At 33.7% G+C, this 72089-nt stretch overlaps 6 protein-coding genes, 1 long non-coding RNA gene and 1 other non-coding gene across 8 annotated transcripts in view; 4 read left to right on the top strand and 4 right to left on the bottom strand.

The window, feature by feature from the left end:
- LOC110660466 (spermidine synthase 2) overlaps positions 1–759 on the bottom strand; it is a 3380-nt gene extending 2621 nt beyond the window's left edge. Inside the window, exon 1 of the mRNA XM_021818789.2 lies at positions 489–759. Coding sequence (XP_021674481.2) covers positions 489–675 — 187 coding nt within the window. The 5' untranslated portion in view covers positions 676–759. The remainder of the gene's footprint in view (positions 1–488) is intronic.
- Positions 760–27074: 26315 nt separating this feature from the next.
- On the top strand, positions 27075–31832 carry LOC110660465 (aldehyde dehydrogenase family 2 member B4, mitochondrial). Its single transcript, XM_021818788.2, has 11 exons — positions 27075–27238; positions 27954–28088; positions 28517–28659; positions 28751–28904; positions 28995–29224; positions 29700–29789; positions 30347–30520; positions 30606–30743; positions 30864–31001; positions 31081–31142; positions 31270–31832. Exons 1-11 carry the CDS (start codon positions 27157–27159, stop codon positions 31541–31543), a joined length of 1620 nt encoding a protein of 539 aa, XP_021674480.2. The 5' UTR covers positions 27075–27156; the 3' UTR covers positions 31544–31832.
- A 646-nt stretch (positions 31833–32478) lies between these two features.
- LOC110660464 (protein DELETION OF SUV3 SUPPRESSOR 1(I)) lies at positions 32479–34327 on the top strand. Its single transcript, XM_021818787.2, has 2 exons — positions 32479–32774; positions 33902–34327. The coding sequence occupies exons 1-2, from the start codon at positions 32684–32686 to the stop codon at positions 34030–34032; spliced, it is 222 nt and encodes a 73-aa protein (XP_021674479.1). The 5' UTR covers positions 32479–32683; the 3' UTR covers positions 34033–34327.
- Positions 34328–35060: 733 nt separating this feature from the next.
- LOC110660440 (RING-H2 finger protein ATL39-like) lies at positions 35061–36766 on the bottom strand. The gene has a single exon (XM_021818767.2). The coding sequence runs from the start codon at positions 36040–36042 to the stop codon at positions 35590–35592; it is 453 nt and encodes a 150-aa protein (XP_021674459.1). The 5' UTR covers positions 36043–36766; the 3' UTR covers positions 35061–35589.
- An 11382-nt stretch (positions 36767–48148) lies between these two features.
- Positions 48149–50055, top strand: LOC110660463 (bidirectional sugar transporter SWEET5-like). Its single transcript, XM_058138936.1, has 3 exons — positions 48149–48276; positions 49099–49771; positions 49919–50055. Exons 1-3 carry the CDS (start codon positions 48149–48151, stop codon positions 50048–50050), a joined length of 933 nt encoding a protein of 310 aa, XP_057994919.1. The 3' UTR covers positions 50051–50055.
- Positions 50056–50235: 180 nt separating this feature from the next.
- Positions 50236–55386, bottom strand: LOC110660462 (serine/threonine-protein kinase STY13). Its single transcript, XM_021818784.2, has 6 exons — positions 54697–55386; positions 53419–53540; positions 51889–52085; positions 51576–51750; positions 50979–51113; positions 50236–50851 (listed from the first exon to the last, which is right to left on the bottom strand). The coding sequence occupies exons 1-6, from the start codon at positions 54995–54997 to the stop codon at positions 50645–50647; spliced, it is 1137 nt and encodes a 378-aa protein (XP_021674476.2). The 5' UTR covers positions 54998–55386; the 3' UTR covers positions 50236–50644.
- Positions 55387–58701: 3315 nt separating this feature from the next.
- On the top strand, positions 58702–59374 carry LOC131175582 (uncharacterized). Its single transcript, XR_009145758.1, has 2 exons — positions 58702–58786; positions 59030–59374. It is a non-coding gene; the product is annotated as an uncharacterized LOC131175582 (long non-coding RNA).
- Positions 59375–68421: 9047 nt separating this feature from the next.
- LOC131175676 (small nucleolar RNA R71) lies at positions 68422–68528 on the bottom strand. Its single transcript, XR_009145868.1, has one exon. It is a non-coding gene; the product is annotated as a small nucleolar RNA R71 (small nucleolar RNA).
- Positions 68529–72089: the final 3561 nt, after the last annotated feature.

Raw genomic sequence — 72089 nt, 5'->3', positions numbered from 1 at the left:
AGTGTGACTATACTACATTTCAAATCTATATATGTGCAACTACGCATTTGAAACTGCTTGTTTTGGAAGAACATCATCATTGTAGGATGAAACCATATCTACTTGTTGAAAACACTGATTCGAATACAATGAAAGACTGGACTGCAATGATAAAAGTTTTCACACAAAAACAAAAGTTAAAGCTTTTCGAGCTTAAAGAAGATTGTAACATTGCTAAAGCAAAAAAGATAGGAAACCTAACACAGAATTTAGCCCAAACATGGAATAGTGCAGCTGCTTCAACCTTCTTTCTTTCTTTTAATTAATATTCTTAGAACATGGTTCTCATTTTATAAAATTGTGAAAAAAAGAAAAAGAATTATAAGAAAATTCAAACTAGATATTAAGAAAAAAAAAAAAGGGGGATGTGCAGACTGTAATGGACCAAAAGAAAGTGAAATGTAATTAAAGAAATTAAGAAATAAGAAGCATACGCATATATGTGATACCTGGCCATCCATAGGGAACATCAGCATACCATCCTGGAATGTTAAGAGAAACACCATTACAATTACTGGGTTTATGGTTCTCCATTTCAATAGTATATGGTGAACAAAAGAGATGAGTAGCCTGATCAATCTCTTCTACATGTATTGTGTTAGATTCAGCAGAAGCAAAACCATTCTCTGCGGCCATTGATTTTCTCCTTGATTCGCTCTTCACCACTACAGGAACTGATAGAAAGAATGTATAAATTGTGAAGGGCAAAGCTTCTGCATGTGGGAATAAATAGGAAACAATAACCAATTAAACCACGAGTAGAAAAATGTAGGTGGCCACCGAATGATCATTTGTCAAGTTTTGTCTCCATAGTTGAATGTTTGGCGGGTCCTGATCTTTTTAGCTCAAGACTCCATATTAGATATTCATGATTCCAGATTCTTCAGGATGAGATCAAATTTATTTAATTTCTTGGATTAATTATTTCCTTTGGCTCTAGTTACTTGATACGATACTAGCTTGTGCTTTTCCCCTTTCAAACATTTCTGCAGATTTATTTCTCATCTCAAGCCCGCTTATAGAATCTACGGGATGAATATAAGAAGAGAACATTCTCTCTACCTTTAATATTTTTAAAGAAAATTAGGACTAGACGGTAGTGTATATTAATTTAAAAATTTTATTTTTCATAAATAAGTACTCTTTGTTTTCACGTAGTTTTTTTTTTCAACTTCCCATAATTACATGTTAATGTGATGGAAAATTCTTGCATAAATTTCTGTTTATTATTAACTCAAAAGATAAATATATGTAATTCATTTATTTAATAGATTAATTCAACCATATATCATATGTCTTGAATTTATGATGGACATGTTTAAACAAAAATATTTTATTTAATTACAAATTGTTAAAGTTTTAAAGAGAATAAGAACATAAAAATAATGATAAATCACAAGATATTTATTTTAATAAAAAATTAATTTTTATAAGTGTGAAATTATATATTAATTTTTTTAAATTATTATTAAATTAAAATTAATAACTTATAAATTAAATTAATATAATATAATCATATAAAAAAAAGTCCAAATTCAAAATATTTTTAGACCATTTCTTACTTTTATTCACCAACATTGAATTTGTATAATGTGAATCACGCCCTATATATATACTTATTCTTTTTCTCTTCTTTGAGGAAACTGCTTTTTATCTCATTTCTTCTCATGTAGCCAGTGATCAATGAGTGATGACATATATATATTTTTAGAGTATAACTAAAAAATATATATTCTTTATAACTCATACTAGTAGACATATGATGTTTTTTTTTTAAGTAAAGACTTAGGTTTATCAGATGAGTTACATATATTCGATTGAATTAAATTATAAATATAAAAATTTTATTATTATTAGTATTTTGTGTCTGCTGTGGGTTGGTGACCTTTTTTTTTTTTTTTTAAATACTGTGGGCTGGTGACTTAAAATATTGATATCGTGAAGACTAAATCAGCTCACGTGATTTACGTTAATGGATTTTTTTTTTTTTTCATTTATTTTCCAAACATGCAATTATAATGTCATTAAACTTTTGGTGGTCAAAATACTGCAATCTTTATAATTGGATTGGATTCAGCATGGTGAAAAAAGCCAACACTTCAACCCCACGAAAAGAATCTCTCAGGCTAGATATTCACACTTGTCCATCTCCTGCATGTTTACATATATCAACTTTCCCTTCCTTCTTTACTTCTCAATACATGGTCATGGAAATGGTGATTAAAAAAAAAAAAAAAAGGAGAATTTCATCATAGTGTGAAAAAGAACAAATGGGTTATTCACAGGAAAAGAAATTCGAGAGCTATGAAATTAATATGAATAACAAGAAGGTTTTTCATGCATAGCTTACTGCTAATTAATAAAGAGCTAATGGTAAAAAACTTGAATCTGCTTAGAAAGGCTCATCTCAATTAGTTCTTTTTCACTTAAATATTTAATTTTATTTCAACTGCTAAATTACTTTAACTCAAAGTAAAACTATAATCAAAATCAAATTGAAAAGAACCTCTTAATCCAATTCAGATTTTCCTGTTCATAAAACAAAAGTGGACCGGAAAGATCCGTGCTCAACTCTACAACCAGCACAATATACACAGCAGCCATCATTTCATCGGTATGGTGTATGAATACATTCATTGCAGGCTTGAAGTGTTCCAACCCACCAACTCCATGCATATCCATAGTGAACAATTAATGGTTATATACCAATTCCAAACAAAATCAAACATTTCTTTTTTGTGTATGGCATCAGAGTGACAAAATGCAGACACGTTGTGATGACAGATGTGGATCCCAGGGTTTTTAGGCTGTGGTTACTAAATTTCATCAAGATTATTATTATTATTATTTCTTTGGATTCTTCCCCTCCTTTGATCAGTCATCAAATTTCTCTATAAAGTATATATATATTTAGAGTGAAGAGGCCAATATTTTGACAATATATATTCATTGCCCAATCAGATAAAATATCACTTCTCACTTTTCATTTCCTGCAAGTGGATATTCAATCATTAGTTCACCAAGTTGAGTTCATGCTTTAAAAGAAACACAAGATTCTTCTATATAGTTCTACGCACGATTTCCTCCAATATATCTTGTCGGCTATTGTCTTCTTTCCTCACCAAAATTTCACATTTGCTAGTTTGGTAATATGTGTGTGCAAGATTATCTCAATATCTCTGGAGTTTCAAGATTATATATTAATCAACAACATATATGCGCATGCACCTTTTCTATCCTCTTTTCAGATTTTAAACGTGCCAACTTATGGTCAATGGTAAATCAACACGTCGACTATCAAAATATTTTCGAGTTCAACTACAATATATAAGGTGCCTGAAGTCTTCAGTAAACTGATTTAAATAAGAAAAATTTCTTTTATTAAATATATTAAAAAAAAAGATAATTATTTAATATATGACTAATTATTTAATACACCAAGAAAACTAAAAAATAATACTTCCTTAGATATAATAAACAATTTTCTCTTATTTATTGAAATATGAGACTTATATTTACAAAAAGATGATGCATGTATTCCGGGTGCACCTAATAATCTCTCTTAATAGACATTATAATGAATATCTTGGTATTTATCCCATTCACTTGTATGGTTGCCTTGTTTACCCTGTTTCCCTTGGCATACACATGAGTCACTTATTAGCATATGTGATGATATTAATAGCGTCAAAATTTTTTTTTGAAATTTCAAATTTTATGAGAATTTAATTTAATAATTTTTTTTGTTAATTCTTTTATTTAGAATAAAAAATTTAATTTTTTTAATTTAAAAAAATTTACTTTCAAAAAATAAAAATCAAACATAATTATGTGAGAATTTAATTTTTTTTTTTCTTCCAAATGATATATATGAAACGAAGTCTAAAGGAAAAACTCATACATATCTGTCATTTGATTCCTTAAGAGGAAATATATTTGCAGTTTATTTATCAGAATGCATAAATTAACGTATACAAATCTATATTTACTTGCATCTTCTTCTAGCTTAGATTCAGTTCCAATATTCCAATGGAGGAAGCAGTTGTCAAACAATGGAAGCAGAACCACCGAACCAGCCTGTGCATCTTCGGTTTTAGTGGGCTGTGCTTTCGACACCTTGGCCCTGGGCTGCGAGAATAAGGGTTTGTTTGATGTTGGTTTTGTCACTTAAAGCCCAATGTCAAGGATTTGGGGTCACACAGTCCATCAATAATTTAATGGCCTTGTGTAGACAGGGCCGAGCATCGGATTGAAATTTGTTTAATTAAAATAAAAAATCGTCTCTCATCTGCAGCTCCCTTTTTTTCATATTCTTCATTAATAATCGATTCTCTATCTGGAATGATCTGATTACTAAATTTTTGAAGTTGATAAAAATCCAATAATCATTGATTGAAAAGCATTTTATTGGACATTGTCAAATCACGAATCAAATCAAGATTAGCGACGTGTAGGGGTTCCAGCTGCAAATAAGAACGGGCGCAATGGCATCTCGAGGCTCTGTCAGCTTTGCAAATTGCTTGATAGCTGCTCTTGTGGAATTTGTCATCGTATGGTTTGGACAACTTTGTGCTTTAATGGTTCTTTGGCATATATTTCCAACATGCATCCATGGCCACACAACTATTTTAAGGTGAATTACATCTTTTTATTTTCGCTCCTGAATTCGTTTTCATGTATTATCCATTTTAATTTTCAAAAATTATATTCTAAATAATTTATTATAATAAATTCGACGAAAATGGCACATTACACCAATTTTCGTAGATATATATCTTTAGTCTATTCATGGGACAATTTTTATTTTCCACTTAACATTTGATTAATATTAAAAAATTATAAAAGTAAAAACTATTTATAAATCTAACGTGAATTTAAAATTATTTATAAAGATAGTCTTTATTTAAGAAAATACTATAAAAAAAGAATTTTTTTTAATGAGTCAAAATAATAATTTTTTATTAAAAAATATAACTATATACTTTTAAAAGTGTCACTCTCAATTACATTTTCAGAAACACGTAGATATAATTATATATTTTTAAAAATATCACTCGTAATAGTTTTTTCAGAAGCATATATCTATATGCTTTTAAAAATGTCATTTCTGATAGTATTTTTAGTAATAAGGGAAATAAAAGATAAAATTATTTTAAATTATTTAATTATTATTTTGTTTGTATTTTTTCTTTTATTTTTATATACAATAAATATATATTTTAAAATTATTTAAATAAAATGATTTTATCATTTTAAAATTATTTAAACTAAAATTAAATAAAATAAAACTTCCAATTTTTCCATTAGGCTGGTCCTTGTGATATTATAATTGCTTTATTTTTTATTTGAGTTTAGTTTAAATAATTTTAAAATTGTAAAAATTATTTTATTTAAATAATTTTAAAATATATATATATTTATTGTACACTCATTAAAAAAATAATTAATAAAAACAAAAGAAAGAATACAAATATAATAATAATTATACACCTTTAAATTATTTTATCTTTTATTTTATGTATTTCTAAAAATATTATAGGAGTAGCGTTTTCAAAAGCATATAGCTACCTGCTTCTAAAAATACTATTAGAAGTAGTATTTTAAAAATATATGGCTACTTGCTTCTGAAAATGTCATTGGAAGTAGTATTTATAAAAATAATTTTATCTTTTATTTCATGTATTTTTGAAAATGTCATTATGAGTGACGTTTTAAAAGTATATGGCTACGTGCCTTTGAAAATATCATTAGGAGTGATATTTTTAAAAGCACATGATTATATGTTTTTGAAAATATTATTGAGAGCAGTATTTTCAAAAATATATGATTGTATTTTCTAGCAAAGAGTTATTGATTAGACTAATTAAGAAAACTCATTTTCTAATTGTGTTTTTTTTTTCAATAAAACACCAATTTTGTAAATAATTTCAAATTCACATATGATTTGTAAATAGTTTTTATTATATTTTTTTAATAATTAATCCCTTTGACTTGTTCTATTTTTGTTTATTCATTTTCTTCCCTTTATATTAAAAAATAAAAAAAATAATCTAAAAAATTTTTATCTAAAACATAATTTATCATAAATTTAAAATATAAATATATGAAATTTATATATTTAAACGCCGGCCTTACTATACTTATTATTTATTATATCTCTATTCTAATTGTTTCAGAAAAATATTTTAAAAAGATGATAGAGATTTCCTATTGAAATTTCTATTGACTAATGACGCTATAAAAAAAATAATAATTTTTGTTGATAAATTTAATGACAAAGTAAAATTTCAACGCTAACACTATACCTTTCAAATCCCTTATTAATCATCGGAAATTTTTTTTAATTGTTGATCAATAACAAAATCAGCTATATATATATATATATATATATACACATGTGGTCAGTTAATAATTTGAAGAGGTTAAAAATTTAAAATTTAATAATGTTATTTTTTATATAGTTTTTGAAATATATTAAAAAAAATCACAGGTCATTATAATTTAAATTATTGCAAAATTTTATTATCCAGGACATTCTTGGTGGCTTAGATATCGCATCAAATTTCAAAACCTAAAGAACTATTTTATAATGACATAAATAACTACTTAAATCTATAGGTTGACTTAATTATGTTCTTTATATTTTAAAAATGGAAAAAAAATCATATTATGTCTAATAATAATAATAATAATAATTATTATTATTATTATTACTATTTAATTAATTAAGAGTATATAAATAAAATAAAATTTTCAAATCTTAATTAGTATCAAATGAAAAATAACTACCATTCGTGTTAATTCACGGTCTAGGCCCACTTGACCATCGGAGGCTTAGGGGGTATAGTCTAGGGAACGGTAAAGGGCTAAGTATTTATGGGTATTTAATTTTAAATTTTTATAAAATAAGTTTAAATAGTGTATGATTAAGTTTTAATTTTAGCAATAATATTTATAGTGAGTTTTTAAATTGAGTTTTATATATTAGGTATTTATTATTTAAATTTATTTATGTAAATAATTAAAAAAATATAAAATATATTTTTTATAATAATATTTATAAATTATTATATATTAAATAAAATTTAAATATTTTATAAAATTATTAATTTTTTAATATAAATTATTAATAAAAAAATATTTTCACGTCAATTATTAATTAAACAGATTAACATATTTTTTTTAATAATAATTGAATTTGAGACGGATTCGATTATTGATAATATTAATTGAGCTCGAGTTCGAATTAGATAATTTTTATGAATATTTTACTCATTGCTATCAGCCCATACTATAAATTTTATAATTTTATTACAAAATATTTTATTTTTAAATAAAAATAATTTAATAAAATATGAGAAGTAATTGTATTTAAGTTATAATTTTCATTAGGTTTCGATAGTTATGGCTTAATATTATTTTTTCAGAAATAATATTATTTAATGAGATCAAAGGCTCTTAAATGAAATATTTAATTTTAAATTTATATAATATTAATTAAAGTGTATATATAATTAAAATAATAAATTTATTAATTATACACATATCTCATAATATATGTTTATTTTTCAAATATCGTTAAACTTAATATTTTATGAAAACGAAATTATAATGACTTCATCAAAATTAATTTAGTGATCCACACATTGTATATATTTTTAAAAAAGAAATCCAGTCATTATAGTTTTAGGTAAGATGTTAAGCTTATCCAAATCTCACCCAACTATTTATTTAGTTGGCTAAAGTTGATATTTCAACTACCCAATCTTTTAAAATAATAATAATAATAATGAAAGGCTAATGAATCATGATACTTCACGGAATAGAGAGTAGAGAGATTTTTTTTTTTTTTTTTGGAGATTTTGAATTTTTAAGTATGGGTAATAATTCATATAATTTATAAATATATGAAGGGAGGAAAAATATTAACTTTTTTTCAAATTGTCGTTTTATTATTTATTATATTTATAATTATATTTTTTATTATTTAATTTAATTTTAAAATTTATATAAATTTAAAATTCTTATGACTTAAAATTTAATTATCTATATGATTTTAGAGTTTTTATAAATATAAAATTCTTAATTATACTTGCATTTAAATTGTACTTAATTAAAATTTTAATATAATATAATTTAAAATACAATGTCATAAAAATAACTTCATGATTATTAACAAAAATAGTAAAGTATTTTATTTATAAGAATCACTTTTTTAATGAATTATAATAAATTTCTACATCTATCTTATAATTATTTATGTAAAAATATTTTAATCCAATTAGATTTGAATTTAAGTAAAAGAATAAGAAAATATATTAATTTTTGTCAGCTAAATATATGAATTCTTTATTAAGTTTTTTAGGTTTTCTTTTAGCTTAATTTCTTATAAGTTCATTAAAAAATATTTCATAAAATAAATATATTTTTTATTATATATATTTCAATAATTTTTAATCATTGCTTTATTATTTAAGTTAGCTCTTACTAAAATTAAATTTGTAAATCCTATAAAATATTACTAGTTTTATTAATAAGCTATATATAAATATATAGTAGGATTATTAGAATCTATATTACTGATTTTTTTAGTTTGAAATGGTACATTACTAAAAGTTTAAAAATGTTAACACGTGTATATATAAAAAAGATATAATAATTTTTATTTTTAATCTTATCATAACTTCATAAATAGTAAATACCTATAAGAAAATGAAAAATCATACTTTGAATATAGAATTGTTATTTTAATTTAAAATTTTATATTTAAACACAACACAAAATGATATTTTTATTTAAAAAGAGTACAATTTTCATTTGAACACAAACATTATATCACTTAATAGATTTTCTATTTATTTGAACTTAACAATTATTTTTATTGAAATTTGAAATTTATTTTTTTAAAAATAATTATAAAAAATTTAAAAATACGTTATATGTTAATTTAACAAAAACTTTTACGGTAAACTAAATTATTGTCTATATATTTTTACTATAATTATTTCAATTAAAAATAATAATATACTAATGTCAGTATTTTTTATTTTTTTTATATAAAAGGGAAATTTTTGTTATTAATTTATTATTTATAAATAATTTATTAGTTAATATATTTTTCTGTAACGGCCCGGCCCACTAGCTAGTATTGTCCGCTTTGGCCCAGTCCATACTAGGCCTCACAGATTTATCCTTTGGCCTTTTACACCTAAAAGCGCGCTAATCAGTGTTCCAAGACCACTCAATTTAAGTCCAGGATCTCTCTCGTGCTTTGCCAATATGATATTTGCCTAAGGGACCTTTCTCCCCCCCCCCCCCCCCCTTTGTAAATAAATTTCATCCCGAAATTTTACCTTGTTTTAGTATCTGAACAGTTGTTGTGAGTGCTATCTCCTCATGTCCTCCTCGTGCTCCCAAGTAGCCTTCTGGTCCCGAATGATAGTGCCACAGCACTTTAACCAGTGGTATTTGCTTGTTCCTCAGCTGTTTCAACTTATGTGCCAGAATTTCTATAGGCTCTTCCTTATAAGTGAGATCTGGATACACTTCAATTTCTTTTACAATTTCTTCAATTTCTCCCTTCAATTCTTCTCTTTTAGGGTCAATTAAAAGTTTTCTATGGGTTATTGTTAGGGTTTATGGGATGAAATCAAACTTTGAAAGCTTGAAATTGCTACCAATTGTAACGGCCCAGCCCACTAGCTAGTATTATTCGCTTTGGTTCAGCCCATATTAGGCCTCACGGATTTGTCCCTTGGGCTTTTACACTTAAAAGCGCGCTTTTGGGTGTAAAAGCCTAATGAACAAATCCATGAGGCCTAGTCCGGGCTGGGCCAAAGTGGATAATACTAGCCTGTAACACTCCTAATTTTAAAATTTATTATTTTATGGGTAAATATTAATATTTTATTTTATTTAAATTTTAGAAAATTATTTGAAATTTTTCAAATTTTAGAAATCGGGTTTGGTTTACCGAAAATATAAAACTTTGATATTTTCAAAAATTAATTTAAAGATCATGTGACAAAACTAAAAATATATTTAGACTCTACGAATTTTTTTGAGTTTTCTAGAATTTTTTTAAAATTTTTGGACCTCGTTTTCGCCCCAAGGCAGAGTAAAAATTTAAAATTTTGTATCCTTTATAAATATATCCTTTCTCCCCCCCCCCCCCTCCCCTTTTGTAAATAAATTTCGTCCCAAAATTTTACCTGGTTTTAGTAACTGAACAGTCGTGAGTGCTATCTCCTCATGTCCTCCTCGCGCTGGCCCAAATGATGGTGCCAGAGCACTTTAACCAGTGGTATCTGCTTGTTCCTCAGCTGCTTCACCTTATGTGCCAGAATTTCTATAGGCTCTTCCTCATAAGTGAGGTCTGGATACACTTCAATTTCTTCTACAATTTTTTCAATTTCTCCCTTTAATTCTTCTCTTCTAGGGTCAATTAAGAGTTTTCTATGGGTTATTGTTAGGGTTTATGGGATGAAATCAAGCTTTGAAAGCTTGAAATTGCTACCAATTGCAACGGCCCCGCCCACTGGCTAGTATTGTCCGCTTTGGCTCAGCCCATATTAGGCCTCACGGATTTGTCCCTTGGGCTTTTAAACTCAAAAGTGCGCTTTTAGGTGTAAAAGCCTAATGAACAAATCCATGAGGCCTAGTATGGGTTGGGCCAAAGTGGACAATACTAGCCTGTAACACCCATAATTTTTAAATTTATTATTTTGTGGATAAATATTAATATTTTATTTTATTTAAACTTTAGGAAATTATTTAAAATTTTTCAGATTTTAAAAATCGGGTTTGATTTCCCTAAAATATAAAACTTTGATTATTTTTAAAAATTAATTTAAAGACCACGTGGCAAAACTAAAAATATATTTGGATCCTACGAATTTTTCTGAGTTTTCTAGAATTTTTTCGGAATTTTTGGACCTTGTTTTCGATCCTAAGGCAGAGTAAAAATTTAAAATTTTGTATCCTGAATCGGACCGACCGAATCAAATCGGACCTGATCGGACCAGTCGAATCAGACCGGCCTTTTCTTTTCTTCTTCTTCCCTTCCCTGTGCATCCCATCCCTCTTCCTCTCTCTCCTGTTTTCTCTCTCCTCCCTCCTCCCCACGCTGCGCTGTCGCCACCCAGCCCTCTCCACCTTGCCGGCCCGCTGCCCCAGCCTTCCCCCACCACCGGTCGGCCTTCCAGGCGATCGAAAACGACGAGCAAAGAGGCACGAAGTGTAGCGCGCCGTTTCGGCTTCCTGACTGAAATTCGGCCGATCCGGCCATCGATTGGGTTGGGTCTTGTGTCAAATACCATCTACACCTCGAGAGCTTTCCATAGACACTAAGAACACCAAAATCTATCGAGCAATTTGCCAAATTTTTGTCCGAAAAGTTTTAGCCTATTTCGACTTTTGGGCTAGATTTCTCGCAAATCGTGAACCCCACAAGAAAACCGAGAGTACCAAAGCTCTCCACTCGTCTAGAGCTTCGCGGCAATATAAATTTCAAAATTTTTTGACACCGTTTTTGGTGGGTCCCACGAAACTTCATAGTGTTTTTTCGACCATTAAATGAGCTTAGAAAATTTTGTAAAAATTATATACTAACCCCCGTGTTGTGGGCTTCGTGTAAGTACCTTCAATTCTCGGAAATCCGATGGTTAACCGAGTCTCTGAATTTTCGGCCAAACAGACCGGCTACCGAAAAAGTTTTAGAATTGGATCGAGATTTTGGCTACCCCACCATTGTCAGATGTCCCAAGCTCGTTTACTAGATCGAAATCAGCATAGGTAAACCCGAACCTCACTTTTTCTTAATTTTCTAGTGCTTAAATGTGATTAAAAATTCATAAAATATTCGTGGTAGCTCAGAAAATTATGATTCTTTTTGCATTAGCTTAGTAATATTACTAAGGACTATGGGGAAAAGTTTTAGAATTTTTAGAGTTTATTTGGATAGTTTTTACAAAAAGGGTCAATTATAAGGACTAAACTATAATTTTACATATTGTGATTGATGACTGTTTGGATGGGCCCAGGAGGGACTGTGTGATGTGATTGAGTTGTGGGTGTATAGTTTGTGGATATAGAAGTGTGTTTTAAGCCCTTTTGTAGGTTGGGTAGGTCCTAGGTATAGGGGAGACTCTACGGATTTTCGGCACGACTTAGGATATCTTTGGTCTTTTTCTTAGTTTGTATTGAGTTAAATTTATTAAATGATTATAATAAAATTGTCAAGTGAGCCAGGACAGCCTTCCTCCTCCGCCCAGCCGCCACAGTGATTGCGGTTAAGTCTGTGAATAAAATATTAATTTTAATCGTAATTTCGATATTATTATATGTTCAAGCATGCCCATACATCACTTATAAATATGTATCTATATAGTTAAACTCTAGGCACGTTTTATGTTGCATTCACAACTGTTAAAGTGCCATGGATATTGTTATGGTAATTTGGAGCAGTGTGCGTGAGTTGGCGTGCGTGTGGTATGGTGTTGGCTATGGACAGGACGGGTAGATACGGTTTGAGATCTTTGCTGGGACCTGGTCCTTCGGGGTAGACACGACTTGAGTTCTTCGCTGGGACCCCGATTTGGTTTATTAAGCGAAAGTCTGGCTTGAGTTCTTCGCTGGCACAGGTTGGATTAAGAGGGCTGTATAAGGGATCAGCTCCCATATATGTATTGTTTGACAATGTTGGGTGTGTGAGTGCTCTAAATTGCCTTTTTGATGTGATTTGTATGAAATTTATGACGGTGTTGCATTTCACTCTACAGGGTGCATTAGCTTTAGATAGTTATAGAGATTATGGTTAAAATTGATATTTTACTCTCTGAGTTGAACGCTCACTCCTATTCATTATTTTTTCCAGGTTACAGGAGGATTATTGTTGCGGTTAACCTACTTTTCTTCTTCGCAGGTCGTTTATTTATGTTTGTGTAATTCTGTTAACTCCTAGAATTTTCGCATGTGTTAGAAATATTTATTTGATTTGGGTCTATGATATAATTTGCCATGTTAGACCTGTAAACTTATTATATGCATGTATGTTGGACTGGATAAGGGAGCTGAGCTCCTATTTGACTTTATGTTATTATGAGTATGTTGAGAGTAAGCTGAGCTCCCCAATTGATTATATATTGTGTTTACAGGTCGAGCGAGTCAAAAACTCCTCGTTAAAATGTTCATTTTATGGCCGGACTCTGTCCGGTTGAATTCTTAAAATTGGGCCCAAATATAGTTAGGCTTACTACGGGCCTCGGGGGCTTTAGGCTAGCCCAGGTCCTAGTGCCGGTCCGATCTATAGGTTGGGTCGTGACAAATGTGGTATCAGAGCTTAGGCTCCAGATTCATAGGGAATAATTGTCTAAAGTATTGAGAAGAGTCTAATAGGAGTCACATGCGGAAAATAGGGTCCACATTCGTCTTGTTTTGTCATCTTTGCTTCTAGTTTCTGCTTCATATATTGTGTGTAAATATGAGTTTATAGAGTTGTGTAATATGCAGTTTTGAAATTTTGTGGGCTAATGTTGCTGAATTTCAGGAAAATGCGTAGAAATAGGAGAGCTGCCACTGCACCAGAACCAAATGTCCTTAACGAGGTGTCGGCACAGGATGAGGGGCCTGCCCCGAGGAGGCGGGGTAGGAGGCCTAGAGCTGCTTAAGTAGAGGAGCAGCTGCTACCAGTTCAGGATCAGTCTTTTATGGCACAGGGTCCCATGGACCCAATGGCAGCTACTCTAGTTGGTTTGCAGAGAACCATCGATATGATGGCACAGTATATGGTCCACCCTCCCCAACAACAGCAATCCACGCACCAAGAGGGGAACCTTATAAGCAAATAATTAACTTTAAGAAGTTGATACCTGGTACTTATGATGTGTCAAATGATGCCTATCAGTTTTTGGATTCCTGCAAACAGGCAGGGATGGAGTTGCAGTTGACTGATAGGAGGCTCATAGAGTGTGTGCAACATGTCATGGCGCCTATGCCTACACAATGGATGAATGACAACATATTACCTCGGATGGAAGGTTTGTCATGGACCCAGTTTGTGGAACTGTTTATCAACAGATTTATATCAAAAAGTTTCAGAGATCAAAAGCAGTGGGCCTTTGAGGTCTTAAGGCAGAATGGCAGGTCTGTAGATGAATATGCTATAGAATTTATGGAATTGAGCAGATATGCCCCTACAATAGTGGCTACAGAAAGTATGAAGGTGAAAAGATTCCTAAAGGGGCTGGACAGAAGGTATGCAGACCTGGCCATGATGTCTGATTAGTCTTTTGATGTTGTAGTTGATCGAGCCCGACAGATTGAGATTAGCTACATCGGAGATGACAGTGGAAGAGCAAAGAAAAATAGAGCAGAGGGTTCTTCAAGTGTTCCCCACATAGGTGCTCCAGACAGCGGAGGCCAAAGTAATTACAGAGGAAAAAGTAGAAATAAGAAGAGTGGTTTTAGACATAAATCTCGAGGATTCAGACCAGGGTACGGATCCAACAGTGGTCACAGTTCAGGATATAGCAGTTCTGGGTTTGGTTCAGGATTCTCCTTGGCACCTTGTGCTTAATGTGGAAGAGGACATTCAGAACCTTATCTGATGGGTTCAGGAGTATGTTTCAGGTGTGGCCAACCAGGTCACTTTTCTAGGGAATGCCCCGTGTTTAGCGAGCTACAGATGGGGTCATAGGTTTTTGTTGCAAATTTTCCTCATCAGTTGTATCCTGGTGCTTCCAGTATGGCAGGCAGTCAGTTTAGCGGCCAACAGAGCCGAGGACAAGGAAGACGTGGATTTGGAGGCAGATCAGTAGGTAAAAGTCAGTATCAGGGTTCTGCAACCCAGGGTAGGATTCAAGCTCGGGTTTTTACCCTAACCCACCAGGATGCTCAGGCTTCCAATGCAGTTGTGGCAGGTATTCTTCTAGTCTGTTCCTATGAGGTTCTTGTTTTAATAGATCCGGGTGCGACGCACTCATTTGTCTCCCCAATGTTTACCATGAGATTGGGTAGAAACCCTACAATTTTAGAATGCCCTTTGTCTGTATCTACCCCGCTTAGTGACAACATAGATGTAGACATGGTTTTTTCGGGTAGCCCAGTAGTAGTGGATGGAAGAATCCTCCCAGAAGACTTGGTTCCTCTACTAGTAATGGATTTTGATGTAATATTGGGAATGGATTGATTGGCAACTCATTATGCCACTTTAGACTGCAGGAATAAAAATGTGTATTTTCACATACCTGGTGTAGAAGAGTTTAGCTTTGATGGTGACAGGAGCGTGGCTCCATATAATTTAGTGTCAGCAATTAGTGCTAAAAAAATGTTGAGGCGTGGATGTCAAGGGTATTTAGCGTTGGTGAGAGATACATTTGTAGAAGGTGTCAACATGGAAAATGTTCCTATTGTCAGAGAATTCATGGATGTCTTCCCTGAGGAGCTTCCAGGGTTGCCACCAGGAAGGGAAATAGAGTTCTGCATTGATGTTGTACCGGGTATAAACCCCATATCAATGCCGTCTTACAGGATGACACCAGCAGAATTAAAAGAGTTAAAGGAGCAACTACAGGAGCTTTTGGACAAGGGTTTCATATGTCCGAGTACTTCACCCTGGGGTGCTCCTGTTCTATTTGTGAGAAAGAAAGATGGGTCCTTGAGGTTGTGTATTGATTATAGACAGCTGAATAAGGTGACTGTGAAGAACAAATATCCACTTTCTCGGATCGATGATCTGTTTGATCAGCTCTAAGGGGCTAGATTCTTTTCCAAAATAGACCTACGATCAGGCTACCATCAGTTGAAAATCAGGAATAAGATGCATCTAAAACAACATTCAGGACAAGATATGGTTATTATGAGTTCTTGGTGATATCTTTTGGACTCACTAATGCACCAGCAGCCTTTATGGACTTGATGAACAGAGTGTTCAAGCCATTCCTGGACCGTTTTGTCATCGTATTCATTGATGACATTTTGGTATACTCTCGGACCGAGGAAGAATACGTGTGGCACTTGAGGATGGTGTTGCAGACTTTGAGGGAGCACCAGCTATATGCCAAATTTTCAAAATGTGAATTTTGGCTAGAAAGCATTTCATTCTTGGGACACGTGGTTTCTAGTGAAGGCATTCAAGTGGATCTCAAAAAAGTTGAGGCTGTAACTGATTGGCTTAGGCCTATAACAGTCACTGAGGTGTGAAGTTTTCTAGGCCTAGCTGGCTACTATAGGCATTCTGTGCAAGATTTTTCTAGGATAGTAGTTCCCCTAACTAAGTTGACTCGGAAAAATGTTCCATTCATTTGGACATATGATTGTGAGGAGAGTTTTCAGAAGCTTAAGGATTGTCTAACCACCGCCCCTGTGTTGACACAACCGATGAGTGGTGAAGGATATACCGTGTACTGTGACACCTCCAGAGTTGGCTTAGGGTGTGTTTTGATGCAGAATGGAAAAGTAGTGGCTTATGCTTCAAGACAGCTAAAGAGGCATGAGCAGAACTACCCCATGCATGATTTGGAAATGGTGGCTGTAGTCTTTACACTAAAGATCTGGAGACACTACTTGTATGGTGAAGTGTGCGAGATATACACCGACCATAAGAGTTTGAAGTACATCTTCCAACAGAGGGATTTAAACTTGAGACAGAGGAGATGGATAGAGCTTCTGAAGGACTATGATTGTACCATCCAGTACCATCATGGGAAGGCTAATGTAGTAGCAGATGCTTTGAGCAGAAAATCTTCTGGTAGCTTGGAGCACATATCAGCGGAGAAGAGACCGTTGATTCAGGAAGTAAATGAGTTGATGGATAAAGGTCTGATCTTAGATCTTTCAGATGAGGGGGTATTGTTGGCTCATTTTTCAGTGAGACCAGACCTGCAAGACAGAGTTAGAGTTTCCCAGCACAGAGATCAGCAATTGATGAAGATCATAGAAAGAGTACAGCAGGGTGAAGGTGGTGAGTTTGGATTTTCCAATGATGGCGTTCTTATGCAAGGTTCCAGGATATGTGTGCCCGACGTGGACAATCTCAGAAATAAAATCATGCAAGAGGCACACTATACACTGTACAATGTCCACCCAGGCTCTACCAAAATGTACCAAGATGTGAAAGATAGCTATTGGTGGAATGGCATGAAGAGAGACATAGCAGACTTCGTGCCTAAGTGCTTGACTTGTCAGAAGGAGAAGTTTGAACACCAGAGGCCGTCAGGGAAGCTGCAAGAGCTTCCTATCCTAGAATGGAAGTGGGAAATGATTACTATGGATTTTGTGACTGGGTTGCCTCATACTACGCGGGGATATGATTCGATATGGGTGATTGTAGGCTGTCTGACTAAATCAGCTCATTTCTTGCCTGTGAAGACCACATATTCTATTGCACAGTATGCCTGGCTCTACATTCGGGAAATGGTCAGATTGCATGGAGTTCCTGTTTCCATAATATCTGACAGAGGGCCCCAGTTCACATCTCGATTTTAGAGGAAGTTGCAGGAGGCACTTGGCACACAATTGAACTTTAGTACTGCTTTTCACCCTCAGACAGACGGACAGTCCGAAAGGACAATCCAAACACTGGAAGACATACTTCGCATGAGTGTTTTGGATTTTGGAGGTTAATGGGATGATCAACTACCTTTGGTGGAGTTTGCCTACAACAACAGTTATCATTCCAGCATAGGGATGGCACCCTATGAGGCATTATATGGCAGAAAGTGTAGGTCTCCTCTGTGTTGGACGGAAATGGAAGAAGCGAAGGTGCATGATGTAGACCTAGTGCAGTACACTTCAGAGATAGTTCCTTTAATCGAGAGCAGTGAAACAACTTTCGATAGGTAGAAGAGTTATACAGACCCCAGACGGAGGGATGTAGAATTTACAGTAGGCGACTATATATTCCTGAAGGTTTCTCCGATTAAGGGAGTCATGAGATTTGGAAAGAAAGGAAAGTTAGCACCTCGGTATATTGGAGTTAGCACCTTGGTATATTGGACCTTTTGAGGTTACTGATAGAGTTGGAGCAGTTACCTACCGGTTGGAGTTACCACTTAACCTTTCTCATATTCATCCTGTATTTCACATCTCCATGCTCAGGAAATACATACCTGATCCTTCTCATGTGTTACAGTCGGATGCAGTAGAGCTGAAAGAAAACCTGACATTTAAGGAGCAACATGTAGCCATGTGGACTACCAAGTGAGGCAGCTAAGATCAAAATAGATCCCTATAGTTAAGATTTTGTGGAGGAGTCAGTCAATAGAAGAGTGCACCTAGGAGTCAGAGCGGGACATGCGTAGCAAATATCCTTATTTATTTAATGTGCAATTTTGTACTTTATTCTGGCTTGTGTAAAATTCGAAGACGAATTTTCTATAAGGGGGAAGAATGTAACACCCCTAATTTTTAAATTTATTATTTTGTGGGTAAATATTAATATTTTATTTTATTTAAATTTTAGGAAATTATTTGAAATTTTTCAAATTTTAGAAATCGGGTTTGATTTCCCAAAAATATAAAACTTTGATGATTTTGAAAAATTAATTTAAAGACTATGTGGTAAAACTAAAAATATATTTGGACTTTACGAATTTTTCTGAGTTTTCTAGAATTTTTTCGAAATTTTTAGATCTAGTTTTCGGTCTCAAGAAAGAGTAAAAATTTAAAATTTTATATACTGAATCGGACCGACCGAATCAAACTAGACCGGATCAGACCGATCGAATCGGACCGGCCTTTTCTTTTCTTCTTCTTCCCTTCCCCGCGCGTCCCGTCCCTCTTCCTCTCTCTCTCGTTTTCTCTCTCTTCCCTCCTCCCCACGCCGCGCTGCCACCACCCAGCCCTCCTCACCTTGCCAGCGCCCCGCCCCAGCCTTCCCCCACCACCGGCCAGCCTTCCAAGCGACCGAAAATGACCCGCAAAGAGGCGTGATGCGCAGCGCGCTGTTTTAGCTTCCTGGCCAAAATCCTGCTGATCCGGCCACCGATTGGGCCGGGTCTTGTGTTAAACACTATCTACACCTCGAGAGCTTTTCATAGACACCAAGAACACCAAAATTCATCGAGTGGTTTGCCCAATTTTTGTCCGAAAAGTTTTAACCCATTTCAATTTTTGGACTAGATTTCTCGCAAACCGTGAACCCCATGAGAAAACCGAGAGTACCAGAGTGCTCCACTCGTCGAGAGTTTCGCGGCAATATAAATTTTGAAATTTTCCAACACCGTTTTTTGGTGGGTCCCATGAAACTTCGTAGTGTTTTTCTGAGCATTAAATAAGCTTAGAAAATTCCGTAAAAATTATATACTAACCTCCGTATTGTGGGCTTCGTGTAGGTACCTTCAATTCACAGAAATCAGATGGTTGCCCGAGTCTGTGAATTTTCGGTCAGACAGACCGGCTATTGAAAAAGTCTTGGAATTGGATCGAGATTTTGGCTACCCTACCATTGTTAGACGTCCCGAGTGCGTTTCCGAGATCGGAATCAACATAGGTAAACCCGAACCTCACTTTTTCTTAATTTTCTAGTGCTTGAATGGGATTAAAAATCCATAAAATATTCGTGGTAGCTCAGAAAATTATGATTCTTTTTGCATTAGCTTAGTAATATTGCTAAGGACCGCGGGACAAAGTTTTAGAATTTTTAGAGTTTATTTGGGTAGCTTTTGCAAAAAAGATCAATTATAAGGATTAAACTATAATTTTACATATTGTGATTGATAACTGTTTGGATAGGCTCAGGAGGTAGGGGTGTGCAAATGGTCGGTTCGATTCCGAACCGAACCGAACCGAACCAATAAAACCGAAAATTGAAAATCAAAAATTTTAATAACCGAACCGATTGATAAGAGAAAATTGAACCGAATTGAACCGATAAATATCGGTTCGGTTTGGTTTTAAACCGATCAAACTGAAATTTATAAAATTTCATATTTTTAACATTAAATCTAAATAATAAAAACATAAAAACAAAAAAAATTAGAAATCAAAACTCAAAAATCTTAAGGTTCGGTTCGGTTTTCTTTGATTTCGGTTCGATTCGATTCGATTCAATTTGGTTCGATTTTTTATTTCCTATATATATTAATAATTTCAGTTCGGTTCGGTTTTTTTTTATTTTTTTATGAAAATAACCGAACTGAACCGATTAATCCGAAATTATCAAAATTATAAACCGAACCGAACCGATTAAATTTTAAAATCGAACAGATTGAACCGAATTAATCGGTTCGATTCGGTTTTTCGGTTTAAACCGAAAACTACACACCCCTTTCAGGAGGGGCTGTGTGATGTGATTGAGTTATGGGTGTATGGTTTGTGGATATAGAAGTGTGTTTTAAGCCCTTTTGCAGGTTGGGTAGATCCTAAGTATAAGGGAGACTGTCAGATTTTCGGCATGACTTAGGATATTTTTGGTATTTTTCTTAGTTTGTATTGAGTCAAATTTATTAAATGATTGTAATAAAATTATCAGGTGAGCCGGGACAGCCTTCCTCCTCCGCCCAGCCGCCACAGTGACTGCGGTTAAGTCTGTGAATAAAATATTAATTTTAATTGTAATTTCGGTATTATTATATATTCAAGCATACCCATGCATCATTTATAAATATGTATCTATGTAGTTAAACTCTAGGCACGTTTTATGTTGCATTCACAACTGTTAAAGTGCCATGGATGTTGTTGTGGTAATTTGGAGTAGTGTGCGTGAGTTGGCATGCGTGTGGTATGGTGTTGGCTATGGACAAGACGGGTTGACACGGCTTGAGATTTTCACTGGGACCCGGTCCTTCGGGGTAGACACGGCTTGAGTTCTTCGCTGGGACCCCAATTTGGTTTATTAAGCGAAAGTCTGGCTTGAGTGCTTCGCTGGCACAGGTTGGATTTAGAGGGCTGTATAGGGGATCAACTCCCATATATGTATTGTTTGACAGTGTTGGGTGTGTGAGTACTCCAAATTACCTTTTTGACGTGATTTGTATGAAATTTATGATGGTGTTGCATTTCACTCTACAGGGTGCATTAGTTTTAGATAGTTATAGAGATTATGGTTAAAATTGATATTTTACTCTTTGAGTCGAACGCTCACTCCTGTTCATTATTTTTTCTAGGCTATAGGAGAATTATTGTTGTGGTTAACCTGCTTTTCTTCTTCGCAGGTCGTTTATTTATGTTTGTGTAATTCTATTAACTCGTAGAATTTCAGCATTTGTTAGAAATATTTATTTGATTTGGGTTTATAATATAATTTGCCATGTTTGACCTGTAAACATATTATATGCATGTATGTTAAACTAAATAAGGGAGCTGAGCTCCCATTTGAATTTATGTTATTATGAGTATGTGGAGGGTGAGCTGTGCTCCCCAATTGATTATATATTGTATTTACAGGTCAGGCGAGTCAAAAACTCCTCCTTAAAAGGTCCATTTTATGGCCGGACTCTGTCCGGTTGAATTCTTGAAATTGGGCCCAAATGGGCCTTAGAGTTGGGTTGAGGAATAGTTAGGCTTACTACGGGCCTCAGGGGCTTTAGGCTGGCCCAGGTCCTACTGCCGGTTCGGCCCATAGGTTGGGTCGTGACATAGCCAGTGGGCCGGGCCGTTACAATTTGTATCATAGCACTTCGCGTGGCCTCTTGAGCGATGGTGAAGTAAACCTCAACGAGGACGCTGAGTCTTAAAAGAGGGGGGGGGGGGGGGAGAAAGGTCCCTTAGGCAAATCTCACATCGGCAAAGCACGAGAGAGATTCTGGACTTAAATTGGGTGGTCTTAGAACACTAGTTATAGCGCTTTTGGGTGTAAAAGCCCAAGGGATAAATCCGTGAGGTCTAGTATGGGCTGGGCCAAAGCGGACAATACTAGTTAGTGGATTGGGCCGTTACAATTTCAATTTTATTTTTAAAATTTTTCTTTTTATCATAAAAAATATAAAATTATGTAAATTATATATCAAATAAAAATTAATAATATTAACACTTATTGATATGGGATGCATAATTAATTTTATCAAATAAAATTAAAAATACAAATTGAAAATAATTAGAAATAAAAAAATCAACATTATATGAAATTATGCAAAATTAAATTTATTTTACTATTACATGTATAAACTCTTAAATAGTATTGACAAAAGTTTAAATTTTTCACGCTAATTATATATGTTTTATAAAAATTATAAAATGCTAAAAACAAATTTGGCTTAATAAACTCAATACTTTATATTAAAAATGTTCCACACGAAAACATATGAACCAATAAGATAACAAATATTTAAATTTATATATTTATAAAACACTCACAATTATAAAATTATGTCATAACAATAAAATTTTCATCGTAAATTTTACTTCTATAATTCTTATTTTCATTGATATACTTTATTTTTCATTAACTTAATATAAAAATACTACACATATAATATGCATTAATAATAATAATAATAATAATAATAATAATAATAATAATAATAATAATAATAATAAATGTATTATAATGAAATTATATGTAAAAATTAATAAAAATTATATATAAAAATATTAAATTATGAATATGTCACAACCCGATCCCACGGACCAAACCGGCACTAGGACTTGGGTCAGCATAAGGCCCCCAAATCCCGTAGTAAGTCTAAACTATTTTTTAGCCCAAACTAAAAGCTTATATTCGAGCTCATTTCAAGAAACTAACCTGATAGAGTCTGGCCATAACTTGAACCATCTAATGGGGAGCTATTAACTCACCCGACCTGTAATATCAATAAAATGCATTTGGGAGGCTTAGCTCACCCATACAATTATTCATAAATTAAAATAAAATTAAGTAAAAGCTCAACTCCCTCATTCAAACCATAAGCCCAACCAATTCAACCATACATGTATCATATGAAGTTTACAATTTTCAAAATACATAATCTTTACAATCCCAAATTAAATTAAATATTTTTTAACACATGCGGAGTTCTAGATTTCAACTGACAATATAAATTACAAAAATAGGCATAAAAGGACCTGCGAGGAAGAGAACAGGTCAATTACATATAAAACTCTCCTGTACTTGGGAAAAATGGGTGAACATGAATAAGCGTTTGACTCATAGAGTAAGATATTGATTTTAAATACAATTTCTATAACTATTTAGCACTAATTCATCTCTATGGATGAAATGCAGCATAGATCAACAAATTCATCCCATTCAAACAATATTCACACAAAGAGTAATTTGAAGCACTCACACACTCGTATGTTACATCAACCAATATACGTATATGGGAGCTGATTCCTTATACAGCCCTCTTAATCCAACACCTGCCAACGAGATCAACTCGAGCTAGATTTTCTCTTATAATCTAAATGTGGGGGTCAGCGAGATCAACTCAAAACCATACTCACCTCGACTTATTACAAAAAGGACTTGGCTCCAAGCGAGACTAGCTCAAGCCGATCTGCTCATCCTATTCATTTCCATCACACCGCATACACACACACACACACTACTCTAAACCACCCTAAGGCGACATCCACATCCATTATGCAAACAAGAAAATGCAACATATATCGTGTCTAGCAAGTAGCTACACACACACACACACACACACACATATATATGTGTGTGTGTGTGTGTGTGATGTATGAGCATGCATTGAATATATAATGATATTAAAATTATAATTAAAATCAATATCTACTCACAATACTTCACAGGTCACTGCAGCGGCTGGGCGGAGAATGAAGGCTGACTGACTCGGCTCACCTAAAAATTATATCACAAATTTATCAATATTTATTTAAAGCAAAACTTTAAAGAATCAATGGACATTCTAAGTTTTGCCGAAAATCCGGCAGAGTTTCTCCTATACCTAGAATCTACCAAACCTGCAAAATGATCCAAATAACAGTTCTAAATCACATCTTCTATATTCACATCTCATCAATATCATATGACTCCTCCTAGACTCGTCAAATTAGTAAAAAATTATATAACAACACATAAAATAATTATTTAAAAATTCGAGGTGTTACAGAATACATATAACGAATACAAAAAATATGCATTGCACGTCAATAAAAAGAACTAGTATCCTATAAATAAAGCTTAGTAGTGCAATTCATTTCACTATTGACATTTATTACAAATTTGAAAGAAAATTTGCCATTATAACTAGTAGAAAATTTTATTTTTAATAATAAATTCAATTGAAATTTAAACTCAATATTCAATAACTTTAAAAACGATTCATATACCATGCAGTTAACTACAAATTGTTATGTTATTTGAAATTCTTTGTTTTGTGGGATACCTCAATTGTATATTTAATATGATTTTTTGGACAATGTTGTAAATGAAATAGAATACATAGTTTAGAATGAAGCGACCAATAATTAAATCAAATTTTATTCACTGTAAAAATATCAAGCAATATATATATATATATATATGGGTGTGTGTGTGTGTTTCATTTAGAGTTAACAAGCCGCAATATATATTTGTATGTTAACAATTTATGTATATTCATACTATAGAAAATAGTGTAACAAAATTAACAAATTGTATGATTTGTTAAAAATTATTTATTATGAAGCCACAATCATTTTTGGCACATTATTTTATAAAAAATATGTATATCTGAATCTGTAATTGATGATGATAATAAAAAAATTAAAAAAAAGAAATCCTCTTTAAGTAATATCTAAAAGTTAAAAAAAAAATTGATACAATGAAATTAACTAATTTTATTGAATTTAGAATTAACTACATTTGATTAACATTTTATTAATATTTGCTTCTATTTTTAGAAACTTCTTCAATTTTTTATCACTAAATATAAAATTAATTAAAAATAATAAATATAAACTCTTTCAATTATACAAATATAATTGGAATAAACATATTTTATATGAAAAAAATTTATTAAACACTTATTTTTTAGAATTTTATTATTTTCAATTATTATTTTTAAAATGTTAAATTTTTTAAAAAATTTTAATTTTTTTAATCAAATCATTCGTGAATTATTTTGTATTGTATTTATTATATAATTAGTCATATTATATAACATCAATAATATAATTATTTTCATGCTATTAGATAAATTTCATCCTTATTATTTATTGTAAAATAATAAATAAAATTTAATAATATTTAAATGAAAATTAATTTCATCATTCAAATTTTAAGGTATAGAGTGAAAGTGATGATTTTATTTTTATTAGTTTGAAAAAAGTTCAGAATGATATAGAGAAAAAGGCATAAATAAATATTTGAGAATTGAAAACAATAAATCAAATATGTATTAATGTGATGATTATAAATATAAGTTAAAATAAATATGCTTCACACATTAAAATATTTTTAAATTAAATATAAATCAATTAATGGAGCTCGTGTTATTATGTCATATGGGTTATAAACTGATATTTTATAATGTTATGTTTTTTATTTTTATTTTTTTTTATTATCAGGTCAAGAGATTAGTAGTTATATGTTATTATATTTTATTTGTCATTTAAATACGTTAATTTTTATATTATTTTAATTTAAATGATAATAATTTTTATTTATTTATTTATCCAACTAAATATAAAAATTATTTATTATATAACGTTTTAAAGATATTTTAAAATATGTTATTGCCTTTATTATTTTAAAGATTAAACATGTTTTATAGTTACATCGTTAGGGAAAGTTTGAAATTTTAAAAAATTATAATGTTTTATATTATTAATAAATTTAAAAACTAACATCTTATAATATTTTTAAAATTTTAAAAATAAAAATGAAAATTTAGTTTCATAACAAAAGAATAATGAGCTAGATCGTTAATAATTTTAAAATAGTAAATATATAATATAAAATATGAAAATTTTTTAAATTTTTATAATTTATATATAAACAGTAATTAATTAAAATAAAAAATATTTTATTTATAAATTACTCTTAAGGTTTCATTAATTTTTTATTATAATGATAAAAAAAAACATTGAATGTGCTTTTTTTTGGGTTTTTTTTATCTCGAATATTCTTGGATCATCATAATTAGAGTTTAAAATAAAAATTAAAAAGTAAAGAGAGGCCACCGCCTTTTTCTCTTAACCTGGTGAGTGCTCAGATCTCAGATGCGGTTGTAAATTTTTTTTATTAAAAAAATTTTTATAATAATATTAATAAATTATATATATATTTTTTTAAAAAATTATTATTTGTAATTTATTACAAAATTAATTTAATTATTTTCATTATCTATACATATAAAATATATTATATATGGTTTAAAAAAATTATAATGCCATGATTTCATAAATTAATAGATTAAAAGAATAATCTTTCTCAATTTTCATATTTTAATTATGTAATGTAATATTTATATTATTTAATTAATAATTAATTATTTTAATAATAATAATAATAATAATAATAATAGATATTATATATAAAAGACAGAAAATGTGGCTACCATCCACATAATGCGCGTTGATTAATTTTACTGTCCTGTCAGTTCCTTCCTTTCATTTCAACGCCATCTATTGGACTTCTACTTGGGATATTTTTTTTTCCTCCTTCGAGCCTTGCAAATGCACGGCGGGTTCATTCATGAGGGTAGAAAGGGAACTTTAACCGTTCTTATAAATAGTGAAAGTATAATATAATGAGATTAAAAAGTTAAAAATATTTTTAAATAAATATTATTTTTTATACCATTTAAAAGACACTTTAAAAAAATTTAATTATTTTATATTCATTATTATTAAAATATACTACAATAATTTTCATATTTTTAATTAATATATTTAAAAATATTTTTTAATCGTCAAACAAATTTTTGCATTTTAGTAGCAGTAGAATTTTGTAAAAAAAGAAAGATAATTATTGCTTCAATTCTTTTCCTTGAATTTTTTTTTTATCAGCATTTTGCTTTGGAAATAATGGCAGTGACACTGACATAAACGGATTTTTAAAGGTAGAAGACACGGAGACAGACAGAGACGACAGGGTGGTGAGTGTACACCCCTTTTTCTCGGGCAAAACTTTTTAAAGATAATATTTAAAAGAAACAATTTTATTATTTTTTATATTTATATATTTTCTGTTTCTTTCGCCTGCATCACAGACCTTCTTGGACACAGGCCATGGCAGCTCGCAGGACATCTTCCTTGATAGCCCGTTCGCTCTCCTCTTCTTCTGGTGCTGCTTCTTTACTTCTCTCTCTAGGTGACCACTCCCCTTCTCTGTTACTTTCTTTTTTAGATTAGTTTCTCTTGTTAAGAGGAGTTGTTGATGATGATGATGATACGTGAATGCGTTTCCTCTGTTTAATTTTTCATTTAGTTTCACATCACTGTTTTCGTAGTTTCTGCGTACTCTGTTTCTGACAGAAAGTCGATTAAGTGTTTGAACTTGTAAATTTCCTGCAAAGTAGAAGGAAATTCTTGAAAGCCATCTCAAAGTATATCCTTGTTCCTTATCCTTCTTTTAGAGTATGTATGTTGGAGGGAATCTGTTGATACCCTTTGGTTGGTAGCCGAGAAAGATGAAGAAGATATTAAAAAGGATTTGTGGTTTTCATATATTTGGATGATAAAGTATGTGTTTCTTTTTATCTCTTTTACTAGTAGAAAGACTCAAGCATGGAACAAAACCTTCGGAGAGATTTGAGATCTTGTTCCATAGTTCTGTTTTCAGTAACTTTTGAAGCGCTACAAAAAGAGGCTGGAGTTTATCTTCTACTGAAAAACTGAAGATCTAATCTTCATATAACCCTGGCAGAATTATTTGGCCTTAGATCCTGTTTATTTCAATCAATTTTCTTCTCTTTATATTTTATCTAAACGAGTTCATTGTTTTCTCATTATATTCTCTTTCTATAATTTGCTTTCCCAGATTCAACCAAAAAGATTAATATATGGGTTTGAAATATGATCCTCAGGAAGAAATCGTAGCAGGGGAAGAAGCATCTACAGATTTAGCACTGCCGCAGCAGTTGAGAAACCGATCACCCCACCTGTTCAAGCAGTCTACACCCAACATCTAATCAATGGGCAATTTGTTGATGCAGCATCTGGTATTTTTTTGGTCCATTTTTAGCTCTTGAGTTTTTTTATTCGTGCTCTAATTAATCCAATTAATAAAAATATTATTTTTTATTATTAAAATATAATATAAAAATAATTTATTTAATATTTTAATTATATAAATTATATAATATAAAAATAATATTTTAATATTATTTTTAAAATATTTAATTATTTTTATTTAAATAATATTAAAAAATAACTTTTGTTAATATTAAATAATTATATAATTTTATTAATTGAATTAATTAAAACATAAATGAAAATTTATGAATTAAATTACATCAAAAATTAAAAATTAAACTAAATTAAACCTTTCAGATTGCACCTTATCCTTTTTTTTTTTTTATTTAAAAAAAACAACATAGAAGTCCTCCTTTGAGTGGCCGATGTTCAAAGATTGTACGATTGATTGCAGGGAGAACATTTCCGGCATATGATCCTCGCACAGAAGAAGTGATTGCCCATGTAGCTGAAGGTGATGCTGAAGATATAAACAGGGCGGTAGCTGCTGCTCGCAAAGCATTTGATGAGGGACCATGGCCAAAGATGACCCCTTACGTCAGAAGTTTTACCTTTTTTCTTTAGTGCATTACACTATCGGTGATTTCTTGTCTTCTAGTTTGTTTAAATTGACGGGTTTTTGTTCCAGGAAAGATCGCGGATTCTCTTGCGTTTTGCTGATTTGGTTGAGAAGCACAATGATGAACTAGCAGCTTTAGAGACATGGAATAATGGGAAGCCTTATGAACAGTCTGCTAAATCTGAGTTACCAATGCTGTCTCGCCTGTTTCACTACTATGCTGGTGGGGTTCATAAAATGCTTGCAGTGGCATTACTGTTTATTTATTTATTTATTTTATGAATTGTGATGATTGTCTTCTTAATTTGTCCAGGTTGGGCAGATAAGATCCATGGGCTAACAGTTCCAGGAGACGGTAATCACCATGTTCAAGTATTGCACGAACCGATTGGAGTAGCAGGGCAGATAATTCCATGGAACTTTCCTCTTATCATGTTTGCTTGGAAAGTTGGTCCTGCATTAGCTTGTGGTAATACTATTGTACTCAAGACAGCTGAACAGACTCCTCTGACTGCTCTTTATGCGGCAAAGCTTTTCCATGAGGTAGGATTTGAAAAATTATGTGCGCTGAATTTTTTTTGGACCGAGAGTAAAAAATATAAATGCAGAACATGATAATATTCCAAAGGCATGAAAATTATATATTGAACAACAGTGAGGTTATTTGTGATCTACTTGGATGCTTCCTCTTAAGTGAAGCCTGGTGGACGTCCAACATTAGTAATAAATATAGCAAGTGTAAAAAAACAAGACAAAATATAGCAAGGTTAAGCCAAATCAATTGGCTTAAGTCATTTTGGTTTATCCAATCGCTCAACACATGTACCCTACCCTTGTCCAATGTCATCTACAGTCTTCTAGTCAGAGAATACATCATTATGCACCGATAGTATGAGAAACAAAATGGTTAAATCAGTTGTCCAATTCTTCTATTGACAGCTTAATACTATAGTTAAAATGGTAATAATTGCACTTATATTCCATTATCTTGAAATCTAATTTGCATCCTTCATGTAAGGCTGGTCTTCCTCCAGGTGTTTTGAACGTAGTTTCAGGCTATGGTCCAACTGCTGGTGCAGCTCTTGCCAGCCACATGGATGTTGACAAGGTATTTTACTAAGTTTTATTTCCTGTTCATATTTTTGTTAGCTTTCTGGAGAATTTGAATCTATTTTATGGTTATCTGTTCTATGCTCAATTTACATTGATCTAATACCATACTTCTGAACTTGTAATGTTCTGTCCTTCATGGTGCCTCGAATTCAATTTCTGTTTTCATTAATGTTTCTCCTGGAAAACGTACAATTACTTCATATTGTTTCAACTTTTAAGAACAAATTCAATTTCTGTAGAAGCCAATTACATTTCATCTTTGCATTTTTAGATTCCTAGTCTGCGTTCTTTTGAAGTGATAAATATCAAAGATGGATGAGTTTATACCCGATAAAGCAACTTAACAGAGGGAACCGTGGCATGTATTTTTGGAACCCAATTTCAATTTCGGCCTCACCAATTGTCTTTACCTAGTCGAACTAGAAGACTGCAATTTATTGAAACATTTCTGAAGCTGTATATTCTAAGACAATATGGACTCCAGAATCAAGTTTGTCTTTGGGCATACTTGTGGACTGCCAGCAATTAATGATGTCACCACTTCCTGCGCAGATTGCTTTCACAGGATCAACTGATACTGGTAAGATTGTACTAGAATTGGCTGCAAGAAGTAATCTTAAACCAGTTACACTAGAGCTTGGAGGGAAATCACCTTTCATAGTTTGTGAGGATGCTGACGTTGATAAGGCTGTGGAGCTTGCACACTTTGCTTTGTTCTTCAATCAGGTTCGTATGCAAATTTACCCACAAGACAGAGTCTGAATATGATGCCTGTGAAAGCATCTTTTAGGTGTGTGCTTATTATCTACAGGGCCAATGTTGCTGTGCTGGATCTCGTACATATGTACACGAGCTTGTATATGATGAGTTTATAGAGAAAGCAAAGGCGCGTGCCAAGAGACGTGTTGTTGGTGATCCTTTCAAGCAAGGTGTCGAACAAGGTCCACAGGTAATTGGTTTCAGTGGCTTATAAGTGCGCTAGCACAGGATATGTGAATCGTAATCATGCAAATATTGATTGCTTTAGCTTTCAAGTAATGTTGTTTTGTGGACCTTGCAAACTTTCCAGATTGACTCGGAGCAATTTCAGAAGGTCCTCAGGTATATAAGATCTGGAATCGAAAGCAACGCTACCCTTGAATGTGGGGGTGACAGGTTTGGCTCCAAGGGCTACTTCATCCAGCCCACTGTTTTCTCAAATGTTCAGGTACCTGTTTCTCACTCTCTCTCCCTCTCTCTCTCTCTCTCTCTCTCTGCTAGATTGTATTAACATCCTCTTCGAACAGGATGATATGTTGATAGCACAGGATGAGATCTTCGGTCCAGTGCAATCAATCTTGAAGTTCAAGTGAGTCATAAACTTGCTGAAATTAAAACTAACTTGCTGAATGCACCATATACAAATTTCATTCTAGTTAAGCGATTGCGAAAACTATCAAATTAGCGAGAATAATTATATCCCTCGTCTCTGCCAGGAATCTTGACGAAGTAATACGAAGGGCAAATACTTCCCGTTACGGTCTGGCTGCAGGAGTTTTCACCAAGAACATTGACACTGCAAACACCTTGTCTAGAGCACTGAGGGCAGGAACAGTGTGGGTTAACTGCTTTGATGTGTTTGATGCGGCAATTCCTTTTGGTGGCTACAAGATGAGTGGTATAGGCAGGGAGAAGGGTATCTACAGCCTTAACAACTACTTACAAGTGAAAGCAGTGGTTACTCCATTAAAGAATCCTGCCTGGCTGTAAGCTACAGCTCCTTTCCATCATGATCCAGCGTCTCCTTTTCATTTAAAAATTAGTACATGCGTAAAACACTTGCTGTGAAATCGTGCACCGGAGTTTAAAAAAATGGAGAAAACGAACTTGTTTGTACCGACTTCTCGAGGATTACAATTTGCTCTCTTTGAAAAACCAGTGATGCCTTGTGTTCTGTATTTAGGGTCTTGAGAAACTGATTGAAGAATTAAAGATTGAAGATCATCTTGCAGATTTTATTTTAAAAATAATATATGCTCGTTTTGTGAGTTTCTGTAAACCAACTTCTATGTTATTTAATATACTAAACTCTCTCCTTTCTTCAAATTCGACCCCGGTCATTCTGTCAAAAAATCATTTTTTCAAAAGGAAATTTCTAGAACTCACCATTATTTCAAATAGAATTTATTTATTTGTATCTTATGTTCGGTCTATACATTGGATCTGTATAGTTCGTGTATTCGAGCTATTAGAAAATTATTTTTTTAAATATATTAATTTGAGATTAAAAATTAATTAAAAATTAATTTTAATTTATTTTAATCATAAAATTTATAAAAAATAGTAAAACTTTTATTAATTATATTTTATCAATAAAATTTAAAAGTAAATTTATTTCTGAAGTATTTTTTTTAATTGTAAATTTTAATATCAAATAAATACTTAATATTATTTAGTATTTCTTTATAATTTTCATTCAGTATATACTAAAATTCATCGCTCAAAGACATGGAGTTCTAAAGTTTACATTGAAGAAGTTTGTTAAGAAAAGATTAGTTAAATGATATTAAAAGTTTATTTATAACAAAATTTAGCATATTTTATTATAAAATTAAAAATAAATAAATATATATTTTTTTCTTTTTTTAATTTCAAATCTCATCTTTTAGAATATTTTCTATGCAAGTGTTCTCTTGTAAAAAATATGATTCCTTCTCATAAAGAGAATAGACACAGTACGCTGTCGTATATAGATTCCTTTCTTCCCCTGCAAATAAAATCCTAATAAGCCCAATTCCAGAATTGTCCACCGTATTCCCGGACTGCGAGGTTAGGGTTTCGCTCATATTTCCTTTAAACTAGTAGATCTTGTAAATTCGGATCGACAGGACCTTGTTTTGAGCACTGAAGATGGCGACTGAACAGAAAGCTGCAACCGAGGACGTGAAGATGGACCTCTTCGAGGATGACGATGAATTTGAAGAGTTTGAGATCAATGAAGGTGAAATCATAACCTTGTTTTCAATTCTTTCTTTTTATTGTTATTAATTTTTTGTACACGGGATATATGAGTTGTTGATCAATGTAATTATGGAATTTGATTATCGCTTGATTGGCTCTTCATTGTTATATTTCAGAAGGATGTTGTTTGAATGACACTTGTTGCAAGTTAATCGGACTTCAGACTTTAGTGTGAGAATAATATTTATGTGGGAATGAATACAGATGATGATGTTGATGATGCAAAACCTACTGTATTTTGAATTTTAACAATGTTAATCCGATTAGGTTTGACGTCACATTGATGAGCTGATTACCCTTTTTTTTTTCTTTTTTTCTGGTGGTTTTGATCGAATGGTGAGTTCGACTCAGTACTTTATTTAATAGAAGAATTTTTACTGTTTACATGATTGATTCTCTTTCTTCCACTTGCCAAGTCCTTGGACTTGATGAATATCAGTTTTTGTGGCTAAATGTGAAGGTGTTCTAACGATTTTACTCCGGTAACCAATTCAGTTTGGACCAGAATTTAGGGACTGAGATTGCTTAGATTTGTTCTAGCGATGGATACTTACAAATCATACTTTCTTAAATATGGCTGTACTCTTGCTAATTGTTGCAGAACTGGTATAAGAAGTTGTTTAGGAGCTGGTGCTGCGGTTGAGCATTGAAAGATAAATAACTCCTGTAGCCTAAAATGTGACATGGAATATTACAATGATTGTGTATAATGTATAATTTTGTGAAATTGCTGGTGAAATTTATACAAATAGACTGGTTATATATATGAATTGCTAACCCAAACATTCTAGCAGAAAAAAAAAAAAGATAAATAATATTGCCTAGCATTCATCTGTGACAGAGCACGTGAATTTATATAGCAGAATCAAATTCTGTTTATTTTGATAACCTATTTTTCTTTCTTATTTTTATTTAATTTTGTAACTTTCATCTTGGTTTCATTTCTGGTCATCACAAGGGTTTGAAGTTTTCTGGCCTTTTGTGGTTCAAAGCAGGGAGTCTTATGCATGGGAGAAACGCATTTTTCTTGTTCTTCATATCATGTTGCATTTTTTGTGACATTTGTAAGAATGCTTCTATTGTTTCTCATGATAATAACAATGACAGAGTGGGAGGTCAAGGTGGAAGGAAAAGAGGTCACACAGCAGTGGGAGGATGATTGGGATGATGATGATGTCAATGATGACTTCTCGCTGCAGCTGAGGAGGGAACTTGAGAAGAACACTGAAAAAACCTAATTTCCTAATTTGTTGTTGTCTTTCAGTGCCATCTTCTGTAATGGAGTATCAATTAGTTGTTTGAGCTTAATATGGTTTTACCATATGCTTAGTATGTTAGACGTTTTAATTTTTGTACAACTTTGATTTTATGTGCTAGGGTTTGGTACTTGAATGGATTGCCTCCATGGACCTTCCATTTGTGTAGTATGTTTGTGAATAACATTCTACCATTTTGATAATTTAGGTTAACTGTCCTTTTTCTGCCGTGGTGGTGTAATGTTGCAGCCTACAATTGAAAGTGATTGATTGTTTATGTGATTGTGTATTCAATATTTGAATTTTTATTTGGTGTTTGAGATAGCAGAACATAGTTTAGAAGTGATTCAAAATTAGATAACATATTTAAATTAGTTACATTAGAGTATATGCGACTCTATCATAAGTTTTCTATTCTGTTGTACTGTGCAATATGATTAGGTCTCATTTTAAACTTTTATTCCCTTTAATTCGCAAAAGATTGAAATATCCAAGAGCCTAAAGGACAGGAGTAACCCCTAGATTACAGCAGAGTTAAATTCATGTCGAAGTTGAAAGTTTTATTTTATCTCCCTAATCGCTTTATTAATTCTATATATATGCTACTTGCTTCCCAGAGACAGACTTAATCGGTGAATCAAATTCTCCGGCTTAAATGATACGCGGTTGCCTACCATTGCACTTGATTGGTAGAATGGGTCTCTTAGCTTCGTCTTACGCATCCAGAAATCCGATGAACGAATGCTGGTGGACTCTCGAGGAACAATCGTCAACAACAGCAATGGTAGCACCTCCAACGACAAAGGGCTACTATCCGAAAGGAAGAAGACAACAAAATCCGTCCTGGACGGTATAGATAGAGTTGTGGAAGTAAGAAAATACATCGTTTCTCTGCCTGGGGGATTACATTGGACTTGTCTAAGGCCAATTTTCCCAGTTCCTATGGGGTCTAACTATAAGAGGGAAGCTTGGACTTGTCAAAGGCCAATTTTCCCAGTTCCTATAGGGTCTAACTATGAGAGGGAAGCTTCTGTTCATTAAAAAAGTTGTTTTCGTTTCTTATTTTATACTTACATGAGCAAAAAGAGTGAAGGGATCACCTCCTTATATTGTCTAGTTCAAAATAAATAATGAACCATCAAAAGCAAGTGTTTCCACTCTATGGCTTTGGAACTGCAAATTATTTAACCCTGCAAATTTATTTACAATGAGATGGTCAGATCATACGTAAGTGTAAATGATATCAAAAAAGATATATCTACAAGCCTCAAATAGAGCAAAGTTATCTTCCAAGCTGTTTTCTTAGTTATGCAACCGAAAAAACAAAAATTAAGATTATGACATCTAGCAGAACCAGAAATTGATCTAAATTTGTTGAAAAATGAGTGGACTTGCTGTTTTGGTTGTATGCCTATGCCTAAGGACACTCTGGCTTGAGGTTCTTCCGGAATTTATACCACAGGAACTGGAAGCTGATTTGAAATAGGATGGATAGACAAATTGGAGTTCAAGCCAGTCCCAAATGAAATCCAACAGCTGCTATAATTCAACTCCAACAGCAATCGAAATACTACTTTCTTGGCTCAAACTGGCACCAATATTTAGGGGATTAACGCTGGTTCGACAAATTGGACAAATCGGACTCTTCAATAACCATGAATCTATGCACTGGGTATGGAAGCTATGCTTGCAGTTTGGCAATAATCTGCATTTATCACCCACATTGAAGTTCTCTAAGCAAACAACACAATCCACAAAGCTACTTTCTCCCCTTTGGGCTGCCATGTAGTCGAAGCATGGAAGATTCTTCAAATCATCATTTGAGATCTTTCTGGTTCCATTCCTGCTGGTGTTAAAACCTGCTTCAACTATATCCTGACCATTCTCATTTCCTCTCCTGAAAGCTCTTCCAACTATACAAACATGTATCAGCACCAAAACAGCAATACCCACAAATAATATTATCACAGAGATGATGATCTCCATTACCATATTATTTATATGATATTAGTATAATCTGCAAAACCCACCAGAAAGAGATTTCCTTAAAGCATTCAAATTTTGGTGCTCTCATGCCATACAAAACCAAAAACCTGAACTTTCTCTCTTCTTTCCAATAACGGCAATGTCACATGTAGGTGTAGCAGCAGATTACCAAAATAGTTCAACACCCAAAAGCTGAAAACTATGTGCAAAAGTCGTAGTCATAGAACAAAGTTATTGACTTCATCGAACTAAAATGGTACGAATTTTCTCTTTCTTTCAAGATCGTCAAGAAAAAGTTGAAACAGAAGCAATCTTTAGGAAAGAATGATACTTACATGTGCTAAATTTGAGGCCTAAGAAGTTTGGTGGGGAAACAGAAGCTGAAAATTGTATTCTGTTACAAGTAGGCAGGTCTTGTTTTCTTCTGTTGCTAAATTTGAGGGAGCATCTAGATCAATTGGCATATAATACTCAATTTCATTACAAAATTACTTCTACCCATTCCTATAATATAGCAGACGAGGATCAACATGAACAAAAATGTTCCTATTTTGGCAAGCTTTAATATCTTATCCAGCAGACTAAGAATTCAAGTGGGTGCCAATTATCTTAATCCATAAATCACTTGGAATTGTGTGAGACTCAGATCAAAATCTTGCTTAATTAGACTAGGAATGGGAGAGAAAGGAGACTATTAAGTGAATTTTGAATATATTTAATTATGAGCATGTGATTTGACTGTGAAATTTGATATAAATAATATGTTTCTTTTATTATTATTATTATTATTATTAAAAGAAAGGTGACAATTCTACATCATTCATTGTTTTGAAAAAGAAATCTAAAAAAGTGAAGCTAGCAGCCCAAAATCTGGACCATTAATTCATATCTTGGACGGCCAAGATCATCGAAAGCTCCAAGTTGATATTCAAGCTTTAGGTTTTTTATTCAAGTATATAGTCATGGAGAAAGGTTGATCAATCAGTGGGGTTGCTTTGTTGGTATCCACAATACATGCATTTATTCATATGTATTCATTCCACAAACACATTGCTTATTGATAAACATTATTCTTTCCATGATATAGATTCCAGCAGAAGATTGAAAAGGAAATGACAAAAATGGCATCCCAATAGCCAACTCCCTATCTTAAACTTTCCATCAAATGATTGTGTCCTGACACCTACATCTATTAATATAATGAGATTGATTCACCCAAAAGCCATAACAAGTTCTCTTCCTGCTCTGCATTTATGTTCCTCATCTCCAAACAATTTATTAGTCAGACGATTCCTTGGTTGGTAGAGATTGGACATTGGTTTCTATGTTAAATACTTAATTATTCAACAATCTTAAGGTGTATTGATTCTTGAGCTTGGCCATTTTCAAGTACGCTAGCTTTTAGATAGAACAAGTAAAAAAGAAGATACAAAGGTAAATGCAATCTGCCTCCTTTCATTCCATAATAATTATTGGTAACACGGTAGTTTAATATTAGTTTTAAAAAATTTTATGCTTGTTCTTTGAATTTTTGTAGAATTCTTCCAAAATTAACATGCAAAAGGATTGAAATGACTATTACCGCAGGTTTTGAACGGAAAGCCCACAAGGGACAGATAATAATATGCTTGGTAATATTGGCCCAGAATTCCTGGGCCAGTTCGACCCAATGGCCCTTGAATAGCACTAAAAGGGTAAATTACAACAAAGTAACACAACCAATTTAAGGTAATTTCCTTAATCATTTGCATGTTTCCCAACAGAAGGCCGATGAGGAACACTAGAGCCAATAGCCCAAATGTGAAACTTGCGGAGTTCAGAGAATATTGATTCATCTGATGTATTACTTTTTAGGCTCTTGTTACCATATTTTGGAGATTATTTGAGTTCAGAAAGATTAAGATAATCAATCCACTATCCTCTAAAGTTGCCCTTCTTTCTATCGGTTAATTGCAGAATCAAAAACTTTCAACGTATTCATGTGTTGCAGAGAACATTTTAACACCCAATAATAAATTTGTTGCATTTCCACACATTTTGAGTTTTTGGCTAGGCAATCTATCTTTATTTCTGATGACAAGGTCCAACATCAAGATCCGGCTAATTATACAATATAAAGGAGCACTAAAACATGGTGCTCCTTTGAACACAAATTTTTGCATTTTTCATGTCTGTAGAGAGTGAAACCAAGCATATACTCCAGGAACACGCTATAATTTCTCACAAAACCTGACTAAAATCTATTACAGTATTTTCTATTGTTTCATGCGACTCAAATGCATTTAAGCTTTCCAATAAAGGAGATCGATGAATATAACTACAAAAACAAAAGGATTTGGTCAGAAATTTGCCCAAAAAAATTGACAGGAGACTTTATGTAAAGAAATCTGCATGTAATAACTTTAAATAATGCCTTTTTCCATTCTTGACACTTCTAGTCATGATGCATTATGAGTCTGAACTAAAACAAAAAAAAGAGTGAATTAAACTTGGACTTTTACTCAATTGGCTAAAAAAATACACACTGAATTACAGCAACTGAGCTCCTTAAATAGAGCTTCTGTTAACGGTAAAAAAGCATTAAAATAGGATAATAGTCCACTAAGTCCTACTATTACTCAACTAGCTAACATACCCAAGGACTCTGCAACTTTTATGCAACAAACTACTGCATATGCTAAAGACTAGGACAACTAAATAGAGGACACCTGAAAAAGAATAAATAATAACATCCAACAATTCCTCTCTTAAACTGCAAGTGTAACTTCAATTTAATATACTTGCTATAGGACACCTTCTTTCAAACTTGATTTTCCAAAATGCAGACACCAAGTAATTTTCTGAACTTCACGAATGATGCCAACTTGAGGGACTTAGTAAATACATCAGCAGCTTGATTTTCACTTCTGCAATAGATGAGATCAATTACTCCATCTTTTGTGAGATCCCTTAAGAAATGAAACTTCACATCAATATGTTTACTTCTCCTATGTAGAACAAGATTTTTGGAGAGCTTTATTGCTGAATAGCTATCACAAGAAATGGGAGTAGATCCTTTTTGCTGGAGATGAATTTCTTCAAGAACCTTGCGCAACCAAATTGCTTGATAGGCACATGCCGTTGCTGCTACGAATTTAGCTTCTGTAGATGATAAAGTCACGATTGATTACTTCCTTGAAGACCATGAAATTGCTCCGGAGCCCATCATAAAAACATAACCGGACATGCTCTTCTTATCATCCAAATCTCCAGCATAATCACTGTCAGTAAAGCTAATCAAGCCTGGGCTTTTCTTCTTTTTTGTAGAACAAACCATAATTAATAGTTCCTTGCAAGTAGCGAAAGATTCTTTTTACAGCTAGAAGATGCATCTCCCTTGGACTTTCCATGTATCTGCTAATAAGACTTACAACATGCATAATATCAAGTCTTGTGGCCGTTAAATACATCAAACTTCCCACTATTTGTTTGTAAAGAGTGCTGTCAACTCTTCTACCTCCAGGCTTTTTAATGAGCTTCAATCCAACCTCAGTGGGACTGCTAACAGAATTACAATTCTTCATTTGAAACCTGTCTAAAATCTCTTGAGCAAACATCTTTTGTAAAATAAAAATTCCACCAGCAGATTGAGCTACTTCAAGACCAAGGAAATAATGCATCATTCCAATACCAGTCATATTAAATTCCACCATCATGGACTTTTTAAAACTTTCAAACATGGAACTATCATTTCCAGTGTAAATTAAATCATCCACATATAAACAAACAATGACCATTTCTCCTTTATCATTAAACTTTGTTAAAAGCTTATGCTCATATGGACATTTCTTAAATCCCTCCTTAGAAAAATAAGAATCTGTACAACTATACCAAGCTCTTGGAGCTTATTTTAATCCATACAGTGCCTTTTTTAATTTATACACCTTATGTTCTTCTCCAATCTTAACATAACCAGGAGGTTGATCAATAAATACCTATTCATTTAAGTCTCCATGTAAGAAAGCTGATTTGACGTCCAATTGAAAAATGGGCCATGAGTTTTGAGCAGCCAACGCAATCACCAATATGATTGTATCAAGTCGTACAACCAGGGCAAAAACTTTTTTGTAGTCCATGCCAAACTCTTGCTTATAGCCTTTAGCTACTAACTGTGCATTGTACCTATTGACTTCACCGTTCTCATTCAATTTTGTCTTGTATATGCACTTGACACCAATTGTCTTATACCCTTTTGGAAGCTAAGTTAACTTCCAAGTATTATTTCTTATAATTGCTGCAATTTCTTCATCCATTGCCTTCCTCCATTTTGAGTCTTTAATAGCCACTTCAAAAGTGGTAGGATCGCAGTCTGAAAACAGAGCAAAATGCTTAAGTGGATCCTCATATTGGTCAATTTCAGTTACCTCATAATCTGTCATCCATGTAGGTCTTTTTTTAACACGTTAAGGTTGCTCCTCTGCTTGTGTAGGATTTGGAATTGGTGGTTGAGCTGGAATTGATGGTTGTTCAATCTCCTCTAGCTGCTACTTTTCATCTTCATGTTGAACTCCTTTTTCATTCCATGGCCAGGTTGCTTCTTCATCGAAAAACACGTCACGGCTGATAACAATTTTCTTGGTGTTAGGATTAAATAACTTATAAGCTTTTGATTGATGACTAACACCAAGAAAAATGCATTTTTCTCCCTTATCATCTAGCTTCTTCCTCTTCTCATCTGGAATATGGGCATAGGAAATACAACCAAAAATTTTGAAATGGTCAACATTTGGTTTTCGTCCGCTCCATGCTTCCTCCGGAGTAATATTTTGAATAGCGAATGTAGGACTTTTGTTCAATATATGAATGCTCCAAGTAATAGCTTTAGGCCAAAACCTTTTTGGGACATTACTCTTTGTCAGAATGCTTCGCGCTATGTTGAGGATTGTATGATTCTTGCGTTCGCAAACACCATTTTGTTGAGGTGTGTAAGCTGTTGTTAGTTGCCTCTTGACTCCATTGTTCTCACAAAAATTTGTAAATTCTTGTGAATTGTACTCTCCCCCATGACCAGTATGAAGAGCTTTTATTGGGTTGCCAATTTCTTTCTCAACAAGCACTTTAAAACTTTTAAAGGCAGCAAATGCTTCAGATTTTCCCTACAAAACATACACCCATGTTTTGTTAGTAGTATGCCCTAGAGCATATCATTTAGTATGTATCTTGTACATGTTTTTATTAATAAAAGGCATTTCCACTTTTCCGTTTACATCATATATTTATGCGTAATAGAAAAGGTCCATTGATATTTTGTTAGAAATTCTATTCTTAAGTTGTTAAGAATATGAGTGACAGTATTTCTAATACAAAGTATCATAAATAGGTTCACAATTGAGGATACCTCATAATAAGAACACGACTTATCCAGAAAAATTGTATTCATGTTTGTTCCCAAGTTATTTATATGAGATATAAATAAGATAGAATAGTGAGTCTCATGCCATATGACAAACATGATAGGCACTTATAAATGATAAGTAGGCCGAACCAGTGACACTTATGACAAGCACATGGAGTTTACTCTTGTCAATGTTTTGTCATAAATTATATTAGTGCATATAATCTTTAGACTTGAGATAGCACAGTTATCTTCTATATAGGTAGTTTGAGTTTGATACTGCTTTCATACTTGTACTGTGTATGGGTAAATGGGCATGTGTTGGCTCCTACTAGTTATATATGGAGGTAGGTGTTGATCAAGATGGAATCTGTTCCTCTAAGTAAATAGAGATAAAATCCTATGTTCATTTAATTGTTCTTGATGTTTCAAGTTCCTGGCCAGGACAGATAGATTTATTCTGAAAAGAGTTTCTGATGAGAAAATCTTTTAATCAAGAACTAGAATTAAAAGAGAACATAATATTCATAGCAAATGGAGTTTGACATAACCCATGACTCCAGCTTGAGTTGGGATTTTGTAATAGAGAGATTCTAGTGTATGGTAACATATGATTATAGGTTCATTTAAGGTAAACCTTATTACTAATTGGGTGGCCATGGCATGCTATGCTAGGTGTTAACCATGGTATATGAGGTGCATAAAATGATTTAGAGAAATCATTTATGGTAAGAAAGAGTTCTAATGGTATTAAGAGTTGATATCATATCTCATTGCCAATTAGTTATGTGCCTAGTAAGTCACACATATACACAAGTTATTACCTAATTAAATATGATTTAATTAATTAATTAAAGAGTTTAATTGATTAATTAAATATGTTTGGTTTGCAATTAGATTGCAAAGTCCCTAGCATGACTTGAAACCAAATCTAGATTATTGGATGTAAAGTATAAGTTAAATTTATATTTAAAGTGTTTAAATAAAAATTTAATTAATGAGAAATTAATTAATAGAGATTAATTAATTTATTTATATTTGATACAAATTGATTAGAAGAAGAGAAATAATTATTTTGGGTTGAGAACTCAAAATTAAGACACAAGGGCATTTTGGTCATTTCACAGGGTGACATGTGGCACCATGAGATGGTGACACATGGCACTACACATAAGCTTGCCAAATGTCTTTTAATCATGTAAGATGATTAAAATTAAGATTAAATATAGGTTTGACACTTGGCACAATGTGATTGGGTCACTTAAACCTAGAGCTAATCAAAGGGTGACATGTGGCAAGGATTTAATGTGTTAACCTAGCTATATAAGTGATGTTATGAAGAGAAAATAAAATATCCAGCTGCTGCCTCCTTTGTGCCGCCACCTTGGAGTGCAATTCTCCCCTCTTCTTCTTCTTCTTCTATCATCAATCCAAGAGATTAGCAAATAATCTCTTGAATTAAGAACACCAGAAATTATTTCTAGTGTCCTGTTTACATCTCTAATATCTTAAAAGGCAGAACTTGAATTTCTAACTAATAGAAAAAGCTTTAAAAGCTGTTCAAGGGCTACCATAGGTGTTCTTAGTGTGGACAAGCTAGAGGGACAACATTTGGTGTCCTGAAGACGAATCTCAAAGGCGCAAATACACTACAATGCATCAAGAGGTTAGTGTGTTTGTTCTTGATTTAATCTAAGGTTCTAAAATTAATCTGATTAATTTTAAAATCTTAAATGGCAAATACAGATCCAAAAACATATTAAAAGAGTTTTAATATGTTGTTTATCATTGAAATCAAATAGATAAAAATAAATCTTGCATGATGCATGTGACCCTAGGTAAAAATTTTTGAATTCAATGGTATAAACTTATGTTTTTTACGCTTCCGTTCCTTCATGTTTTTCGACTAAAGTCATCAATGAAGGTTATAAAATATCTTTTACCACCATTGGAACTTGGTCTTATTGGTCCACAGAGATCCGAATGAACCAATTCCAACACCTTCTTTGCTCTCCATGATTTGCCTTGTGGAAATGGACTATAGTGTTGTTTGGTAACAACACAGTTTTCACAAATTTCTAAAGGATCTGTAATTTGAGGAAGACCAATCACCATGTTCTTTTGATGTAGTGTTCTCAATCCACCGGTCTTCAAATCTGGAACAAAAAGGACATTTGAAATTGTATGAGTAAAATCTCCATTGGTTTGAATTATTACCTGCCTTTTTCCCATGACTGCAACTTTGGAGTTGTTCCCAAACTTCACATTATCTCGAAAAGATTCATCAAGGGTGGAAAAAACTGACTTATCTCCACTCATATGATTGCTGCAACCAGTGTCTAGATACCATAAGTTATTGTTAGTTTCCTCCTTCATGTGACAAACCATCAATAAAGATATTTCTTCTTCCTCTTTTTCTACAAAGTTAGATTCCTCTCCATGCACTTTAGACAAATCTGTTTGGCATTCTGATTTATAATGACCATACCTATGGCATCTATAACATTCAATTTTGGACTTGTCTGATGACTTTGAGTTGTAGCCACCTTGTCTTCTTCCTCTTCCTTGGTACTGATTTTCTTGGTGCTAACCTTGTTGTTGATTTCCATAATTGTTATTATCTCTGCCTCTGCCTTTGCCTCTGCCTCTGCCTCTGCCATTGCCTTTGCTGCTACCTCGTTCTCCAGTTCAATTATCTGAAGCTAAATGATTTTCTATTAAGGCCTTCAATGCTAGCTCCTCCTTTTCTTGCTGATTAATTTTTTGTTCATGGATTAACAAAGAGCTCTATAATTCATCAATTGAAAGCATATCAATATCATGAGATTCTTCTATAGAACAAACCACGAAATTAAATTTTGGTGTCATAGTTCGAAAAATCTTTTCAACAATTGTAACTTCCTACGACTTGTCACCGTGGATCCTCATCTTGTTGACTACTACCATCACTCGTGAAAAATAGTCTGTAACTGACTCTCCAGATTTCATTCGAAGAGTTTCAAACTCCGATCAAAGTGCTTGAAGCTACTGCCTCTTTGCCCTTGTTGATCCTTGATATTTCTTCTTCATGGGGTCCCAAATCTGCTTAGAGGTATCCTTGGAAAGAATAGTTTCCAAGATTGAACGATCAATTGCTTGAAATAGATAATTCTTCGCCTTGAGGTCCTTGAGTTGTTGCCCTTCTAGTTCAGTTCTTTGCACATCTGTTATTGACATGCCAGCTGCTGGTTCAATAATTCCTTCAGAGACGACTTGCCAGTACTCCTTGGATCTGAGGAAATTCTCCATTAGCATGCTCCAATGGTCATAGTGACCATTAAAGCGAGGAATTGATGGTTGAACAAAAGTCTTAGTTGCCATTGTTTTGCTGCTGCAAAAAAAATAAAGGTACTGCTGCACCACTCTTATCTCGTGTCTCTCTTTTTCTTTGTGTTTCAATTCACTCTTCTAACTAGCTCTGATACCACTGTCTAAACTAAAACAAGAAAAAGAGTGAGTGAATTAAACTTGGACTTTTATTGAATTGGCTAAAAAACACACAATGAATTACAACAACTGAGCTCCTTAAATAGAGCTTCTGCTAATGGTAAAAAAGCATTAAAATAGGATAATAGTCCACTAAGTCCTACTATTACTCAACTAGTTAACATACCCAAAGACTCTGCAACTATTATGCAACAAACAACTGTTAGTAGTATGCCCTAGAGCATATCATTTAGTATGTATCTTGTACATATTTTTATTAATAAAAGGCATTTTCACTTTTCCGTTTACATAATATATTTATGTGTAATAGAAAAGGTCCATTGATATTTTGTTAGAAATTCTATTCTTAAGTTGCTAAGAATATGAGTGACAGTATTTCTAGTACAAAGTATCATAAATAGGTTCACAATCGAGGATACTTCATAATAAGGACATGACTTATCCAGAAAGATTGTATTCATGTTTGTTCCCAAGTTATTTATATGAGATATAAATAAGATGGAATGGTGAGTCTCATGCCATATGACAAACATGATAGGCACTTATAAATGATAAGTAGGCCGAACTAGTGACACTTATGACAAGCACATGGAGTTTACTCTTGTCAATGTTTTGTCATAAATCATATCAGTGCATATAATCTTTAGACCTGAGATAGCACAGTTATCTTGTATATAGGTAGTTTGAGTTTGATACTGCTTTCATATTTATACTGTGTATGGGTATATGGGCATGTGTTGGCTTCTACTAGTTATATATGGAGGTAGGTGTTGATCAAGATGGAATCTGTTCCTCTAAGTAAATAGAGATAAAATCCTATGTTCATTTAATTGTTCTTGATGTTTCAAGTTCCTGGCCAGGACAGATAGATTTAATCAGAAAAGAGTTTCTGATGAGAAAATCTTTTTAATCAAGAACTGGAATTAAAAAAGAACATAATATTCATAGCAAATGGAGTTTGATATAAACTATGACTCCAGCTTGAGTTGGAATTTTGTAACAGAGAGATTCTAGTGCATGGTAACATATGATTATAAGTTCATTTAAGGTAAACTTTATTACTAATTAGGTGGCCATGGCATGCTATGCTAGGTGTTAACCATGGTCTATGAGGTGCATAAAATAATTTAGAGAAATTATTTATGGTAAGAAAGAGTTCTAAAGGTATTAAGAGTTGATATCATATCTCATTGCCAATTAGTTATGAGCCTAGTAAGTCACACATATACACAAGTTATTACCTAATTAAATATGATTTAATTATTTAATTAAAGAGTTTAATTGATTAATTAAATAGGTTTGGTTTGCAATTAGATTGCAAAGTCCCTAGCATGACTTGAAACCAAATCTAGATTATTGGATGTATAGTATAAGTTAAATTTATATTTAAAGTGTTTAAATATGAATTTAATTAATGAGAAATTAATTAATTAATTTATATTTGATATAAATTAATTAGAAGAAGATAAATAATTATTTTGGGTTAAGAACTCAAAATTAAGACACATATGGCATTACACATAAGCTTGCCAAATGTCTTTTAATCATGTAAAATGATTAAAATCAAGATTAAATATAGGTTTGACACTTGGCACAATGTGATTGGGTCACTTAAACCTAGAGCTAAGCAAAGGGTAACATATGGCAAGGGTTTAATGTGTTAACCTAGCTATATAAGTGTTGTTATGAAAAGAAAAATAACACAAGCAGCAGCCACTCCTTTGTGCCGCCACCTTGGTGTGCAATTGTCTCCTCTCCTCTTTTTCTCTCATCAATCCAAGAGATTAGAAAAATAATCTCTTGAATTAAGAACACCAGAAATTATTTCTAGTGTCCTGTTTACATATCTAATCTTTTAAAAGGCAGAACTTGATTTTCTAATTAATAGAAAAAGCTTTAGAAGCTGTTTAAGGGCTGTCATAGGTATTCTTGGTGTGGACAAGCTAGAGGGACAACATTTGGTGTCCTAAAGATGAATCTCAAAGGCGCAAATACACTACAGTGCATCAAGAGGTTAGTGTGTTTATTCTTGATTTAATCTAGGGTTCTAAAATTAATTTAATTAATTTTAAAATCTTAAATGACAAATACGGATTCAAAAATATATTAAAAGAGTTTTAATATGTTGTTTATCATTGAAATCAAATAGATAAAAATAAATCTTGCATGATACATGTGACCCTAGGTTAAAATTTTTGAATTCAATGGTATAAACTTGTATTTTTTACGCTTCCGCTCCTTCAACAACTGCATATGCTAAAGACTAGGACAACTAAAAATAGGAGACGTGAAAAAGAATAAACAATAACATCTAACATTATGAGCGATACCTTCCATCTCAAAAATAGAGTTTCACATCTTATCCTCTCTCAAATTAGTCAAGTTTTATCTCCTTCTATAATTGATGTTGTTTGAGTCCTCTAAATTAGTGTTTGAATCCTACAAAAAGGAAATGGAGTGAGTTGGTGACTAAGACAGCTATTTCGATACTCAAGTCAACATGTGTTTAGAAAGCTTAATAAGTTTTAAATGAAATAATGTTAAGTTTAACATAATAAGCGTACCTAGTACTAATGCCATTTTTTAATACATACAAAGCAATTATTGACTATTGGAGGTGGTTAATTATGCAATGTTTATAGGGAATCCAAGTAATCCGGACTTGGATAACAGATCTTGAAATTCCAAGCAAAAAGACCTTAATTCAAGTTAGAGAGCCTTATCCTAGTTATCGGATCATCAGAATTTCAAGCCATTAAATGAACTAGCCAAGCTATCCGAACACTCTCCAAACTGAGCCTATAGTTAGTGAGGCGCTTAGCCCAAACCATTGCTCGACGAGCCATATTAGTTCAAGCCCACTTAAGGCGCACCATGAACTCAAGTCTTTGGATTCAGATACTTAGCTAACCAATTCGTTCGGTATAGATTTTTGAGACGTACTATATCAATGATAGAAAAATCTTTATTGCTCATCATGAGCAATAAAGATTTAAAAAAAAAAAAAAAAAAGATTGCACACTTTTTGTGATCTTATTGCACTTTTTGATTTGTGGTTTTTGATGTATGAGAGATTATTGTGTGCTCTTAAAGCACATGCTCCCTCTCTCACAAATATGAGACTCATTGCTCTTGATTCAGAGAATACCCATATTTATGTGTCTATGAAGAGTAAATACTTTAATAATATGGGTGAAAATGCTAGAATTTTCCTTGATGTGTAGTTAAGGTTTGAAAAGAATGGGCTAAGGGATGGAAGGAAAAGACGAGAGAAGGGTATGGGGAATGGAAAAGGAAAGCATCGCCACCACTGCACTGAGTGAAACCGAGAGGGAAGGAAATGGGAAAGGGGAGAAGAGACCGAGAGGGAGCAATTACGAGCAAGAGGGAGAGAATGTGACAAAGGAGCGAAGGAGATGATGGGCTAGGGGAAAGAGAGAGAATAAGAGTGAGAGAGAGAATCATGCATGGGAGATTGAAACACTGATAAGTTCTGAGAAAGAGAAAATGAGAGAGGAGAAACAATTCGAGAATGGAGAGGAGAGAAAATAATTTCTACAATCCTAGTGTACCAAATGCATGCATGCAACTGTGTTGACATTAGTTTCCTTAATTATCCATGACCACAATTAGATCGATAATTAAGGATCTAATTAGTTTCCATTAATTACAAGGAAAGCACTAGCAGAACCGTCACATTCGGACATCTTATCGTTCCATGCATGAAGCAGAGACATTATATAAAGAGAGAGAGAGGAAGAGCAAGTTGAACCTAATTAACCATCGCCAATTGCGTTCAGCCTATTTTTAATCTTAATTATAAAATTAAAAAAAAAAAAAGCTTTCTTCTACTACTATTTCGCCAAAGTTAGTGGCTTCTTCAAATTAAAGAAAAAGGTTAAATTTTTACTTGAATTCTTCTTCCTCTCAATAGTGATACTTCAAAGATGATCAATACTGGAACTATCAGAACTATTGTAGGCATCATCGGTTAGTCCTTCAAACCCTAATTGTACTCATGTTTTAATTAAACAGTCACCTTTTGCAAATCTAACAATTTTATTATTTATTTCCCTCTCTACAGGAAATGTCGTCTCTTTGTGTTTATTTCTCTCTCCCATGTAACTCTTTTTTAATTTCTTATTTTTTGCAATCGATTGAGAATAGATATCCAACCATTGAGTATATCTAAATTATTGCAGCCCAACGTTCGTAAAGATAATTAAGCAAAAAGCAGTACAAGATTTCAAGGCTGACCCTTATGTAGCAACTGTGCTGAATTGCGCAATGTGGTCCTTCTATGGCCTGCCTATCGTCAAAGAAGACAGCATTCTCGTCACAACAATAAACGCTGTTGGTTTACTCATAGAGCTCATCTATGTTTGCATCTTCTTCATCTTCTCTCCCAACCACAAACGAGTATGTTATAACTGTAACATTCATACTATGGAAACATATACGAGGAATGAGGTAATTACAATTACACATATGCTGTGTTTTTATGGTCACTTGCAGCGTAGGATCGCCATTGCACTCACTGTAGAAGTAATTTTTGTGGCTGTGGTTATCCTCATCTCCATAGTGGCATTAAGTACTCCAAAGAAAAGAGCCATGTTTGTTGGGATATTGTGCATCATCCTCAATATAATTATGTACGTTTCCCCATTGACTGTCATGGTACGTTTCTTGGTTTGCAGTGCATGTAATATAATTCACTATTATCTTGTGAATAAAATTTTATTTTTTTTGTTGCAGAGGATGGTGATCAAGACGAAGAGCGTCAAGTACATGCCATTTTTCCTATCCCTCGCTAGCTTGTGTAATGGAATCATTTGGGTGGTTTATGCCCTACTTAAATTCGATCTTAACGTTGTGGTAAGAACCATTCCATTCACAATACACTTTATTTTTTGGTGCTCAAAGCAAGTAAGTGGTAGAAAATTTGAACTGTTAACTTGTTAAAAGAAATTGTATGGAAACATAGCTAACTCGATATGGAATTCTTCCTTACTTTTGCTATAGCTTCCCAATGGTTTGGGAGCTATATCTGGATTGATTCAGATCATACTCTATGCAAAATACCGTAAGACTACTCAATGGAACGATGATGATGATCCCAGAAATAAACCTGAAGTTCAACTTTCCTCAGTTTGATCTCAATTTTGTAGCTTGTCATCTGTATCATCTGCCCAGAACATCAAAATCTATACCAGTATTGCAAAGGTTCAACTTCATTGTACATTTCTTTATGATAGGAAAGAATGGAATACAACATTGCTTCATGTATCTCTTATTTCATTTCCCACTGTTGTCACTCCATTAACTCTTAATGCTAAAACTTGGTCAAAATACAGGGAGCCATTACGTAAATAAAGACAGGATATACACCAAGTGAATGTTGGTGATAATATTGATTACCTTGACAACGTTAACCAATAATATCCACTAATAGCAGACCCTATATGCGTTTGAGCTGGTTATGCCAGTTGACGAGACTGGCAAACCAAATAAATACACACTCAAAAACCTCCCAAAAAATATTGAAGAAAAAAGAGTAACAAAACAACAGATATACGTCAACCAATAATGGGAAATTTGATACATCTCCCATCCTATATGCACCACCATCCATTCTTCCCCATTTTATATTCAAAATCTCCTTTACCTTCAATGTTAATCACGGTTTCGATTACTATAGCTCAAAACAATCATATTCTAGTCGTTTGTCTGACAAAAGGAAGTAATCCTTCAAGGTCCTCTATACCTGCAGAAGCAGAGACAACCACCCTGTTGATCAAGAGGTATCATACCCCCACCTTTTGATATGTCAATGGCCTCCAACATGGAGACAACCTCATCCATTTCTGGGCGCTTGTCAGGGTTAGCATCCCAGCATCGCTTCATTACATTTGCTAAAGAGCTTGGGCAGCATCTTGGTATCTCTGGTCTCAAATTCTGCAGTATATGGGAAAGATCAGCCAAGAAAATTGTGAAGTTAATGTATTTAATCTTGCTGTTTATTTTTATATAAAAGCCTATGGTAATGAAAGAAGAAATGATTGGATAGCAAAATTTACTATACCTGACGGACCACAGCTGAAGTCACTTCCGAGAAACTAAGGTCAGGATATGGCATGTCACAGCAATATATCTCCCATAAACAGATGCCAAAACTGTACACATCACACTTCCTATTATATGGATTGCCATTCAGAACCTGCGACCCATGAATATCATAAGGCACTGATCATTTACTCTATTCAAGCATGGTTTGCCAAATACTTGTCTCAGTACCACTAAGAGGAAGAGATTTTCAGGTAAAGTTAGTAAACACAAGTTCAAAGTCACTCCAACCCCTTCCTGTCCCACCCTGCCCCAGCAACACCCCAGTAAAGAAAGGAGAAAAAAAGAAGACAAAAATGCAAGATAAAGTAATCATCATTCCAGAAAAGCCAAATACATCCATCTTTATTATTGAACAACACAGAAGGAAAAATGCAGCAGCAGAAAAGCAGAGTTTTTCCAATTGCAACAGTGTCTTTGCACCATGATAGGCATTGCAATCAGAATACACATCCTTCGATGCATAAAAAACACTAACATTGATTTTGATTTAAATGAAAGATGACAAAAAAAAAAGAGCGGAGTCCAACCAAGAAAAATAAAATCAATTCTATACCTCAGGAGCCATGTATCCAAGTGTTCCTGTCTCCCCAGTCATATCATTAGGATTTGAAGCCTCAACTCGTGCAACTCCAAAGTCAGCAATTTTTACAGTGCGTGTCTTGTCCAATAACATGTTTTCTGTCTTTACATCTCTGTGAACAATCTTCTGGGAGTGAAGGTAACTCAATCTACAATACACAGTCAATTTGGATTTCAAAAGATCGGTTAGGCAAGTAACAAGATACAGATCACTCTCAAACTGCCAAATTTATATATATCATGAAGACATGTTAAAAACATTAAAAAGGGATGGAAGTGTGGCATACCCTCTGGCAAGATCAAGTGCCAACGCCACAACAACTTTAAAAGCTAGCTTCCTTCGTCTGTTCTTTATGAGGAAAGATTTTAAAGCACCTCCAGGAAGATATTCCACAACAACACAACATATATTACTTGGCATGCCAATTTGGCCATTTTCACTTTGTATCTGCAACTCTGATGAGCCCATTGTTGCCCCTATAAACTGAGAGAAAAATCAGAATCAGTACAGAAGTAATCATTCAGAAGCCTTGCCACTCTTTTTAAGTAACAATAATAATTGCTACTATTCTATTTGGAAAATTTAAGCCATGACCAACAGTCACCCAACATCACATGGGTTCAATACACCCTCTATTTTGCATTCCCTCTCGAGTCTTGATTAAAGTGTTAAATACATGCAATCTCCATAGAGCAGTTAAGCTAATTCCAGCAATTAACACATTATTATTATTATTATTATTATTATTATTATTATTATTATTATTAGGAGCACTTGTAGTTGTTGAGCATTGACAACTGTCATTACATCACCATAGGGGCCAAGAAAAGGGCACAAATTATGAAAAAAGATAAAGGTGGACCTAGACAACGGAGAAAAGCAGCCTAATAATTAATGGACTGAAATGCATTGAAAATGGACAAAAATAAAAATAAATAAAAATATAAGGGAGAACACAATTATGGTATTTTTCTTTTTCAAAATTTCCTTCACAGATTAGGAAAGCACAATCCCAGAACCTGCATCAATTGTATAGATGAGTTGAACTAGTCTAACAAATTAAAGCAAAATTATTGATGCCGTTGAAAAACTGGAATTAGTTCTAATTTTTAAGACACCAGAGATTCCTACAGATTTTTATAATCTTTAGGAGGAATTATCAATTCTCTACGCCTCATTCACAAAGCAAGTACTTTGTAAAAAGACCTGCACCTGAATACTTAATTAAATACCACCATTTAGGCAAAGCAGTAGAATTTACCTATATCCTAAAATAACAAATTCTCTGGAATGGCAATCTATGAAGCTAAATTGCTGAAGAATGAGTGATAAAGGTCAAACCAACAGAAAATGAAGGGTATGAATGACAAATCTTTCACTGAAGCAATGGACTAAACAATAAGTAAGCCAAAGGACCAGCTCCATTAGTGGCCTAAAGATTATGCTTTTGAGAAAGTTTTATTCTATTCCTGAAAATGTTAAGAAAAATAAGGAATGAAAGTTGATTTCAAGAAGAAAATATAAGTCATAAATTGATTATAAATGTATAAAGACCACTGTAATCTCTCCCGGCTTCAACAAGAAAAAATTATAGAGAAACTAAAAAAATTCCATGATGACCACACCCTATAACCTAAACCATAAAGCTAGGTTATAGGGCCCCAACTGCAAGAACCAGAGAGGAGGAGAGAGAGAGATTAACTGATTTTAAAGTTGCTGATAGCTTAAAACTCCAGATATAGGTACGCACACACAAAAAATAATGATTACCAAATCTACATGAATGGAAGAGAATTTTCAAATGGAGAAAAGTGACCTTAGTAACATTAGGATGATCAAGTTTATGCCAAACAGCAACTTCTTGGGAAAAAGCTGCCCTTAGTGAGGCAATCTCAGCTTCTGTCCTGTGACCCTCTTCGCCCCAGTCAAGCAGCTTAACTAAGGATCAATAAAGACAAAAATGATGTTAGCGAAAGCAGAATGAAATCATACAAGCATCAGTTGTATCAGAAGCAACCTATTCTTGACTCTTTAAAATCAAGCAATTGAAAAGTGAATAATCCTAGGGTCCATTTGGATGGATAAGGGATTTAAAATGAAGTACTACTTGAATTTGACAGTAGTTAGTGTTTCATGATTTTTTACTCAAAACACATCCAAATTCACTTCAAATGCATTAAAATCCAAATAAGATTGGGATTTAGTACAAAAAGATTTATAATCAATAATTAAACAATATCATACTGGGATCTTGATTTCCTGACCAGACCTACTTTTCTTTCTTTCTTTTTTTTTTTGTTTTTTTTTTTTTTCCTTTTTAATCTTCATTGACATATCATTAAGTAACAGCTGGGATCACATGAAAGTTTAGAAAGTCAGTATCATCAGCCAAGTTATTGGTTTAGCCAGCAATTTCAACCCAAACCCGTGTAAGAGTCACGGATTCCATGAGAATACATTAACTATACTCAATGACCAACATCCTCAAAAAAGTTTATGCAATAAAAATCAAGAATTTTCCCACAACTTTTCATTGTTGCAGTTTTAAAAAAAAAAAAAAAAAAGGCCTAAAACCGGCAAAAATAAGGGCACAGTATCAATTGCATAGTTGAATTATCAAAAAGCACGAAACAATAAAACTGAACCTCAAAGTGGTCCAACTGATCCAATTTTGGCCCGACCAAATTAAAGTGAACTCTAGGAAAAAAGAATTCTGTTTTCACAATGGAGAAAAACAGAACCCATAATTTTGCACAAACACAATTTTACACTCCACTGGAGAAAAACAGAACACTTAATTTCGCAGAAACATAATTTTACATGTTCTCTATGGCGAACAGCAAAGGGCATCAATAAAAATGCCTAATTCTTTTAGAAAAAGGAAAATGGGTAGTCATCAATTCCACCAATACAAACCTGAAAACAGTAACAAAAAAAATATAAATATCAATTTCACATATTCGTACAGAAAAGATTATGGAAGAACACCCAGCAGTGAGAAATGAGTGGAATTTGTGTATGCATAACTAGAAGCGAAATCCCTAACACAAAATTCATTTAAAAAAAATAGATAAAATAATAGAAAGAGACTGACCAGCAACATCGTGGCCATCGTAGATGCCACGGTGAACAGTGCCGAAGGTACCACGTGCAATGACACTTTTGATGATGAGCTTAGAAGGGTCGATCTCCCATTCCTGCCTGTCCTTCTTGAACGTAGCTGCACTAGCCTTGGTGGCGTCGGCGGCAGCCGTAGTCAGTGGTGCGAGATCATCATCAGGTCTCTTGTTCTGGTCCATGGTCCATACCTTATTGAGATGCCTCTCGAGTTGCTCATCAAGACTTTTGAGATCAATCTGATCCGCCCTGACAAACCCATCACTGTTTTCCTTCATTATTGGCAAAATTATTTATGGGTATAGAAAGATAATGTGTCCTGAAGCTAATATTCAGTATCCAGATGTTTTAGGAGCAGAAAAAGAGAAAGAAAGAAGAAGATGCAGCGAAGGTAAAAGGAAGAGAAGAAGCTTATTAGTGTATTTAGGGAGGGGGAGGGTGAGCGTGGAATTGTTCATCTCTCCAGCTGCAATAGGTCATGTGGGCACATGCAATTGCCTCCTCTTCACAACGTGTAGCTGTTTCTGAATTCTGACCCACACTTTTGTTGGTTCCTCCCCTTTCTTTTCCTTTCCTTTCCTTTGGTTTCCTTCGCTTCCTTTCCTTTCCTTTGTTTTGTTTCTCATACGTCCCCTTCGTCCTTATTTATTAGTTATTACTCCTTATTTAGTGTTATCATTTAAGTCCTTTCCTTTATCTACCATTTAGCTTGCTGAGGGTTTCGTGAAATTTCAGCCAGCTCCCAGAATGATGCTGTGAAAAGGGTCGATGATGATTTTGTTTGACCTGAGGTTGTGGCCTTCTTTCACGTTAATTATTAGATATATTAAGAATATTAAAAGGTTTTATTTTTTTTATAAAAAAATAAATTATTTTTATAATATAAAAATTAAATTTTATATTATTATGAAATATGATATATATAATTAATAATTTTTCCTTCTTTATTGGTTTGGGGACATCCAATTAGCTGGGCACGCTACTTATTTCAAGTTTAATTATTTTTTCACTTCACTAATCTGGGTGGGACACTTTGAACCGAAGCTTTTTATATAAATCGGTTTGATTTTTTAATTTTTTTTGGCAAAATCTTCATTCTAATCTGAATATTTCAATTATAATCGGTTCGATGTACATATATGGTAAATTTATTAATAAGTGAATTTCTAGTTTATCACAATAATTCTGACCTTACATAAAAACTGATATAATAAAAAGTTAAAAATACAAAAACAACTACTCCAAAACAAACGAATATTAACCCAAAAATAAGAAGGGCAACCCAAAAACAAACAAATCCAAGTTTTTATTAAGTTTTTCAACTTTTCATCAAAGCCTAAATAAAGAATCCTGCAATTTTTGAGTTAAGAGTAAATAAATCCAATTTTTTTAAAAATAAAATAAAATTATATTTTAATATTTAATAATTAAATATTATATTTATAATTATGAATATTAAAAATTATTTATTATTTAAAATTAAAAAAAAAACTTAAAATCTGATTCTTATCCTAAATTCATTTAATAAAATCCTTAAATCATTTCATTATTCTTTCCATATTCATTTGACAAACTCAAATTGAAATTTTCATTCTCCTTTTTTTTTTTTGTTTTTATAGACGTAATTTTTTTCTTTGCATTTGATAGAGATCTGTGGCAAATCCTTCCAAGCTTTTTCAAAAGGAAGCAGAATTGAGAAAATTAAAGACCCAAGTAGTGCAAATGGAACTTGATCTTTCTTATACTCCACATATGTATGTTGAAACGTCTCTTCAGTTTGTGTAACATCCTTAATTTACCCTAAAAGATATTCATATAAATTTTGTAAAATTTATTTAGGTGCGAAATTACCTCCTTGCATATCTAGAAACCCGGCCACCAAAGGTTAGAGGACCAAATTGAATCAATTAAGACTTGAGAACTAACTTGAATAAATTACAAAGTTTTAGGGAAAATTAGAAATAAGAGAAAATATTTCATGGACCAATGGATAAAAAATGAAGGACCAATGGTTAAAAGCAAGTATAAGCAACCTTATCCTCTTCCTCCCATTTTAGCCGACTATTCACTCTTCTTCTTCCCCTTTTTTTTGTTTTCATTTCAAGTAAAAACCCTAGATCAACTCATTTTTGGAGGCTAAAGCAAATAGAGCTAAAGGATTGGTGAAACAAGCTTGAAGAACCCTAACTCCTAAAAGGGTTTGGTGGATATTTGAAGGAAAAAGGAGGGGCAGCAGCTGGTTTACAATTAAGATTAGTACTATAACCTTTATTTTTTATCATATTTGAGTAGAGATATCACTAAGGATAAGGGAAAAATACAAGATAGTAAAAAGGATAGCTAGCATGTGTGATAGAACTTTGGTTTTGCTAGTAGCCTGCAGCATCAGTCACTTTTAAAAATTCATAACTTAAGTTAGGAAAATTTGATTATTGTGATCTTTATGTCTATGAAAACTTTGATAAATGCTCTAAAACTTTGTAGTTTCGTGCCAAACCTAATTCCCTTGTTAAGTTAGTATTTAAAGGCAAAACTTTTTATTGCTCAAATCTAGAAAATTAATCTGATGGTTTCTAGAAGCAGGATAATCAAATTTAAAAATTCATAACTTGAGCTACAAACTTGAAATAGTGTGATTCTTGAATCGTTAGAAAGCTTAGTGAATACCCTAAAACTTTGTAGTTATGGACAAAAATTAATTTTGCTAACTATTAGCTCAAGGAGTAATAAGGACGAGTCCGCCTCTCAGAAGAAATAAGGATGCCGTGTTTTTAGGCTTGAGTAAAGGAGTGATAAGGTGAATTCTGTAAATATTGTATATTTGAATGAGTCTTTGTGGTTGAGATTCTTTGGGTAATTCGTTCCCTTCCAAGTGATAGTCTTCATTATTTTTCTCCTCTTTTCAAAGAACCTCTGTTATTATTCTTTTATTTAAAGTGAATGTATATCATCAATTGGATCATTGAGGTTTCACATTAATAAAATTACATCTTCTTCACTTTGTTATCTTGGTATCAGAGCCTCAACGATCTGCTCACCATGGCTTCTTCTCTGAATGTAGCCAATTTTATTACCTTAAAGCTCAAACAATCAAACTATCCTCTGTGGAGAGAACAACTTTTGAGTTTAGCTGAAAGTCAGGAATTGTCGGATCATTTGGTTAATGGCTTTCTGAAGATCGAAATTCGTTACCCTCCCAATCCAATTCCGTAAAACTATCAACCACAAAGAATCAGACATCTTCAAGGCGTGGCAAAAGTCTGATAGATTACTTCGTGGGTGGATCTATGGCACCCTTAGTGAGGAATCACTCGGACTTGTCATCGGACTAGAAACAGTTCATACTGTTTGGAGTGCATTAAAAGATGCATATGCACAAGATTCTCAAGAGAGGGAATTTACCCTCAGACAGCAATTGACCTATTTTCGCAAAGATGAAAATCGGTCCATCACTGAACATCTGCGTTTGTTTAAAGAACTCTGCGACAGTTTAGCCGCTATCGGGAAAAAAGTACCCGATGAAGAAAAAGTCTTTTGTCTCCTTACCAGCAGGACCCCAGTACTAAACGTTTACTACGACGATGCTTAAACCACCGCGACCCAATTTTAATGAACTGGTCTCTCAACTTAAGAATTTAGACCAGCGACGAGTGTGGTTTTCCACACAGAACGAATCTGGTCTTGATCAAATTTCGCATGTGGCTTTTTATGGAAATCAACAGAATTCATCCAGTAATTCCTCGAATCGGCGTCCTAGATTTAATTCCCAAGGGCGTGGTTTTCAAGCCCAGCAAACGCAAAACCCTTTTCCAAACAAAGAGTCGTATTCTTCCCAACGGCGACCTCCCCCGGCTGGTCGTAGAAGAATGACACCAGCTGAACGAGAGCTGTATAAGAACGAAGTGTGTCAATACTGCAACAGAGATGGTCACATCGCGAAGATTTGCTGGTGGATTCCACAAGAAAAACAAAGCGACTTCGCCAAGCTCTTTCGGCACTCACATTGGATACTGATGTTGTAGATACTGACTGGGTTGCAGACTCTGGTGCATCGAATCATATGACAGGTAACAAAAATCTATTCCATAAACTTACTGACTATTATGGACCTGATTCCATAACCATCGGCGATGGAACGTTTCTATCCATCGATGGTGTTGGAATGACGTCTATAGAACAGAAGCAAAAATTATCACTTTCAAATGTCTTTTTTGTTCCTGCTCTAAAAAAGAATTTACTTTCTGTAGGCCACCAATGTGATGATTATCCACGTGAATTGTGAATTTTCTAATGTTTCTATTTCTGTTAAGGATCGACAGACGGGACAGGTACTGCTACAAGGGCCACGGAAAAATAACCTTTATATCTTGTCAGGGAATCCGAAAGCATATTTTTCCAATCGATTTAGATCTGGAACAGCAGACATATGGCATCAACGATTAGGACACCCTCAACCTTCTGCGATTTCTATTTTGTTTAATAAGAACCTTATTGATGTTAAAGGTTCCTTGCATTCTAAATTTTTATGTGATAGCTGCCAATTAGGCAAATTGAGCAAATTTCCATTTAGTTTGTCTTCCAATAAAAGTACCACTGTATTTGAAAAAGTTCATTGTGATTTATGGGGACCAGCCCCTGTTTTATCTTTTGCCAAATTTAAATATTATGCTTGCTTGGTAGATGACTATTCTAAATACTCTTGGCTTATACCACTAAAGAAAAAATCGGATTTCTTTGTTGCTTATAAAGCTTTTGAACAGTTTGTGCTAAGACAATTTGGGAAGACCATCAAGGTTTTCCATTCCGATGGAGGAGGTGAGTTCTTGAATAATGCTTTATCTTCACATTTTCTTTCACAAGGTATTAAACATCAAGTTTCGTGTCCTCATACACCCGAGCAAACAGGTGCTGTCGAACGACGACACCGTTTTATTCGTGAATTAGGATTGACGATGATGTATCATAGTCATGTGCCATTGTCTATGTGGGTCGATGCTTTTCAAACTGCTGTTTTTTTAATAAATAGGTTGCCTACTTCTGTGCTAGGGAATGAAACACCATATTTTAAATTGCATGGAACTCATTTTGATATAGCTCCCTACGTGTCTTTGGTTCTAAGTGTTTTCCATATATATGGGACACAAGAGGTCATAAGTTTGATCCTAAGTCTTGTTTATGTGTTTTTATAGGGTATAGTGAAAAACACAAAGGTTACAAATGTTTCAATCCCAAAACTAAGAAAATAATAATATCTCGACATGTGAGTTTTGATGAAAATGTTTTTCCGTATAAATCTGCATCTCCTAATAAAATGTTTGTTGACAAGCTTATGGATTCTTGGTTACCATCCACGAGATTACCGATTTTCCACTAAGTTCAAGAAAGTGCGAGTCCGGATGTATTACCGGTTCCTATACCAAAGAACACATGACAATCGGACTATAGGAGATCATGAAACAGACCGATCCTACAAGTGAGTCTCCACTAGCGACTCATCATTCACATTACGATCTTGTTCAAGATGACGGATGCATCTAGAACAGTCGAACAGAGCAAATGTCTCCACCTCCATTGTTTTTGTCAAATAGAGTTGAAGACACGCTCAAAATTCCTTAGCAGCAGAGGACGTTGTTGGTAAACAAGTTGCTGCAATTGAATCAGACTCGGTGTTTTTGTCATCTCCAACTAATACTCATGTACCTGGTACTTCTATGATTGATGGTACTGTAATCAGTCTACCAACAGTTCATACGGATCAAGAAGAGTTGCTTCCTGAAGTCTGTTCATCATCTTTGGCTAAAATATCACCGAACAAGTTCAGACAAGCATTGCGACCTCGACATTCGATGGTCACCGTGTCACAAATCAGGAATAGTTAAGCCAAACCCAAAGTATGCTTTACATGTGTCTATATCTCCTGATATACCTCCTGAGCCTAAAACTGTTAAGAGTGCTCTTGCACATCCAGGTTGGAAACAGGCTATGATAGAGGAGTATCAAGCTTTACAGTCAAACCACACTTGGGAACTTGTTCCTAGACCAGCGCATGTAAATATAATAGGGTGTAAGTGGGTTTTTAAAGCTAAAATAAATTCTGATGGGCATTTGGATAGATTGAAAGCTAGACTAGTTGCCAAGGGGTTTCATCAACTAGATGGTGTTGATTACACCGAAACCTACTCCCCTGTTATTAAACCAGGAACCATACGCTTAGTTCTTTCGTGGCTTTAGTGAAAAATTGGCCAATTCGCCAATTAGACGTGAAAAATGCATTTTTGCATGGATTTATAATGTAAGATTTATATATGGATCAGCCACGGAATGAAAGATCCTAATTATCCTAATCATGTTTGCAAATTACAATGAGCATTGTATGAGTTTAAAGCAGCTCAGAGCCTGGTTTAATAGGTTGAGTATGTTTTTAATTGATTATGGTTTTTTTTGCAGTTTAGCTGATCCATCCTTGTTTGTCATGCATACATCGACAGGTGTATTGGTTTTATTAATTTACGTGGATGATATGTTGTTAACAGGATCGTCTATGGCTCTAGTTTAGAATTTTTTGCAGGTCTTAAGCAAGGAGTTTTCCATGAAAGACCTTGGGCCATTGCATCATTTTCTAGGCATTCAAATTCAATCGACTGACTCCGGTTTACAATTGAATCAAACCAGTTATTCCTATTCAATTTTTGAAAGAGCTCAGATGGTGGATTGTCAACCGATGCCCACTCCACTTGTTCAATGACACGATGTCATATGCACCGACACGATGGTGATCCCACCTTCTTTCGAGGGCTTGTGGGTTCGTTACAGTATTTGACACTAACCCGACCGGATTTGTCCTATAGTGTCAACTATATTTCTCAATTCATGCACAGTCCAACTTTGTCTCACTTAAAATATGTTCGTCGTATATTACGATATCTCAAAGGAACAATACATTTTGGCTTATTTTTTAAAAAAGATACCTCACTTGTTCTTAGTGCATTTTCTGATGCAGAATTCGAAGGATGTCCAACAACACGATGGTCTACTACAAAGCATCAGACTTTTCTTGGTTGCAATATCATTTCTGGTGTGCCAAGAAACAACACATCGCGCTGCGTTCTAGCACTGAGGCCGAGTATCGTTCCATGGCTCACACTGCAGCCGAGCTTACTTGGCTTGGATATCTCTTACAGGACTTGCAAATCTATCCCAAGCAGCCGCCTATTTTATATGGTGATAATCTTAGTGCACTACATTTAACAGTCAATCCAGTATTACATTCACGCAGTAAGCATGTTGCTCTTGACTATCACTATGTTAGAGAGCGTGTTGCTCAAGGGGTTTTGATCACAAGATACATTCCCTCAGCATATCAAATCGCTGATATATTTACGAAGTCCATGACAAAGGCTCGCCTAGCACAATTTCGACGCAAACTATGTCTCCACCCTGGACATAGTTTGAGGGGGGATATTAGCTCAAGGAGTAATAAGGACGAGTCCGCCTCTCAGGAGAAATAAGGATGCCGTGTTTTTAGGCTTGAGTAAAGGAGTGATAAGGTGAATTCTGTAAATATTGTATATTTGAATGAGTCTTTGTGGTTGAGATTCTTTGGGTAATTCGTTCCCTTCCAAGTGATAGTCTTCATTATTTTTCTCCTCTTTTTCAGCAACCTCTGTTATTATTCTTTTTATTTAAGCTGAATGTATACTGTCAATTGGATCATTGAGGTTTCACATTAATAAAATTACATCTTCTTCACTTTGTTATCTCTAACTACATAGTGATATTGTTATATTTCCTATTACTACTCTAGATGTGATTGAAGTTTGGAGCAGGTTACACATTTTTGTTCATAACTTGAGATGTAGACTTGATTTTAATACAATTCAAATTGGAGATTGAAATGGACATATGAAAGTTGAATGCTAGAAAATATAGCAATAAAGCCCTATTTTTATGATTTTTGGTAGAATTTTAAACTTGTTGCCCTGTTTACCAGAATTGACTGGAAAATGTAATTGTGTGTTTTTAATGATATTGATGGTGAAGGAGTTGTGAATAAAAAGGAAAATTGACAAGTATATCTTGATTGAATAAATTATATGTAATATTAATAATGTGTATACCCATTACAAGTCTAGAAATAGGTGGCATGAGGAAATTGACTAGTCAATTGTTGAAATTGTGCACAATAACTTGGCTTTATGCCACGATGAGGTTACTTGGCTTTATGCCATGATGAGGATTCTTAGTTTTATGCCATGATGAGAATACTTGGCTTATGCCATGATAATGATACTTGTCACTCGAATTGTCTAGACATTATAATTAGGCCAAGAAAATAAATGAAAATGGGTATGTGATAAAGGTTATGCATGAAATGCTATGCACTATGATTATATATGTTATTAATTTGATCATGCAAGAATTTTTGATAAATAAAAGTTATGTCATGTCTCATTAAATTGTGTTGGATTGCATATATATATATTTGAACTAAAATTTTTAGAAACATGATTAATGAGATTATGTATGATTGGCTCGCACACATATTGCATGACATAATATCATTAAGTTATAGAGCAAGTTGCTTAGCAGAGAGTTGTTTAAACTTTCTGTAGGTAATAACAGTAGAAATAAGGAGGCGACACAGGAGTAAAAGTGGATAAGTGACGTGTGACACCCCTTACCCGTGTACAGTATACCCGAGTAAGCAATGTCACACGGTGTACCGGCACACTCTATTATACCTTAATTAACTTTTATCATGCTTTTGAATATAACTTGTGAAATATAATATCTTTGAGCCATTTTTCAAAATTATAATTTATTGAGGTTTCGAAGATTTTAAAGAAAATCCGGCAGAGTACCGGCTAAAAATGGAGAAAACAGTTCTTCGGAACCTGTGAAAAACACTTCCAATATTCATATTCAATCAATCCCAAACTCCAATATCAAAATCTCAACATTTTTCAATTTCATTTCTCAATCATTCGTCTCATGTGATAATCATGTATAAATCACAGATAAACATTCACTTTTCCATTCACAAACATAATTCTCATTATTTACATGAACATCAAAATACATTTCATAAGTTCGATTACATATGAGAAAATAAAAATTAGTTACAAAATATCAAAATGAAATCTAGTGTCCTACCAATGCACTGTGGAGGGTGAGGTGACACGGATACTATGCAGAGCTGCAGGATGAACTCACCCAGTCTGCAGTCTACTGGGCTCACGATCAGTATCTCCAGAGCCTACGCGTGGCAAAGGCAACGCGCTAAGCAATGATACTTAGTGGTGCAATAATAAAATAAAAGAAAATAGCAGAAAATAAATATGTATTGAATGTATATGTCTTATTTGTTTTGTATTTGTTATATTCATTTATTTCTTTAACTTTGTCCATTTTCATTCATTTGGTTGCCCAAGTAACCTATACTGGACGACTGGACTGGATAAACGAGTAAACTGGCACTGGGTATCAAGTACCTCGGGCCGTCACACCATCGGTCACATATGTATCTCCAGGCAATGTAATGCACTAACAAGTCAGATGGTATTAGGCACGAGGCCAAGTCTCAACACAATATCAAAATTGCTAAAAGCCATAAAATCACAGAATAGCATAATGCCATGTGCAGTACTGCTAACTGAACCCTATTGGCATGCCAAACTATCCAAACCAATCTTATTAGGTATACTAGGGTATTTGATATTTTAAAATTCGTCAATTTGTGAATTTCAAGTTTTGGGTGTCACTATTCACTTCATTAGTCAACAAAAATGTTGACTTTTAGATAGAAAATAGGTGTATTGGTTTTAACACTCCCAATGTACCACATTTTGCATTTAAAACTTGTTGGAATTTATCACCAAATCCATTTCCAAACTTAGCACTAAGGGGCAAAATTTTCAGTTTTTGTACCATAAATTTACTATTCCATTAGGGACTGTTACAGTGGAAATTTGAGGAAATGGTAAACATGAAAGTTGTTCCTTATTTTGTCTAGTTGAATTTCTTTTTTTGAATCACTCCATTTGGAGTTTTGTAGCTCCAGATATGATCCAAAAACCACAGCTGGCCGGATTAGAAAACTGCATAATTTACTAAATCTACAGTACAATGAACAGTGACTGTGAGTGCCTTGTTGGATAGGTTCTGGTCATAATTTGGGGTATATTTCTTCATGAAAGTTGTTTGTCTATATCTTATCTTGTTGCTGTAAAAATTTCAGGTCAAATGGACCATTTTACAGTGAGTTATGGCCAAATGAACAGTTACTGTTCATTTGGTCATTCTGCAGAATCTGCTTGCAGGGTATCCGGATTGGGGCCAACTTTTGGTCCACTTACTTTGGTCTTTTGGGCATGGTTTCTTCAGCAAAATTGTGCCATTATATGTCTAATTTTATGTCCAATTGGCCAAACACCAATTGAACCTACACAGCCCAAGATATGGCAGTCCAAACAGGCTGGACTCACAGCCTCCCTGCTGTTGTCACTAGGCAGCCTACCAATTTGGTTTGTAACACTCTAGTTCACTTCAAATTATGATTAACTTATCTCAAATGGTCACTAATTGACCATTAGAATGTTCACTAATCATTTCATAAGCCAAGTCCAATTTTCACTCCCAAAACCCTAATTTCCCATTATGATTCACACAAAATGCCTTAATTAACTAGCTAATTCACTATCCACATATATATATGCTTTAAACATGATCTCTAGTCCAATTTAAGTCCATCAAAACAATCAACCCTATCCCTTCCTTAGGGCTGCCGAAATTTATGGTAAACATACACATAAATTGTATTCATTTGGCTTACAAATTCTTACTCCTTTTTAAGTCTCTAACATGGAAATAAAGAGTTTTAGATATATATGTGCACTAACCTCTTGTAGGGCAGAATTTTCCAAGCTTAAACTTCACTTCCTTCCCTCTTCTTAGCTGCCAAAAGGTTATGCAAGGTGCAAGGATGAATTTTAGTGAAAGGAATAGGAGGATTTATGGTGAAAGGATGAGAGAAATTGAGCTTGTTGAAGGTGTTAATGGAGGTTTGGTGCTAGGGCAATGTTTCGGCTGGTTTGGGGAGGATGAAGGTGGCTGTTGGCTTTTTGATTTCTTTGGTCTTTATTGTCTCTTTTATTAGTTAATTAAATGGTTGTTTAAATGCAATTGGTGGGAACTTTTAATTGACATCATAATGATGTCATAATTTGCTTTTTATGGATTTTTCTTTTCTTTTCTTTTCTACTAGCTTTACATTAATTTTTTTCATCAACATTAATTCATATTTTATGTTATAATAATTATTTACTTAACTGGACAAGTCGGCCAAAAATCGTCTTGATGCATACATTTTGCATAGTCATTTAGGTCTAATTTTATAGCCATTTTATTCTATTATTAGTTATTTTTAGCTAATTTCATTAGTAAATTAGTTAGTTTTTCATAATTGTCGATTTTGGATTAATTTGTAATTTTTACTTTGTTTTGTAGGAAAAATGGTGTTTTTGAAGGACTGAAGAGAATTTTGCCATTGAGGAGTGTCTTCTACAGCCAAAGATGTCAAAAACAAGTTTTCAAGCTGAAATATGCATTGACCAAATTGTGCATAACTTGCCGCATAAGCTATGCAGATCTGCATAAGGAGAAAGATCACTGCTTCAGAACCAATTAACTGTGCATAAGGAGACTGCATAGCTTATGCACATTCTCGCCTCCCTTATGCACCTTCACGGAATTGTGCATAACCTATGCACCAAGTCATGCAGTTTCGCATAAGTGACTCAGAACCAGCCGAAAACTGCATAAGGGACTGCATAACTTATGCAGTCCACTTATGCAGTCCCATAAAGAGTTCATTAATGAGCTGGCAGAAGATTCCCTCAATTAATTCCTCCTAGAACATACCATTTTAGGGCTCCATGTCAGAAAAATGCTATAAATAGTCCCATTTTCCCATTTTAGAGGGGGGGACAAGGAGCAGAAAAGGAAAGGAGAAGAGAGGCAGAATTTGAGTCACTTTCACCTTCCACACCATTTTCAACCAAGATTTGCAGATTTCTTTCTTTCCTTACATTTTTCTACATTTCTAGTGTTTAATTTCTTACTTCTTAGTTTAGATTAAAGCTTTATTTCCATTTAAACTCATCATATCTTGTAAGCATTATGGATAGTGAGTAGTTTACTTTTGATTCTGGAGTAAGGGTTGTAATATTTGAGATATTTTGTGGATTTTGATTGGGTAATCCATATTTTGTGGTCTTAATGAGTTTTATTCATTTCTTGTATGCTTAATGACATGCTTAGTGTAGGATCCCATTAAGTGATGTTCTTAATCCATGGTTGAAGCACCGAAAGGAGAAGGCCTTGTGATAGATAATCAAGAAATTGGACTTAATTAACTTAGACCTAGAAATAGGCTAAGGATTAAGAGGATTCACAGATTAATTAAAGAACTTAATGGGTCTTAATTAATTCTAACTCCACGAAAGTAGGATTAGTTTGATTAAGGCACTCTTTGTCTCACTTGAAAGGGAATTCAAAGGATTTAAGAATTAATCTCCTTAAAACCCATAAGTTTCATAAAATTGGATAACCGATTTAAATCCCAAAATAGCTCGAATATGAAATCCCGAACTCCGGAATCGCCTTTTTACCATTGTTAATTTTTAATTGAATTTAATTGATTGCCATTTTCAATATTGCCATATTTGAACTTGCTTATTTCAATTTGATGCAATTTTAGTTTAATGCAATACATTGTTAAATAGAATATTGATTTTGCACATATAGATTTTATGCTCCATTACTCATCAATTCACTTCTTTAATTTCATAGATACTTCGATTTAGTCAACTTTTATATCAAAAATTCAATCATTAACACGACTCCTCGTGGGATCGATATTTTTCTATACTACTTGTACGACCCGTGCACTTGCGGTAGGGACGCAACAAGTTTTTGGCGCCGTTGCCGGGGAGTTGTTTGTTTAATATTGAATTTTTTATTATTTTAGTTGTATATAGTTTATCTTTGTTATCTTTTCATTTTGTGTTTGTTTGTTCTTTTTCAGGTACTTTTAATCTTTTATGAGAAGAGCTAGAAGGTCAAGTGACACATCCTTATTGTTCAATCTTGAAATTGAAAAGTTTTGTAAAGCCAACAAGAAAGAAACCAGAAAAAGGAAGGAAGCTTTGAGAGAAATTGAAATTGAAGCAGACATGGCTGATGAAAGAATTAGAATTGGTGTTGGTAATGCTGGAAATGGTCAAAACAATGAAAATGAAGCCCAAGGTGAAGAAGTTGTTAATGCTAATCTGCCTAGGGGAAGTATGATGGATCATGCTTTTCCACGTTTTGATGACTTGAGAGAGAGTATAGCAAGACCAAGGATTGATGCAAATAGTTACAAGATGGATTTTGGAGTTATTCAAATGATTCAAAATTCTCAATTTGGAGGTCATCCTTCTGAAAATCCACACACACATCTGAAGAAGTTTGCTATGATCTGTGACATGCAAAAACAACCTGGAGTGTCTGATGATGCAGCAAGATTGAAGCTATTCCCATTCTCTTTGAAAGATAGAGCATTGGATTGGCTTGATTCTTTACCTCACAAAACTCCATTACAAATTGGGAGCAACTCACTGATGCATTTCTTGCACAATATTTTCCACCTGGAAAAACTCAAGAGCTGAGGAATCAAATGACAGCTTTCAGACCAAGAGAAGATGAAACTCTCTATGAGTCATGGATGAGATGGAAGGAATTAGAGAGATTATGCCCACATCATGCCATTCCAAAATGGATGATAAATCAGAATTTCTACACAAATGTCACTCCTGCAATCAGAGGAATTATTGATGCTCAAACAGGAGGAGAATTTATTATAAAGCATGAAGATGAAGCTTATGAGCTATTGGAGAAAATTGCAAAGAATACTCATCTTTGGAGTAGTCCAAGAGGACCAGCTCCAACTCAAAAGAGGCAAGCTGCTGGAATGTATGATATTGATCCATTCAACATGATTAATGCAAAGTTTGATGCACTTACAAATGTCCTTGCTAAGAAGATGGAAGACCTGAGTATGTTGGTTAGTTCATCATCATCAGCTGGAAGTTCACAACAAGTAGCTTATGCAGAGGAAACAATCAGCTGTGGAGTAGATTATGGAGAACAAGCAGCATATGTTGGTAATTATGGAAACAAACAAATGGGGAATTCTTATTCTCAAACTTACAATCCAAATTGGAGGAATCATCCCAACTTTTCATGGGGAAATCAGCAAAATCAAGTTCAAAATCAGAATTTTCAACCACAACAGCAGAGTCAAGTTCCATATCAGCAAAATAGGCAACCACTGCCTAATTTTCAGCAGAAAAATATGAACCCTCCACCAAAACAGCAAGAACGAAATTCCATCATTAAAACTTTATTGCAACAGATTCTTGCTAACCAAAATAAGCATGATGAGGAGATGAGAGAGATGAAAGCAAGGCTGGAACAGATGCAAACACATAATGTATCTTTGGAAAACCAGATTGCACAACAAGCATCTTCCTCAAGTGCTAAATCTTTTGGAAAACTGCCAAGTCAACCAGAAAACCCAAGAGAGCAATGTCAAGCTATTACTTTAAGAAGTGGGAGAGTTGTAAATAATGATGGGAGTGAAAAACACGAGAAGAGTGAAAACAGTGAGAAGAGAGAAAATGAGAAAAATACTGATGAGAGTGAAAAACAAGAGAGTGCAGAAAAATGTAAAGAGGAAATTGAAGAGAAGGAAGAGAAATATATACCTCCTGAACCCTACAAGCCACAACTTCCCTTTCCACAAAGATTTCACAAAGCCAAGCTTGATAGGCAATTTGGGAAGTTCTTAGAGGTTTTGAAGAAACTTTACATAAATGTGCCTTTTGTTGATGCTCTTTCACAAATGCCCTCTTATGCAAAATTCTTGAAAGAAATTCTCTCAAACAAGAGGAAACTTGAAGATGATGAAACTGTAGCTTTGACTGAAGAATGTAGTGCTATCCTCCAAAGGAAACTTCCTCCAAAGCTCAAGGATCCAGGGAGTTTTTCAATTCCATGCCACATTGGGGAATCATGTTCTACAAAAGCTTTATGTGATTTAGGGGCTAGTGTTAGCCTTATGCCCCTTTCCATTTATGAGAAGCTCAACATGGGAGATCTTAAACCAACCCACATTTCTCTTCAGTTAGCTGACAGGTCAATTAAGTATCCTGAAGGGATTTTGGAGAATGTGCCTCTGAAGGTTGGGAAGTTCTACATACCTGTTGACTTTGTCATCTTGGACATGGAGGAAGATTTTAATATTCCAATTATCTTGGGAAGGCCTTTTCTGGCTACAGCAGGAGCATTGATTGATGTCAAGGGAGAAAAATTAACTCTTAGGGTTGGTGAAGAGCAATTGGTTTTCAATATTAATAACACTATGAAAAAGCATCATTCTGAAGCTGATACTTGCTTGAGAGTTGATATCATTGATGAGCTGGTTGAAGAACACTTCAGAAAGAAATATCCAGAAGATCCACTTGAAAATTGTTTGGTTCATGGAGGAGGCATAGACTATGACAACCCTCATGTAGCTGCAAATGCTCAACACTTAGAGGGTAGTCCACCATTCATTTCTGCTCCAGTTTTTCAACTTACACAAAAGGAAAAAGTTGAATTTAAGCAACCATCATTCAAGGAAGAAGATGCACCTAAGGTAGAACTTAAGCAACTTCCTTCTCAGCTCAGGTATGAATTTCTTAGCACTAATAACACTTATCCAGTAATTGTAAATGCAAACTTTAGTACCTTAGAGGCTGATAAGTTGTTAAGAGTGTTGAGACAATTTAGGAAAGTCTTAGGATACACCATAAATGACATTAAGGGAATAAGCCCACACTTTTGCATGCATAGAATCATTTTGGAAGAAAATTGTAAGCCATCTATTGAACATCAGAGGAGGTTGAACCCAAATATGAAAGAAGTTGTTAAAAAGGAAATTTTGAAGTTACTTGATGCAGGGATCATATATCCTATCTCAGACAGTACTTGGGTGAGCCCAATACATGTTGTTCCAAAAAAGGGTGGAATGACAGTGGTCAAAAATGAAAATAATGAATTAATTCCCACTAGAACGGTGACTAGTTGGCGAATGTGCATAGATTACAGAAAATTAAATGTTGCCACTAGAAAAGATCATTTTCCACTTCCCTTCATTGATCAGATGTTGGAAAGACTAGCTAGGCATTCTTACTTTTGCTATTTAGATGGATATTCAGGTTTTTTTCAAATCCCTATCCATCCAAATGATCAAGAGAAAACCACTTTTACTTGTCCATATGGAACCTTTGCTTATAGGAGGATGCCATTTGGGTTGTGTAATGCACCAGCCACTTTTCAAAGGTGCATGATGGCAATTTTCTCAGATTTCATTGAAGACATAATGGAGGTTTTTATGGACGATTTCTCTATTTATGGATCTTCATTTGATATATGCTTGGCTAACCTTTCTAAAATTTTGCAGCAATGTGCAGATACTGACCTTGTGTTAAACTGAGAAAAGTGTCATTTCATGGTCCAGGAAGGGATAGTGCTTGGACATTTGGTGTCTAACAGAGGAATAGAGGTTGATAAAGCCAAAGTTGAAGTGATAGAGAAGATGGCTCCTCCTACCAATGTCAAGGGAATTCGAAGTTTCCTAGGACACGCCGGGTTCTACAGACGCTTTATCAAGGATTTTTCTAAAATAGCTAAACCTTTGTCTAATTTGTTAAGTAATGATACACCATTTGTATTTGACCAAGAGTGTTTGGATGCCTTTTGCAGGTTGAAGCAAGCTCTTATCACTGCACCAATCATGCAACCACCTGATTGGAGCCTACCTTTTGAAATTATGTGTGATGCTAGCAACTATGCAATTGGGGCTGTTCTTGGTCAAAGAAAGGACAAAAAGGCTTATGCTATTTATTATGCTAGTAGAACACTGGATGAGGCTCAAACAAATTATGCAACAACTGAAAAGGAATTTTTAGCAATTGTCTTTGCATTGGAAAAATTCAGACCTTACATTATTGACTCAAAGGTGGTTATATTTTCAGATCATGCAGCCATCAGATATTTGCTCCGTAAAAAGGAGGCTAAGCCTAGGCTCATTAGGTGGATTCTGATGCTACAAGAGTTTGATTTAGAGATTAGAGATAAGAAGGGAGCTGAAAATGTAGTTGCTGATAATCTTAGTAGGTTGAAATTGGATGGTGAAGAATTGGATGAAATCCCTATTGATGAGTTTTTCTTGGATGAACAACTTTTCTCTCTTGTTGCTAAACTACCTTGGTATGCAGACTTTGT

The sequence above is a fragment of the Hevea brasiliensis genome, chromosome 17, assembly GCF_030052815.1.
Source record: "Hevea brasiliensis isolate MT/VB/25A 57/8 chromosome 17, ASM3005281v1, whole genome shotgun sequence".
NCBI classification, from domain to species: domain Eukaryota; kingdom Viridiplantae; phylum Streptophyta; class Magnoliopsida; order Malpighiales; family Euphorbiaceae; genus Hevea; species Hevea brasiliensis.
The sequence above is the reverse complement of the archived record's forward strand: the minus strand, read 5'-3'. Positions and strand labels throughout refer to the sequence as shown.

Excerpts from the sequence above, each read along its gene's own strand:
- LOC110660465 (XM_021818788.2), top strand. The coding sequence starts at position 27,157 with ATGGCAGCTCGCAGGACATCTTCCTTGATAGCCCGTTCGCTCTCCTCT. Across the intron at positions 29,225-29,699 it reads CGGCAAAGCTTTTCCATGAG|GCTGGTCTTCCTCCAGGTGT; the intron begins GTAGGATTTGAA and ends CCTTCATGTAAG. Across the intron at positions 29,790-30,346 it reads GCCACATGGATGTTGACAAG|ATTGCTTTCACAGGATCAAC; the intron begins GTATTTTACTAA and ends CTTCCTGCGCAG.
- LOC110660464 (XM_021818787.2), top strand. The coding sequence starts at position 32,684 with ATGGCGACTGAACAGAAAGCTGCAACCGAGGACGTGAAGATGGACCTC. Across the intron at positions 32,775-33,901 it reads AGAGTTTGAGATCAATGAAG|AGTGGGAGGTCAAGGTGGAA; the intron begins GTGAAATCATAA and ends TAACAATGACAG.
- LOC110660463 (XM_058138936.1), top strand. The coding sequence starts at position 48,149 with ATGGAAGGAAAAGACGAGAGAAGGGTATGGGGAATGGAAAAGGAAAGC. Across the intron at positions 48,277-49,098 it reads CCGAGAGGGAGCAATTACGA|CCCAACGTTCGTAAAGATAA; the intron begins GCAAGAGGGAGA and ends AAATTATTGCAG. Across the intron at positions 49,772-49,918 it reads AATTCGATCTTAACGTTGTG|CTTCCCAATGGTTTGGGAGC; the intron begins GTAAGAACCATT and ends CTTTTGCTATAG.
- LOC110660440 (XM_021818767.2), bottom strand. The coding sequence starts at position 36,042 with ATGGTAATGGAGATCATCATCTCTGTGATAATATTATTTGTGGGTATT.
- LOC110660462 (XM_021818784.2), bottom strand. The coding sequence starts at position 54,997 with ATGAAGGAAAACAGTGATGGGTTTGTCAGGGCGGATCAGATTGATCTC. Across the intron at positions 51,751-51,888 it reads GCACTTGATCTTGCCAGAGG|ATTGAGTTACCTTCACTCCC; the intron begins GTATGCCACACT and ends TGTGTATTGTAG. Across the intron at positions 50,852-50,978 it reads CTTCAGCTGTGGTCCGTCAG|AATTTGAGACCAGAGATACC; the intron begins GTATAGTAAATT and ends CATATACTGCAG.